Source organism: Vulpes vulpes, chromosome 2 (genome assembly GCF_048418805.1).
Source record: "Vulpes vulpes isolate BD-2025 chromosome 2, VulVul3, whole genome shotgun sequence".
In the NCBI taxonomy this organism is placed as follows: domain Eukaryota; kingdom Metazoa; phylum Chordata; class Mammalia; order Carnivora; family Canidae; genus Vulpes; species Vulpes vulpes.
In genome coordinates this window covers 59,979,241-60,051,329 of record NC_132781.1, presented here as the reverse complement: position 1 = coordinate 60,051,329, position 72,089 = coordinate 59,979,241, and the positions used below count along the sequence as shown (strand labels likewise).

At 41.0% G+C, this 72,089-nt stretch overlaps 2 protein-coding genes and 2 pseudogenes across 2 annotated transcripts; 2 read left to right on the top strand and 2 right to left on the bottom strand.

The window, feature by feature from the left end:
• Nucleotides 1-27,767: 27,767 nt before the first annotated feature.
• LOC112928026 (olfactory receptor 1L8-like) lies at nucleotides 27,768-28,712 on the bottom strand. Its single transcript, XM_026009594.2, has one exon. It carries the CDS (start codon nucleotides 28,710-28,712, stop codon nucleotides 27,768-27,770), a length of 945 nt encoding a protein of 314 aa, XP_025865379.2.
• A 2,378-nt stretch (nucleotides 28,713-31,090) lies between these two features.
• LOC112927835 (large ribosomal subunit protein uL23 pseudogene) lies at nucleotides 31,091-31,558 on the top strand (annotated as a pseudogene).
• Nucleotides 31,559-35,420: 3,862 nt separating this feature from the next.
• LOC112928030 (olfactory receptor 1L8-like) lies at nucleotides 35,421-36,350 on the bottom strand. Its single transcript, XM_026009597.2, has one exon. The coding sequence runs from the start codon at nucleotides 36,348-36,350 to the stop codon at nucleotides 35,421-35,423; it is 930 nt and encodes a 309-aa protein (XP_025865382.2).
• A 14,176-nt stretch (nucleotides 36,351-50,526) lies between these two features.
• Nucleotides 50,527-51,464, top strand: LOC112927811 (olfactory receptor 1J1-like; annotated as a pseudogene).
• Nucleotides 51,465-72,089: the final 20,625 nt, after the last annotated feature.

Genomic DNA, 72,089 nt, shown 5'->3' with positions numbered 1-72,089 from the left:
CTTACACATAAAGGAGCTAGAGAAAAAACAGCAGATGGACCCTACGCCCAGCAGAAGAAGAGAGTTAATTAAAATTCGAGCAGAACTCAATGAAATCGAGACCAGAAGAACTGTGGAACAGATCAACAGAACCAGGAGTTGGTTCTTTGAAAGAATTAATAAGATAGATAAACCATTAGCCAACCTTATAAAAAAGAAGAGAGAGAAGACTCAAATTAATAAAATCATGAATGAGAAAGGAGAGATCACTACCAACACCAAGGAAATGCAAACAATTTAAAAACATATTATGAACAGCTCTACGCCAATAAATTAGACAATCTAGAAGAAAAGGATGCATTCCTGGAAAGCCACAAACTACCAAAACTGGAGCAGGAAGAAATAGAAAACCTGAACAGGCCAATAACCAGGGAGGAAATTGAAGCAGTCATCAAAAACCTCCCAAGACCCAAGACTCCAGGGCCAGATGGCTTCCCAGGGGAATTCTATCAAACGTTTAAAGAAGAAATCAGACCTATTCTACTAAAGCTGTTTGGAAAGATAGAAAGAGATGGAGTACTTCCAAATTCGTTCCATGAGGCCAGCATCACCTTAATTCCAAAACCAGACAAAGACCCCACCAAAAAGGAGAATTACAGACCAATATCCCTGATGAACATGGATGCAAAAATTCTCAACAAGATACTAGCCAATAGGATCCAACAACACATTAAGAAAATTATTCACCATGACCAAGTAGGATTTATCCCCGGGACACAAGGCTGGTTCAACACGCGTAAAACAATCAGTGTGATTCATCATATCAGCAAGAGAAAAACCAAGAACCATATGATCCTCTCATTAGATGCAGAGAAAGCATTTGGCAAAATATAGCATCCATTCCTGATCAAAATTTTCAGAGTGTAGGGATAGACGGACTTTCCTCGACATCTTAAAAGCCATCTACGAAAGCCCACAGCAAATATCATTATCAATGGGGAAGCACTGGGAGCCTCTCCCCTAAGATCAGGAACAAGACAGGGATGTCCACTCTCACCACTGCTGTTCAACATAGTACTGGAAGTCCTCGCCTCAGCAATCAGACAACAAAAAGACATTAAAGGCATTCCAATCGGCAAAGAAGAAGTCAAACTCTCCCTCTTCTCTGATGACATGATACTCTACATAGAAAACCCAAAAGCCTCCACCCCAAGATTGCTAGAACTCATACAGCAATTTGGTAGCATGGCAGGATACAAAATCAATGCCCAGAAATCAATGGCATTTCTATACACTAACAATGAGACTGAAGAAAGAGAAATTAAGGAGTCAATCCCATTTACAATTGCACCCAAAAGCATAAGATACCTAGGAATAAACCTAACCAAACAGGTAAAGGATCTATACCCTAAAAACTATAGAACACTTCTGAAAGAAATTGAGGAAGACACAAAGAGATGGAAAAATATTCCATGCTCATGGATTGGCAGAATTAATATTGTGAAAATGTCAATGTTACCCAGGGCAATTTACACGTTCAACGCAATCCCTATCAAAATACCATGGACTTTCTTCAGAGAGTTGGAACAAATTATTTTAAGAATTGTTTGGAATCAGAAGATACCCCGAATAGCCAGGGGAATTTTAAAAAAGAAAACCATAGCTGGGGGCATCACAATGCCAGATTTCAGGTTGTACTACAAAGCTGTGGTCATCAAGACAGTGTGGTACTGGCACAAAAACAGACAGATCAATGGAACAGAATAGAGAACCCAGAAGTGGACCCTGAACTTTATGGTCAACTAATATTTGATAAAGGAGGAAAGACTATCCACTGGAAGAAAGACAGTCTCTTCAATAAATGGTGCTGGGAAAATTGGACATCCACATGCAGAAGAATGAAACTAGATCACTCTCTTTCACCATACACAAAGATAAACTCAAAATGGATGAGAGATCTAAATGTGAGACACGATTCCATCAAAATCCTAGAGGAGAACACAAGCAACTCCCTTTTTGAACTTGGCCACAGTAACTTCTTGCAAGATACATCCACGAAGGCAAAAGAAACAAAAGCAAACATGAACTATTGGGACTTCATCAAGATAAGAAGCTTTTGCACAGCAAAGGATACAGTCAACCTAACTCAAAGACAACCTACAGAATGGGAGAAGAGATTTGCAAATGACTTATCAGATAAAGGGCTAGTTTCCAAGATCTATAAAGAACTTATTAAACTCAACACCAAAGAAACAAACAATCCAATCATGAAATGGGCAAAAGACATGAAGAGAAATCTCACAGAGGAAGACATGGACATGGCCAACGTGCACATGAGAAAATGCTCTGCATCACTTGGCATCAGGGAAATACAAATCAAAACCACAATGAGATACCGCCTCACACCAGTGAGAATAGGGAAAATTAACAAGGCAGGAAAAAACAAATTTTGGAGAGGATGCGGAGAAAAGGGAACCCTCTTCCACTGTTGGTGGGAATGTGAACTGGTGCAGCCACTCTGGAAAACTGTGTGGAGGTTCCTCAAAGAGTTAAAAATAGACCTGCCCTACAACCCAGCAATTGCACTGTTGGGGATTTACCCCCAAAGATTCAGATGCAATGAAACGCCGGGACACCTGCACCCCAATTTTATAGCAAAATGTCCACAATCGCCAAACTGTGGAAGGAGCCTTGGTGTCCATCGAAAGATGAATGGATAAAGAAGATGTGGTTTATGTATAGAATGGAATATTACTCACCCATATATTAACGCCCACCAATAACACTGGGTGTTATTCTGTATGTTGGTAAATTGAACACCAATAAAAAATTAATTTATTAAAAAAAATCAAGTTACAGACACATCCTTAAAAAAATAAAATAAAATAAAAAAGAAAAAAAGAAGAAAAAAGAACAAGCCAATAACCAGGGAGGAAATTGAAGCAGTCATCAAAAACCTCCCGAGACACAAGACTCCAGGGCCAGATGGCTTCCCAGGGGAATTCTATCAAACGTTTAAAGAAGAAATCAGACCTATTCTACTAAAGCTGTTTGGAAAGATAGAAAGAGATGGAGTACTGCCAAATTCGTTCTATGAGGCCAGCATCACCTTAATTCCGAAACCAGACAAAGACCCCACCAAAAAGGAGAATTACAGACCAATATCCCTGATGAACATGGATGCAAAAATTCTCAACAAGATACTAGCCAATAGGATCCAACAACACATTAAGAAAATTATTCACCATGACCAAGTAGGATTTATCCCTGGGACACAAGGCTGGTTCAACACTCGTAAAACCATCAATGTGATTCATCATATCAGCAAGAGAAAAACCAAGAACCATATGATCCTCTCATTGGATGCAGAGAAAGCATTTGACAAAATACAGCATCCATTCCTGATCAAAACCCTTCAGAGTGTTGGGATAGAGGGAACTTTCCTCGACATCTTAAAAGCCATTTACGAAAAGCCCACAGCAAATATCATTCTCAATGGGGAAGCACTGGGAGCCTTTCCCCTAAGATCAGGAACAAGACAGGGATGTCCACTCTCACCACTGCTGTTCAACATAGTTCTGGAAGTCCTCGCCTCAGCAATCAGACAACAAAAAGACATTAAAGGCATTCAAATTGGCAAAGAAGAAGTCAAACTCTCCCTCTTCGCCGATGACATGATACTCTACATAGAAAACCCAAAAGCCTCCACCCCAAGATTGCTAGAACTCATACAGCAATTTGGTAGCGTGGCAGGATACAAAATCAATGCCCAGAAATTAATGGCATTTCTATACACTAACAATGAGACTGAAGAAAGAGAAATTAAGGAGTCAATCCCATTTACAATTGCTCCCAAAAGCATAAGATACCTAGGAATAAACCTAACCAAACAGGTAAAGGATCTATACCCTAAAAACTATAGAACACTTCTGAAAGAAATTGAGGAAGACACAAAGAGATGGAAAAATATTCCATGCTCATGGATTGGCAGAATTAATATTGTGAAAATGTCAATGTTACCCAGGGCAATTTACACGTTTAATGCAATCCCTATCAAAATACCATGGACTTTCTTCAGAGAGTTAGAACAAATTATTTTAAGATTTGTGTGGAATCAGAAAAGACCCCGAATAGCCAGGGGAATTTTAAAAAAGAAAACCATAGCTGGGGGCATCACAATGCCAGATTTCAGGTTGTACTACAAAGCTGTGGTCATCAAGACAGTGTGGTACTGGCACAAAAACAGACACATAGATCAATGGAACAGAATAGAGAACCCAGAAGTGGACCCTGAAATGTATGGTCATCTAATATTCGATAAAGGAGGAAAGACTATCCATTGGAAGAAAGACAGTCTCTTCAATAAATGGTGTTGGGAAAATTGGACATCCACATGCAGAAGAATGAAACTGGACCACTCTCTTTCACCATACACAAAGATAAACTCAAAATGGATGAGAGATCTAAATGTGAGACAAGAGTCCATCAAAATCCTAGAGGAGAACACAGGCAACACCCTTTTTGAACTCGGCCACAGTAACTTCTTGCAAGATACATCCACAAAGGCAAAAGAAACAAAAGCAAAAATGAACTATTGGGACTTCATCAAGATAAGAAGCTTTTGCACAGCAAAGGATACAGTCAAAAAAACTAAAAGACAACCTACAGAATGGGAGAGGATATTTGCAAACGACATATCAGATAAAGGGCTAGTTTCCAAAATCTATAAAGAACTTATTAAACTCAACACCAAAGAAACAAACAATCCAATCATGAAATGGGCAAAAGACATGAAGAGAAATCTCACAGAGGAAGACATGGACATGGCCAACATGCACATGAGAAAATGCTCTGCATCACTTGCCATCAGGGAAATGGAAATACAAATCAAAACCACAATGAGATACCACCTCACACCAGTGAGAATGGGGAAAATTAACAAGGCAGGAAACAACAAATGTTGGAGAGGATGCAGAGAAAAGGGAACCCTCTTACACTGTTGGTGGGAATGTGAACTGGTGCAGCCACTCTGGAAAACTGTGTGGAGGTTCCTCAAAGAGTTAAAAATAGACCTGCCCTACGACCCAGCAATTGCACTGTTGGGGATTTACCCCAAAGATTCAGATGCAACGAAACGTCGGGACACCTGCACCCCGATGTTTCTATCAGCAATGGCCACAATAGCCAAACTGTGGAAGGAGCCTCGGTGTCCATTGAAAGATGAATGGATAAAGAAGATGTGGTTTATGTATACAATGGAATATTACTCAGCGATTAGAAACGACAAATACCCACCATTTGCTTCAACGTGGATGGAACTGGAGGGTATTATGCTGAGTGAAATAAGTCAATCGGAGAAGGACAAGCAGTGTATGTTCTCATTCATTTGGGGAATATAAATAATAGTGAAAGGGAATATAAAGGAAGGGAAAAGAAATGTTGGGAAATATCAGGAAGGGAGACAGAACATAAAGACTCCTAACTCGGGGAAAGGAACTAGGGGTGGTGGAAGGGGGGAGGAGGGCGGGTGTTGGAGGGGAATGGGTGACGGGCACTGAGGTGGACACTTGACGGGATGAGCACTGGGTGTTTTTCTGTATGTTGGTAAATTGAACACCAATAAAAATTAATTAAAAAAAATAATAAAAAAAATAAAAAAAAGAAGAAAAAAGAAAAAAAGAACACCCTGTGCTCATCCCGTCAAACGCCCCCCTCAGTGCCTGTCACCCATTCAGCCCCACCCCCCACCCTCCTCCCCTTCCAGCACCCCTAGTTCGTTTCCCAGAGTTAGTAGTCTTCATGTTCTGTCTCCCTTTCTGATATTTCCTACCCATTTCTTCTCCCTTCCCTTTTATTCCCTTTCACTATTATTTATATTCCCCAAATGAATGAGAACATATAATGTTTGTCCTTCTCCGGTTGACTCATTTCACTCAGCAATACCCTCCAGTTCCATCCACGTTGAAGCAAATGGTGGGTACTTGTCATTTCTAATGGCTGAGTAATATTCCATTCTATACATAAACCACATCTTCTTTATCCATTCATCATTTGGGCTTTTTCCATAGTTTGGCTATTCTTGATAATGCTGCTAACCATTAGGGTGCATATACCCTTCAAATCTGTATTTTTGCATCCTTTGGATCGATACCTAGTAGTGCAATGCTGGGTTGTATATCGTAGCTCTACTTTTAAATTTTTGAGGAAACTCCATACTGTTTTCCAGAGTAAATTGGATTAAATTGGCTGCACTAATTTGCATTCCCACCAATAGTGCAAGAGGGTCCCTCTTTCACTATATCCTTGCCAACACTTCACACCATTCTAACCAGTGTGAGGTGGTATCTCATTGTGGTTTTGATTTGTATTTCCTTGATGATAAGTGATGTTGAGGATCTTCATGTGTCTGTTAGCTCAAGCTTTTGGAATGTTATGTTTTCATTTTCATTTGCTTCCATGTATTTAAATTTTTTTCTTTAATTTCCTGGTTAACCTGTTCATTCTTTAGTAGAATGCTCTTTAACCTCCATGTATTTGTTTTCCAAATTTTTTTCTTGTGGTTCACTTCAAGTTTCATGTCATTGTGGCCTGAAAATATGCATGGTATGATCTCAATCCTTTTGTATTTGTTGAGGGTTGATTTGTGACCCAGTATGTGATCTATTCTGGAGGATGTTTCATGTGCACTTGAAAAGACTGTGTATTCTGCTGCTTTGGGGCAAAATGTTCTGAATGTATCTGTTAAGTTCATCTGGTCCAGTGTGTCATTCAAAGCCATTGCTTCCTTGTTGATTTTCTGCTTGGGTCATCTGTCCATTGCTACAAGTGGGATGTTAGAGACTCCTATTATTTTTGTATTATTATCAATGAATTCCTTTTGTTTGTTATTAATTGATTTATATATTAGGATGCTCCCAAGTTGGGAGCATAAAAATTGTTAGATCTTCTTGTTGGATAGACCCCTTAATAATGATATATGCCCTTTTTCATTTCTTATTACAGTCTTTTGTTTAAAATCTAGTTTGACTGAAATAAGTATGGCAACGCCAGCTTTCTTTTAACATCCATTAGCATGATAGATGGTTCTTCATCCCTCCACTTTCAATCTGGAGGTGTCCTTAGGTCTAAAATGAGTCTCTTGTAAGCAGTATATAGATTGGCCTTTTTAAAAAATCTATTCTGGCAGCCTATGTCTTTTGATAGGAGCATTTAGTCCATTTACATTCAGAGTAATTATTGGTAGATAAGAATTTAGTGACATTGTATTACTCGTAAAGTTGCTGTTTAGGAAGATTTTCTCTGTTCCTTTCTAGTCTTTGTTGCTTTTGGTCTTTCTTTCCCACTCAAGGGGTCCCCTTTTAATGCTTCTTGCAGAGCTGTTTTAGTGGTCACAAACTCCTTTTGTTTTTGCTTACCTGGGAAATTATCTCTCCTTCTATTCTGAATGATAGCCTCGCTGATAAAGTATTTTTGGCGGCATATTTTTCCCATTCAGCATATTGGATATATCATGCCACTTCTGGCCTGCCAGGTGTCAATACAATAAATTTTTATGCAGTGATCTTGCATTCAGCAACTCTGCTAAACTCACATCAATTTTATTGATTTACGTATATTTTTTGGACTTAATAAATTTATAATAATATTATCTGTGATTAAAGGCAGTTAGTTCTTCCTTTCAAATCTTTATGCTTCCCCCCATCCTTTGACTTACTGCATCAACTAAGAATTCTAATATAGAAGATGTAGCAGTGTCTTGTCTCATTCCAAATCTCAGAGAAAGCATTACCTATTAATTCTTTTTAAAAATTTTATTTAAATTCAATTTGCCAACATATAGTATGACACCCAGTACTCATCTCATCATGTGCCCTCCTTAATGCCCATCAACCAGTTACCTTAGCCCTTTCACCCACCCTTCCTTCTGCAACCTTTTATTTGTTTCCCAGAGTTAGGAGTATTTCATCTTTTTTTAAAGATTTATTTATTTTTTTCAAAGATTTTATTTATTTATTCATGAGAGATACACAGAGAGAAGCAGAAGGAAAGAAGCAGGCTCCATGGAGGGAACCTGATGCAGGACTTGATCTCAGGACCATGGGATCATGCCCTAAGCAAAAAAGCAGATGCTCAACTGCTGAGCCACCCAGGTGTCCCAAAAAAGATTTATTTATTTGAGAGAGAGAGAGAGAGAGAGAGAATGTAAGCAGGAGGGGCAGAAAGAGAGGGAGAAAGAATCTCAAGCAGACTCTGTGCTGAGTGCAGATCCTGGGGCTCAATCCCAGGACCCTGAGATCATGACCTGAGCCAAAGCCAAGAGTTGGATGCTTAACTTCCTGCTTCACCCAGGTGCCCCACATATTTCATCCTTTTTAAAAAATTTAAATTCAATTTGCTAACATATAACAGTGCTCATCACATCACATGCTCTCCTTAATGCCGGTCACCCAATTACCCTATCCCTCCCCCCCCCTCTTCTGAAACCCTTTGTTTCCCAGGGTTAGGAGTCTTTCATGGTTTGTCTTCCTCTTTGATTTTTCCCTACTCAGTCCTCTCTCCCTTCCCATATGGTCTCTTTCACTATTTCTTATATTCCACATATCTCATATTTCATCTTTAAGTGTTTTACTATAGTTTTTGGAAATACTCTTTATAAAATAAATGAAGTGCTCCCCCTCATAGTTTGCCAGGAGTTTTATTTTTTGGGGGGGGGTTGGTAGTTTTTTATTTTTTATTTTATTTTTTTTTAAATTAATTTTTATTGGTGTTCAATTTACCAACATACAGAAAAACACCCAGTGCTCATCCCATCAAGTGTCCACCTCAGTGCCCGTCACCCATTCCCCTCCAACACCCGCCCTCCTCCCCTTCCACCACCCCTAGTTCGTTTCCCCGAGTTAGGAGTCTTTATGTTCTGTCTCCCTTCCTGATATTTCCCAACATTTCTTTTCCCTTCCTTTATATTCCCTTTCACTATTATTCATATTCCCCAAATGAATGAGAACATACACTGTTTGTCCTTCTCCGATTGACTTATTTCACTCAGCATAATACCCTCCAGTTCCATCCACGTCGAAGCAAATGGTGGGTATTTGTCATTTCTAATTGCTGAGTAATATTCCATTGTATACATAGACCACATCTTCTTTATCCATTCATCTTTCGATGGACACCGATTGCCAGGAGTTTTAATTTGTTTTTTACTAGTTATAAATGGAGGTTAAGTTTCATAAAATGTTACTACCACAATTGTTAGATATTCTTATAATTTTCTCCTTTAATCTATTAATAGGTAAATTACACAGGTTGATTTAGACTGTTTAAACAACCACACCTTATTGAACGCATTTCTACAGACAATGCAATCTTTTATTTTTTAACAATTATTATTATTTTTAAGATATTTATTTGAGAGAAAGAGAGCAGAGAGAGAGAGAGAGAGAGAGAGAGAGTATGAGGTGAGGGGGAGAACAAGCAGACTCCTTGATGATCAGGGAGCCCAATATAGGGCTCTATCCTGGGACCCTGAGATCATGACCTGAGCCCAAGGCAGACACTTAACTGACTGAGCCACCCAGGTTCCCCAACAACTATTATATTTTAAAGATATTTTTCTTTTCATAAATTTAAAAAGATTTATTTACCTATCTCAGAGAAAAAAAGAACAAGTGAGGGGAGGGGGAGAGGGAGAAAATCCTTAAGCAGACTCCCTACTGAGTGTGGAGCCCAATGCCAGGCTTAGTCTCATAACCCATGAGACCACGATATAAGTCAAAACCAAGAGTTGGGGGAGGCGGGGCAAGATTGCGGAAGAGTAGGGTCCCCAAGTCACCTGTCCCCACCAGCTTACCTAGATAACTTTCAAATCATCCTGAAACCTATGATTTTGGTCTGAAATTTAAAGAGAAAACAGCTGGAACGCTACAGTGAGAAGAGTTTACGCTTCTATCAAGGTAGGAAGATGGAAAAAAATATAAAGAAACAAAAGGCATCCAAGGGGGAGGGGCCCCGCAAGGAGCCGGGCTGAGGCCAGGGCGAGTGTCCCCAGGACAGGAGAGCCCCGTCCCGGAGAAGCAGGAGCTGCACCAACCGCCCCGGGCGGAAAGGGGCCCGCAGGGAGTTGGAGCAGGACCCAGGAGGGCGGGGATGCCCTAGGGCTCCCGGGGACACTAACAAACACCTGCGCCCCAGGGAGAGCGCGCCACACCCCGGGGCCGAGCTCCCTAAAGGGCTGCAGCGCAAACGGCGGGACCCGGAGCAGCTCGGGCGGCTCGGGCGGGGGCTCTGCAGAGGGGGCTGTCCCGCCCGGGAGCGGGATCCCAGCGGCGCAGGCCCTGGAGCCCAGGGCACTGGGGGACAGAGCTCAGGATCCGGCGCCCTCCTGTCCCCGGGACAGGCAGAGGCCGGGAGGACACAGGACAGCAAGGACGCTTCTGCCGTGGGGCGGCCCCGAGCTGTGCAGATCAGCGCCCCCGACCCTGGAGCATCCAGGCCCCTGTGGACTGGGAGCTGCGGTAGTTATTGCCGGAGCTGAATCCAGGGCTGGAGAGCTAGCCACCGCCACTGTTGTTCCTCCTGGTGTCACCTTGTGCCTGGGACTGAGCAGGGGCCTCACAGGACAAACAGCTCCCACTGAGTCCTGCACCAGGCAGGGGCTGGACAGCTCCCCCAGGTGCACACACCTGAGAATCTCCCAGAAGACCAGCTGGAAGGACAGGGGAAGAGCAAGTTCTTGACCAAGCAGCACTGGAAAGTTCCAGGGGAAGTTGAGGGATTTACAGTATATAGAATCAGAGGATACTCCCCCTTGTTTTTTGTTTTCTGTCCCCCCCCTTTTTTCCTTTTTTATCTCTCTCTTTACCTCCTTTATCCAGTATAACTTATTTTTGGCCGCTCTGCATTATGCAAAATGACTAGAAGGAAAAACTCACCACAAAAGAAAGAATCAGAAACAGTCCTCTCTCCCACAGAGTTACAAAATTTGGATTACAATTCAATGTCAGAAAGCCAATTCAGAAGCACTATTATACAGCTACTGGTGGCTCTAGAAAAAAGCATAAAGGACTCAACAGACTTCATGACTGCAGAATTTAGATCTAACCAGGCAGAAATTAAAAATCAATTGAATGAGATGCAATCCAAACTAGAAGTCCTAACGATGAGTGTTAACCAGGTAGAAGAATGAGTGAGTGATATAGAAGACAAGTTGATGGCAAGGAAGGAAACTGAAGAAAAAAGATAAAAAAACAATGAAAAGATCATGAGGAAAGGTTAAGGAAAATAAATGACAGCCTCAGAAAGAAAAATCTATGTTTAATTGGGGATCTCGAGGGTGTGAAAGGGACAGAGGTACAGAATGTGTATTTGAACAAATCCTAGCTGAAAACTTTCCTAATCTGGGAAGGGAAACAGGCATTCAGATCCAGGAAATAGAGAGATCCCCTCCCCCAAAATCAATAAAAACTGCTCATCACTGCGACATTTAATAGTGAAACTTGCAAATTCCAAAGATGAAGAAAAGATCCATAAAGCAGCAAGAGACAAGAAATCCCTAACCTTTATGGGGAGAAGTATTAGGATAACAGCAGACCTCTCCACAGAGACCTGGCAGGCCAGAAAGGGCTGGCAGGATACATCCAGGGTCCTAAAGGAGAAGAACATGCAGCCAAGAATACTTTATCCCTCAAGGCTCTCAATCAGAATTGAAGGAGAGATAAAGAGCTTCCAAGATAGGCAGAAACTGAATATGGGACCACCAAACCAGCTCTGCAAGAAATTTTAAGGGGGACCCTGTAAAAGAAAGAGAAAGGCTTAGGGAATAATCCACAAACCCAGGGACTGAATAGGTATCATGATGACACTAAATTCATATCTTTCAATAGTAACTCTGAACGTGAATGGGCTTAATGATCCCATCAAAAGGAGCAGCGTGTCAGACTGGGTAAAAAAGCAGGACCCATCTATTTGCTGTATAGAAGAGACTCATTTTAGACATAAGGACAGCTACAGACTAAAAATAAAAGGTTGGAGAACCATTTACCATTCAAATGGTCCTCAAAAGAGGGCAGGGGTACCCATCCTTATATCAGATAAATTAAAGTTTATCCCAAAGACTGTAGTAAGAGATGAAGAGGGACACCATATCATACTTAAAGGATCTATCCAAGAAGAGGACTTAACAATCATGAATATTTATGCCCGGAATGTGGGAGCTGCCAAGTATATCAATCAATTAATAACCAAAGTTAAGACATACTTAGATAATAATACACTTCTACTTGGTGACTTCAATCTAGCTCTTTCTATACTCGATAGGTCTTCTAAATACAACATCTCCAAAGAAACAAGAGCTTTAAATGATACACTGGACCAGTTGTATTTCACAGATATTTACAGAACTTTACATCCAAATGCTACTGAATACACATTCTTCTCAAGTGCACATGGAACTTTCTCCAGAATAGAGTACATGCAGGGTCACAAAGCAGACCTTAACTGATACCAAGACTGGGATCATCTCCTGCATATTTTCACACCATATGCTTTGAAATTAGAACTAAACCACAAGAAGAAGTTTGGAAGGAATTCAAACACATGGAGTTTAAATGCCATCCTGCTAAAAGATGAAAGGGTCAACCAGGAAATTAAGGAAGAATTAAAAAGATTCATGGAAACTAATGAGAATGAAGATACAACCTTTCAAAATCTTTGGCATACAGCAAAAGCAGTCCTGAGGGGAAATACATCGCAATACAAGCATCCATCCAAAAACTGGAAAGAACTCAAATACCAAAGCTAACCTTGCACCTAAAGGAGCTGGAGAAAGAACAGCAAATAGATCCTACACCCAGCAGAAGAAGAGAATTAATAAAGATTCGAGCAGGACCCAATGGGATAGAGACCAGAAGAACTGTGGAACAGATGAACAAAACCAGGAGTGGGTTCTTGAAAGAATTAATAAGATAGATGAACCAGTACCCAGAAAAAAAAGATAGATGAACCATTAGCCAGCCTTATTAAAAAGAAGAGAGAAAAGACTCAAATTTAAAAAATCATGAATGAGAACAGAGAGATCACCACCAATACCAAGGAAATACAAACGATTTTATTTTATTTTTTTAATACAAACGATTTTAAAAACATATTATGAGCAGCTACACGCCAATGAATTAGGCAATCTAGAAGAAATGGACACATTTCTGGAAAACCACAAACTACCAAAACTGGAACAGGAAGAAATAGAACCTGAACAGGCCAATAACCAGGGAGGAAATTGAAGCAGTCAACAAAAACATTCTAAGACACAAAAGTCCAGGGCCAGATGGTATCCCAGGGGAATTCTATCAAACGTTTAAAGAAGAAACCCTATTCTACTAACGCTGTTTGGAAAGATAGAAAGATATGGAATACTTCCAAACTCATTCTGTGAGGCCAGCATCACCTTAATTCCAAAGCCAGACAAAGACCCCACCAAAAAGGAGAATTATAGACCATATCCCTGATGAACACAGATGCAAAAATTCTCAACAAGATACTAGCCAATAGGATCCAACATACATTAAGAAGACAAAGTGGGATTTATCCCCGGGATGCAAGGTTGGTTCAACACCCATAAAGCAATCAATGTGATTCATCATATCAGCAAGAGAAAAAACAAGAACCATATGATCCTCTCAATAGATGCAGAGAAAGCATTTGGCAAAATGCAGCATCCACTCCTGATCAAAACTCTTCAGAGTGTAGGGATAGAGGGAACATGCCTCAGCATCTTAAAAGCCATCTATGAAAAGCCCACAGCAAATATCATTCTCAATGGGGAAACACTGGGAGCCTTTCCCCTAGGATCAGGAACAAGACAGGGATGTCTACTCTCACCACTGCTATTCAACATAGTACTGGAAGTCCTAGCCTCAGCAATCAGTCAACAAAAAGAAATAAAAGGCATTCAAATTGGCAAAGAAGAAGTCAAACTCTCCCTCTTTGCAGATGACATGATACTGTACCTAGAAAACCCAAAAGCCTCCACCCCAAGATTGCTAGAACTCATACAGTAATTTGGCAGTGTGGCAGGATACAAAATCAATGCCCAGAAGTCAGTGGCATTTCTATACACTAACAATGAGACTGAATAAAGAGAAATTAAGGAGCCAATCCCATTTACAAAATGGTTGAAAGATCTAAATGTGAGACAAGATTCCATCAAAATTCTAGAGAAGAGCACAGGCAACAGCTTCTTTGAACTTGGCCACAGCAACTTTTTGCAAAATACAGGTTTCTCCTGCATGAAGGCAAGAGAAACAAAAGCAAAAATGAATTATTGGGACTTAATCAAGATAAGAAGCTTCTGCACAGCAAAAGAAACTGTCAACAAATCTCAGACAACCTACAGAATGGGAGAAGATATTTGCAAATGACGTATCAGATAAAGGACTAGTTTCCAAGATCTATAAAGAACTTATGAAACTCAACAGAAAAGAAACAAATAATCCAATCATGAAATGGGCAAAAGACATGAAGAGAAATTTCACCAAAGAAGACGTACACATGGCCAACAAGCATGAAAAAATGCTCTGCATCCCTTGCCATCAGGGAAATACAAATCAAAAGCACAATAAGATACCACCTCACACCAGTATGAATGGGGAAAATTAACAAGACAGGAAACAAATTTTGGAGAGGATGTGGAGAAAGGAGAACCCTCTTGCACTGTTGGTGGGAATGTGAACTGGTGGAATCACTCTGGAAAACTGTGTGGAGGTTCCTCAAAGAGTTAAAAATAGACCTGCCCTAGGACCCAGCAATTGCACTGTTGGGGATTTACCCCAAAGATGCATTATTTGGGCCTCTCCTCAGCTGCTTTTTTTTCTTTTAGATTTTGCATTTATTCATAGAGACAGAAAGAGGCAGAGGGAGAAGCAGGCATCGTACAGAGAGCCTGACGTGGGACTTGATGCAGGGTCTCCAGGATCACGCCATAGGCTGCAGGTGGCGCTAAACCGCTGCGCCACCGGGGCTGCCCTACCCCAAAGATACAGATGCAATGAATGGCTGGGACACCTGCACCCCGATGTTTATAGCAGCAATGTCCACAATAGCCAAACTGTGGAAGGAGCCTCAGTGTCCATCGAAAGATGAATGGATAAAGAAGATGTGGTTTATGTATACAATGGAATATTACTCAGCCCTTAGAAATAACAAATACCCACTATTTGCTTCAACGTGGAGGGACCTGGAGGGTATTATGCTGAGTGAAATAAGTCAATCGGAAAAGGACAAACATTATATGGTCTCATTCATTTGGGGCATATAAAAATTAGTGAAAGGGAATAAAGGGAAAGGAGAGAAAATGAGTGAAAATATTAGTGAGGTTGACAAAACATGAGAGACACTAACTCTGGGAAATGAACAAGGGGTAGTGGAAGGTGAAGTGGGCGGTGGGTTGGGGTGACTGGGTGATGGGCACTGATGGGGGCACTTGGTGGGATGAGCACTGGGAGTTATGGTATATGTTGGCAACATAAACCAGAAAAACAATGAAAAATTAAAAAAAAAGAAACCAAGATCGGACACTTCTTGGAAGATATCCATGAAGGCAAGAGAAACAGACTGACCCACCCAGGTTCCCCTTTACAAATTTTTATTTAAATTCTAGTTAGTTAACATACAGTGCAATATTGGCTTCCAGAGCAGAATTCAGTGGTTCATTACTTACAAACAACATACAGTGCTCACCATAACAAGTGATCTCTTTAATACCCATCACCCATTTAGCTCATCTCCCACCTACCTCTTTATTAACCTTCAGTTTATTCTCTACCATTAAGAGTCTTTTATGGTTTCTCTCTCTCTCTCTCTCTCTCTCTCTCTCTCTCTCTCTCTCCCTTCCCCTATGTCAATCTGTTTTGTTAAATTCTACATAGGAGTGAAATCATATGGGATTTGTCTTTCTCTGACTGACTTATTTCACTTAGCATAATACTCTCAAGATCCATCCACATTGTTGCAAGGGTGAGATTTCATTCTTTTTGATGGCTGAAAAATACTTCATTATACACACACACACACACACACACACAAACATACACACACCACCTCCTCTTTATCCATTCATCTTCAATGGACATCTGGGCTCTTTACAAAGTTTGGCTATTGTTGATAATGCTGCTATAAACATTGGGGTGCCTGTACCCCTTTAAATCACTGCATTGGTATCCCTGGGCTAAATATGTACTAGTTCAATAAGGTAGTTCTATTTTTAACTTTTTGAGAAAATTCCATATTATTTTCCAGAGTGGCTCCACCTGTTTGCATTCCCACCAATAGTGCAAGAGGATTCCTCTTTCACTCTGCAAATCTGTTGTTTCCTGTGTTTATCTCCTTTTTCCTCAGTTTTCCTCTTTGCCATCAACTCATCTTCCATGTCACTCACTTGTTCTTCCACCTCATTAACCCTCATCGTTAGCACTTCTAGTTTGGATTGCATCTCATTCAATTGATTTTTAATTTCTGCCTGATTAGATCTAAATTCTGCAGTCATGAAGTCTCTTGAGTCCTTTATGCTTTTTTCTAGAGCCACCAGTAGCTGTATAATAGTGCTTCTGAATTGGCTTTCTGACATTGAATTGTAATCCAGATTTTGTAACTCTGTGGGAGAGAGGACTGTTTCTGATTCTTTCTTTTGTGGTGAGGTTTTCCTTCTAGTCATTTTTCTCAGTGCAGAGTGGCCAAAAACAAGTTGTATTGGGAAAAGGAGAAAAAGAGAGGAGAGAAAGAAGGAAAGAAAAGTGAAAAAGAAACAAGAAAAAAGGAAGAAAAAAGAAAAAAGAGAAGAAAAAGAGAAGGAAAAAGAAAGAAAGAAAAGGGTGGGGGAAGCAAACAGAAATCAAAAAGAAAAAAAAAACAAAAACAAAAGACACGGGGGAGTATCTTCTGATTCTGTATACCTTAAGTCCCTTGACTTCCCCTGGAACTGGTCCGTCTAGCTGGTCTTCTGGAAGCGGGGCCTTCTGTGGTGATTCTCAGGTGTTAGCACTTGGGGGAGCTGCTCTGCCCCTGCCTGGTGCAGGGCTCAGTGGGGGTTGTTCACCCTGTGAGGCCGCAGGAGGAACAACCGCAGTGGCGGCGCCAGCTCTGCAGCCCTGGAGTCAACCCCCGCAGTAACTCCCGGGCTCTCCGTCTGCAGGGCCTGGAGGCTCCTGGGCGGGGCCGCTGATCTGCTCAGCTCGGGGCAGGAGCATCCTCGCTGTCCTGGGCCCTCCCGGCCTCTGCCTGTCCCGGGGGAGGCCGGATCCTGGGCTGTGTCCCGGTGCCCTGTGCTCCGGGGCCTGCGCTGTTGGATTCGCGCTCCCGCCCCGCAGCCCCCTCCGCGGAGCCGCCGCCCGAGCCCCTCCGAGCTGCTCCGGGTCCCGCCGTGCGCGCTGCAGCCCTTAGGGAGCTTGGCGCGCTCTCCCGGGGCGCAGGTGCCTGTTAGTGTCCCTGGGAGCCCGAGGGCACCCCCGCTCTCCTGGGTCCTGCTCCAGCTCCCTGCGAGCCCATTTCCGCGGGGAAGGTTGGTGCAGCTCCTGCTTCTCCGGGACGGGGCTCTCCTGTCCTGGGGACACTCGCCCCGGCCTCAGCCCGGCTCCTCACGGGGCTCCTCCCCTTGGAGGCTTTCTGTGTCTTTATATTTTTTTCCATCTTCCTACCTTGATAGAAGCATAAACTCTTCTCACTGTAGCATTCCAGCTGTTTTCTCTTTACATTTCAGACCAAATTCGTAGGTTTCAGGATGATTTGAAGGTTATCTAGGTAATTTGGTGGGGACAGGTGACTTGGGGACCCTACTCTTCAGCCATCTTGCCCCTCCCCCTCTGTAAGTAGGATTCTGAGCAGCAACGCCTCCTTCTGTCTGGACATGCAGATGTCTTAGACTCAAGTCAGTTGGATTCACAAGACACAGACATTTTGGGAGGTGGAGATAATTTTTGTGACGTGATAGCAAGCATCATCCCTAATCTTCTCATTCCCACCTCTGCACCTTCTCAAATTTCCAAAGATATGGAAATCTTTGGAAATCTTATACTGTCCCTTATTTTCAGATGAAGCACACATTTGCCTGGTATTAATCTATACTGTACATCAGTACTGATAGTCCCAAAGCGTTTGCTCATTATCTCCAGGTCACTCAACTTCTTTTAAGAGTGAGGTATAGGGAAAAAAAAAGAGTGAGGTATAGGGCAGCCTGGGTGGCTCAGTGGTTTAGCACCACCTTCAGCCCAGGGCGTGATCTTGGAGTCCCAGGATCCAGTCCCACATTGGGCTCCTACATGGATCCTGCTTCTCCCTCTGCCTGTGTCTCTGCCTCTCTCTCTTGTTCTCTCATGAATAAATAAATAAAAATTTTTTTAAAAGATTGAGGTATAATTTATATACAGTAAAATAATGCAAATCCTAAGTGTATATAGCCTTTTACTGATGATTTGTTTACCTAATTCCTGTTGATGAACGTTGGAGTTGTTTTTAGTTTGTTCTATTATGAATAAATCTCCTGTGAATATTTTGTACAAGATTTTTTTATAGACACATGGTTGCTGTATGTTTAATTTTATTACGAATTGCCAAACTATTTTCCAAAATAATTACAGAATTTCATATTTCCACCATCAATATATGAGAGTTTCAGTTGCTTTAAATCCTACAAAAATGTTGTATTTTCTTCTTATTGTAGTCATTCTATTGAGTGTTCAGTGGTATCACATTGTTACTTTAATTTACATTTCCCTGATAATTAATGATGTTGAGTGCCTTTCACATGCAATATTGGCCATTCGAATATCTTATTTTGCAAGGTGTCTGCTCAAATTTCTTCTACTTTTAAAAAATTTAAATTCAATTAATCAACATATAGTGTATTATTGGTTTCAGAGGTAGAGTTCAGTAAGTCATCAGTTGTATTATATACATACTCATTGCTCATTACATTATGTGCCCTTCTTAATGGCCATCACCCTGTTACCCCACCACCCACCTCCCATCCAGCAACCCTCAGTTTGTTTCCTCTGGTTAAGAGTCTATTATAGTTTGTCTCCTTCTCTGATTATATCTTGTTTTATTTATTTTTAAATTCTTGTCCACCTTAAAAAATTAGATTGGGGGTGCCTGGGTAACTTAGTTAAGTGTATGCTTTGGGGTCAAGTCATGTTCCTGGGGTCCTAAGATCGAGCCCCACGTAGGGCTCTCTGCTCAGTGCAGACTCTGCTTTTCCCTCTACTTCTGTCTGCTGCTCCCTCTGCTTGCATTTTCTCTCTCTCTCATTCTCAAATAAATAAATAAAACCTTTAAAAAATAAAAATTAGATTACATACTTTCAATTTTTGATTTGTATAGGTTTATATATTTTGAGTATGTCTTTTCTCAGATATATGTGGTGTGAATATTTTTTCCATTTTCACTTCTTAATATGACTTTTGATAAGCAGAAGTTTTTAATTTGGTGAAATTCACTCAATAATTTTTCTTTTGTGGTTAGCCATTTTGTTTCTTGACTAAGAAATCTGTACTCATGTCAATACAATTTTATAATATTTTTGGTTTAAAATTTTTTTATACTTTTAGTCCTCACATTTATTTTCTTTAATATTTAAATTTATTAATTTTTTTGAAAATTAATTTTTTATTGGTGTTCAATTTACCAACATACAAAATAACACCCAGTGCTCATCCCGTCAAGTCCCCCCTCAGTGCCCGTCACCCATTCACCCCCACCCCCCGCCCTCTTCCCCTTCCACCACCCCTAGTTTGTTTCTCAGAGTTAGGAGTCTTTACGTTCTGTCTCCCTTTCTGATATTTCCCACACATTTCTTCTCCCTTCCATTATATTCCCTTTCACTATTATTTATATTCCCCAAATGAATGAGGACATACACTGTTTGTCCTTCTCTGATTGACTTACTTCACTCAGCATAATACCCTACAGCTCCATCCATGTTGAAGCAAATAGTGGGTATTTGTCGCTTCTAATGGCTGAGTAATATTCCATTGTATACATAAACCACATCTTCTTTATCCATTCATCTTTCAATGGACACCGAGGCTCCTTCCACAGTTTGGTTATTGTGGACATTGCTGCTATAAACATCAGGGGGCAGGTGTCCCGGCGTTTCATTGCATCTGAATCTTTGGGGTAAATCCCCAACAGTGCAATTGCTGGGTCGTAGGGCAGGTCTATTTTTAACTCTTTGAGGAACCTCCACACAGTTTTCCGGAGTAGCTGCACCAGTTCACATTCCCACCAACAGGGCAAGAGGGTTCCCCTTTCTCCACATCCTCTCCAACATTTGTTGTTTCCTGCCTTGTTAATTTTCCCCATTCTCACTGGTGTGAGGTGGTATCTCATTGTGGTTTTGATTTGTATTTCCCTGATGGCAAGTGATGCAGAGCATTTTTCTCATGTGCGTGTTGGCCATGTCCATGTCTTCCTCTGTGAGATTTCTGTGCATGTCTTTTGCCCATTTCATGATTGGATTGTTTGTTTCTTTGGTGTTGAGTTTAATAAGTTCTTTATAGATCTTGGAAACTAGCCCTTTATCTGATACGTCATTTGCAAATCTCTTCTCCCATTCTGTAGGTTGTCTTTTAGTTTTGTTGACTGTATCCTTTGCTGTGCAAAAGCTTATTATCTTGATGAAGTCCCAATAGTTCATGTTTGCTTTTGTTTATTTTGCCTTCCTGGATGTATCTTGCAAGAAGTTACTGTGGCCGAGTTCAAAAAGGGAGTTCCCTGTGTTCTCCTCTAGGATTTTGATGGAATCGTGTCTCACATTTAGATCTTTCATCCATTTTGAGTTTATCTTTGTGTATGGTGCAAGAGTGGTCTAGTTTCATTCTTCTGCATGTGGATGTCCAATTTTCCCAGCACCATTTATTGAAGAGACTGTCTTTCTTCCAGTGGATAGTCTTTCCTCCTTTATCGAATATTAGTTGACCATAAAGTTCAGGGTCCACTTCTGGATTCGCTATTCTGTTCCATTGATCTATGTGTCTGTTTTTGTGCCAGTACCACACTATCTTGATGACCACAGCTTTGTAGTACAGCCTGAAATCTGGCATTGTGATGCCCCCAGCTATGGTTTTCTTTTTTAAAATTCCCCTGGCTATTCGGGGTATCTTCTGATTCCACACAAATCTTAAAATAATTTGTTCTAACTCTCTGAAGAAAGTCCATGGTATTTTGATAGGGATTGCATTAAACATGTAAATTACCCTGGGTAACATTGACATTTTCACAATATTAATTCTGCCAATCCATGAGCATGGAATATTTTTCCATCTCTTTGTGTCTTCCTCAATTTTTTTCTGAAGTGTCCCATAGTTTTTAGAGTGTAGATCCTTTACCTGTTTGGTTAGGTTTATTCCTAGGTATCTTATGCTTTTGGGTTCAATTGTAAATGGGATTGACTCCTTAATTTCTCTTTATTCAGTCTCATTGTTAGTGTATAGAAATGCCATTGATTTCTGGGCATTGATTTTGTATCCTGCCACGCTACTAAATTGCTGTATGAGTTCTAGCAATCTTGGGGTGGAGGCTTTTGGGTTTTCTATGAAGAGTATCATGTCATCAGAGAAGAGGGAGAGTTTGACTTCTTCTTCGCCAATTTGAATGCCTTTAATGTCTTTTTGTTTTCTGACTGCTGAGGCGAGGACTTCCAGTACTATGTTGAATAGCAGTGGTGAGAGTGGACATCCCTGTCTTGTTCCTCATCTTAGGGGAGAGGCTCCCAGTGCTTCTCCATTGAGAATGATATTTGCTGTGGGCTTTCATAGATGGCTTTTAAGATGTCGAGGAAAGTCCGTCTATCCCTACACTTTGAAAGTTTTGATCAGGAATGGATGCTGTATTTTGTCAAATGCTTTCTCTGCATCTAATGAGAGGATCATATGGTTCTTGGTTTTTCTCTTGCTGATATGATGAATCACACTGATTGTTTTACGAGTGTTGAACCAGCCTTGTGTCCCGGGGATAAATCCTACTTGGTCATGGTGAATAATTTTCTTAATGTGTTGTTGGATCCTATTGGCTAGTATCTTGTTGAGAATTTTTGCATCCATGTTCATCAGGGATATTGGTCTGTAATTCTCCTTTCTGGTGGGGTCTTTGTCTGCTTTCGGAATTAAGGTGATGCTGGCCTCATAGAACAAATTTGGAAGTAATCCATCTCTTTCTATCTTTCCAAACAGCTTTAGTAGAATAGGTCTGATTTCTTCCTTAAACGTTTGATAGAATTCCCCTGGGAAGCCATCTGGCCCTGGACTCTTGTGTCTTGGGAGGTTTTTGATGACTGCTTCAATATCCTCTCTGGTTATTGGCCTGTTCAGGTTTTCTGTTTCTTCCTGTTCCAGTTTTGGTAGTTTGTGGCTTTCCAGGAATGTGTCCATTTCTTCTGGATTGCCTAATTTATTGGTGTATAGCTGTTCATAATAGTTCATAATATGTTTTTAAAATCGTTTGTATTTCCTTGGTGTTGGTAGTGATCTCTCCTCTCTCATTCATGATTTTATTAATTTGATTCTTCTCTCTCTTCTTTTTAATAAGGCTGGCTAATGGTTTATCTATCTTATTAATTCTTTCAAAGAACCAACTCCTGGTTCTGTTGATCTGTTCCACATTTTTTCTGGTCTCGATTTCATTGAGTTCTGCTCAAATTTTAATTAACTCTCTTCTTCTGCTGGGCGTAGGGTCCATCTGCTGTTTTTTCTCTAGCTCCTTTATGTGTAAGGTTAGCTTTTGTATTTGAGTTCTTTCCAGTTTTTGAATGGATGCCTGTATTGCAATGTATTTCCCCCCTCAGGACTGCTTTTGCTGCATCCCAAAGATTTTTGAACGGTTGTATCTTCATTCTCATTAGTTTCCATGAATCTTTTTAATTCTTCCTTAATTTCCTGGTTGGCCCTTTCATCTTTTAGCGGATGGTCCTTAACCTCCACGTGTTTGAAGTCCTTCCAAACTTCTTGTTGTGATTTAGTTCTAATATCAAGGCATTATGGTCTGAGAATATGCAGGGGATGATCCCAATCTTTTGGTATCGGTTCAGACCTGATTTGTGACCCAGTATGTGGTCTCTTCTGGAGAAAGTTCCATGTGCACTTGAGAAGAATGTGTATTCAATTGAGTTTGGATGTAAAGTTCTATAGATATCTGTGAAATCCATCTGGTCCAGTGTATCATTTAAAGCTCTCGTTTCGTTGGAGATGTTGTGCTTAGAAGACCTATCGAGGGTACAAAGAGCTAGATTGAAATCACCAGGTATAAGTGTATTATTATCTAAGTATTTCTTCACTTTGGTTATTAATTGATTTATATATTTGGCAGCTCTCACATTCGGGGCACATATGTTGAGGATTGTTAAGTCCCATGTTGGATAGATCCTTTAAGTATGATATAGTGTCCCTGTTCATCTCTCACTACAGTCTTCGGGGTAAATTTTAGTTTATCTGATATAAGGATGGCTACCCCTGCTTTCTTTTGAGGACCATTTTAATGGCAAATGGTTCTCCAACCTTTTATTTTCAGGTTGTAGGTGTCCTTCTGTCTATAATGAGTCTCTTGTAGACAGCAAATAGATAGGTCTTGCTTTTTTATCCAGTCTGACACCCTGCGCCTTTTGATGGGGTCATTAAGCCTGTTCACGTTCAGAGTTACTATTGAAAGGTATGAGTTTAGTGTCATCATGATATCTATTCAGTCCTTGTTTTTGTCGATTGTTCCACTGAACTTCTTCTTAAAGGGGGAATTTAAGAGTCCCCCTTAAAATTTCTTGCAGAGCTGGTTTGGAGGTCACATATTCTTTCAGTTCCTGCCTGTCTTGGAAGCTCTTTATCTCTCCTTCCATTTTGAATGAGAGCCTTGCTGGTTAAAGTATTCTTGGTTGCATGTTCTTCTCATTTAGGACCCTGAATATATCCTGCCAGCCCTTTCTGGCCTGCCAGGTCTCTGTGGAGAGGTCTGCTGTTACCCTCATACTCCTCCCCATAAAAGTCAGGGATTTCTTGTCTCTTGCTGCTTTAAGGATCTTCTCTTTATCTTTGGAATTTGCAAGCTTCACTATTAAATGTGGAGGTGTTGAACGGTTTTTATTGATTTTAGGGGCGGGGGAATCTCTCTATTTCCTGGATCTGAATGCCTGTTTCCCTTCCTAGATTAGGAAAGTTTTCAGCTATGATTTGTTCAAATACATATTCTGGCCCTCTGGCCCTTTCGGCGCCCTCGGGAACCCCAATTAAACGTAGGTTTTTCTTCCTCAGGCTATCGTTTATTTCCCTTAATCTGTCTTTATGGTCTTTCAATTGTCTCTTTTTTCCTCAGTTTCTCTCTTTGCCATCAACTTGTCTTCTATGTCACTCACTGGTTCTTCCACCTCGTTAACCCTCGTCGTTAGGACTTCTAGTTTGGATTGCATCTCATTCAATTGATTTTTAATTTCTGCCTGATTGGATCTAAATCCTGCAGTCATGAAGCCTCTTGAGTCCTTTATGCTTTTTTCTAGAGCCACCAGTAGGTTTATAATAGTGCTTCTGAATTGGCTTTCTGACATTGAATTGTAATCCAGATTTTGTAACTCTGTGGGAGAGAGGACTGTTTCTGATTCTTTCTTTTGAGGTGAGGTTTTCCTTCCAGTCATTTTGCTCAGTGCAGAGTGGCCAAAAACAAGTTGTATTGGGAAAAGGAGAAAAAGAGAGAGAGAGAGAAGGGAAGAAAAGAGAAAAAGAAAAAAGAAAAAGGGAAGAAAAAAATGAAAAAAGAGAAGAAAAAGAGAAAGAAAAAGAAAGGTGAAAAAAAGGGGGTGGGGAAGCAATCAGGAATCAAAAAGAAAAAAAATCAAAAACAAAAAACACGGGGAGTATCTTCTGATTCTGTATACTTTAAGTCCCTTGACTTCCCCTGGAACTGGTCCGTCTCGCTGGTCTTCTGGGGGAGGGGCCTGCTGTGCTGATTCTCAGGTGTTAGCACTTGCGGGAGCTGCTCTGCCCCTGCTTGGTGCACGGCTCAGTGGGGGTCGTTCACTCCGTGAGGCCCCAGGAGGAACAACGGCAGTGGGGGCGCCAGCTCTGGAGCCCTGGAGTCTGCCCCCGCAGTAACTCCGGGGCTCTCCGTCTGCAGGGCCTAGAGGCTCCCGGGCGGGGCCGCTGATCTACTCAGCTCCAGGCAGGAGCGTCCTTGCTGTCCTGGGCCCTCCCGGCCTCTGCCTGTCCCGGGGGGAGGCAGATCCTGGGCTGTGTCCCCGGCGCCCTGTGCTCCGGCGCCTGCGCTGTTGCATTCGCTCCCGCCCCGCAGCCCCCTCCGCGGAGCCGCCGCCCGAGCCCCTCCGAGCTGCTCCGGGTCCCGCCGAGCGTTGCAGCCCTTAGGGAGCTCGGCGCACTCTCCCCGCGGCGCAGGTGCCTGTTAGTGTCCCAGGGAGCCCGAGGGCATCCCCGCCCTCCTGGGTCCTGCTCCACCTCCCTGCGGGCCCCTTTCCGCCGGGGAAGGTTGGTGCAGCTCCTGCTCCTCCGGGACGGGGCTCTCCTGTCCTGGGGACACTTGCCCCGGCCTAAGCCCGGCTCCTCGCGGGGCCCCTCCCCCTTGGGGGCCTTTTGTTTCTTTATTTATTTTTCCCCGTCCTCCTACCTTGATAAAAGCGCGAAATCTCACTGTAGCATTCCAGCTGTTCTCTCTTTAAATCTTAGGCTGAATTCGTGGATTTTCAGGATGATTTGAAAGTTATCTATGTAATTTGGTGGGGACAGGTGACCTGGGGACCCTACCTTTCAGCCATATTGCCCCTCCCTCCCATAATCTAGTCCTCACATTTAAGTCTATGAGCTACTATGTGCATATCTGGTTGTCCCAGCATAATTTATTGAATGGGTCTTCCTTTCTCCACTAAATTGCATTGACACTTTCCAAAAATCAATTGATTATATAACTAAGGATTTAATTCTGTGTTCTCCATTCTGTTACCTTGATCTATTAATGCATTCTTTTAAAAAAATTTTTAATAATAAATTTATTTTTTATTGGTGTTCAATTTACCAACATACAGAATAACACCCAGTGCTCATCCCGTCAAGTATTCTTATAAAATACTATGCTATATTAATTTTTTAGCTTTTGAAGTCTTAAAATTTGGTAATGTGTTTTCTCCAACTTAGTGATTTTTCTTAAGATTGTCTTGGCTATTTTAGGGCATTTTCATCTTCATTTAAATTTTAAAATGGGCCTGTCAATGTCCAAGGACAATGACCAGGTTCCTGTGCACAGGCCTGGAGTAAAGTGGGTAGAATCAGCGTTCTCTCTCCTATAACCTACACGGTGGCAACCTGGCCAAGTTCGGTGTAGGGTATCTATAGACTGTGGTTGGGGAGGAGGTCACAAAGGAACACAAATTACATTGACCTCTTGTTTCTCACTGAAAACACTTGATGCAGTAGGACAAGGCCAATATATCTTTAAACTTTCACAAGTTTTGGCACCTAGAATGCTATATACTATCAAATTATCATTCAAGTGAAAGAGCCAAATAATGACGTGTTTTAGATATGCATGCAAATAGAAAGTTTCTCCTCTTTGGACTTACAAAGAAATTCTCTCACCATTATATTAGTCATCTGATTTATTAATGGGCTTACATTCCATGTACTGTACATATTTATTTAAACAAATAAGAGATTATAAATGTATGTTAATTGGAAATCCTCTCCCTCTCTGTCCCCTACTGCATTACATTCTTACTGCATTGACTATACCCACATATATATTTATGTAATCTTTAAAAACATAATGAATTCATACTTTCATACTTGTTACATATCTTAAGTTTTTTACCTAATGGCTTTCAAAGAATAGACATCCATTTGATTCTTTCAAGTTGCTGCATATTCTTACACATAATTTCCCCATTCTTTATTAATAGGGTTTTAGGTTGTTGCCAATTTTTACCTGTCATAAACTGGAAATCACTGAAAAATATATTTCAATATCCAATATATTTTTATGGTAGCATTTCCATAGGTTAGAATCCTAAAAGTGGGAGTTTCTAGAATAAAATATTAAATCACATATTTCTAAACACCTAGCTTTAGGGATAGATGGGAGAAAGAAAGGTTCCAACGTCCCCATTGTGAAATAGATAACTTTCATGTAATCATCTTGGTTCTTGTTCTTTCTGACCATTACCATTTTTAAATTGTATAGTAAATAAATAAGAGGCAATTAAAAGAAATAAAGCCACAGAGAAACAATCAAGAATAGAAACATGAGAGAAAAGGCAAAAACTTAATTTTTAAGCAATAAAAGGTTTTATGAAAGAGAATATTAAGGAATTATAAAAAATACTCATAATAAGAAAAGTAGCTAAAATGTAACTCTTTTCCTCACTTTGCCCCTCTCCTTCCATTCTTTTCCTCCTAAAATGTTTGTCAAAGTATTCAACCGCTGTTTTCAGCAATATACTGAAATGTGAAGGGTTTTAAAGGGTAAGTCTTAATAAATGGAGATCAATTTGTTCAGGATATATTGTCAGAATATGATTAGTTTAAAGCAGTATTTGGAAGATAAGAACATGATGAATCTTTGTGGAAAAGTGGAGGAATAGTGAGGAGAAACTTGATGATTTCAGCAGAGTCAGGGATAATTGGTCAGCTGACATCAATAGATGTGAGCACCGACAATAGGCTTGTCTCACTTAGGTTAAAAAAGCTAACCTCCAACCGTTCGATTGTTCACCAAGGTCTAGTAGGGACCAGATTCCAGTGGAGCAGATTTTACTTGTGAGTTTGTCAAGAGGGTGTTGCTTGAGAATTCCACCTGCCCATCAGCTTCCTTAGGCCCTGTTTCAGGTCTTTGTTTCTCAGGCTGTAGATAAAAGGGTTTAGCATGGAGGAAAGAACTGTGTAGACAATTGTTGCTATGTGGTCCCTGGCACTGTAGGTGGATAGGGGCTGTAAATAGACATAGAAGATGCTTCCATAAAAGAGTGTGACCACGGTGAGGTGAGAGCCACAGGTGGAGAAGGCTTTGCGTTTCCCAGCAGCTGAAGGGATCTTAAGAACTGTGATGAGAATTCGTACATAAGAGAGAGTGATGCACAGAAATGGAGTCACCAAAACAACAGAACCTTCTGATATTATCACAACTTCATTGACAAATGTGGAGGAACAGGACAATTTCATCAAGGGACTGAGGTCACAGAGGAAGTGGTGGATGACATTGGAGTCACAGAAAGTGAGACTGTTCAGTAGCAGTGTGTGTACGAGTGAGTGGAAGTGGGGAAGTGAGCAGGAAAAGGCCACCAGCAGGACACAGCAGCGGCGGTTCATGGTGGTGACGTAGTGGAAGGGGTCACAGATAGCCACATAGCGGTCAAAGGCCATGACTGCCAGAAGGCAGCTGTCGGTGTTGCCCAGAGCATAAATGAAATACATCTGTGTCAGACACCCAGCATAGGAGATGGTCTTCTTAGAAAGGAAGTTCACTAGCATCCTGGGGACAACAGTTGTTGTAAAGCAAATATCAGTGAAGGACAGGAAACTCAAGAAGAAATACATGGGGGTCTGGAGCTGGGGATCAGAATGGATGGCCAGGATGATGAGTAGGTTCCCTATTATGGTGATCAGGTACATGGTGAGGAAGAGGATAAAGAGTGGCTTCTGGTCCTCAGGCTGGGAGGAGAGTCCCAGGAGAATGAACTCAGAGACACTGCTGGTTTGGTTGACCCTTGCCATTGGCTTGGGCCTAGTTATATAAATGAAGTTTTGTTATTTACCTTTCTCCAAGTCCAGAACCCAGCTAGTCTTTGTTTTCTCTGTTTGGTCACAATTAGCTGCTGTGCAGGGACAGCTTGTCAATCTCATGGTCCTTGATGTGGCCTTCCTTTCCCAACTTCCTTTCCCAAATCCATGGCATCACAAGGCCTTATAGTGAAGGTTGGAGGGGCAGAAGAAGAGTTTTCCTTTAGAAACTATCAGAGATGGGGGATCCCTGGGTGGCTCAGCGGTTTAGTGCCTGCCGTCGGCCCAGGGCATGATCCTGGAGTCCCGCGTCGGGCTCCCTGCATGGAGCCTGCTTCTCCCTATGCCTTTGTCTCTGCCTCTCTCTCTCTGTGTCTATCATGAATAAATAAATAAAATCTTTTTTTTTAAAAAAAGAAACTATCAGAGATGGACCTCACCGATTCCAGTTCATTAGTTCCTATTCCATGGATGCACTGTTCCCTTGCTAGAGATTTAGCAATACAAACAGGCAAATCCTTGTCATTATGTAGCTCCTGTCCTAGATGGGGAGTCAGATCATTGACAAACAACATAAAACAGTGTATAAGGGATAGAGATAGATGAGGGATGAGTTTGCCAAAATATAAACAGGGAAAATCTAAGGGGAACGTTGAACCTGTTTCAGTGAACCTGTTTCACTTTCAGAAAAAGTGAGCTTTTTCTCCTTTGGGTGCAGGATAAGGGATTCCTCTTCCTTAGCCCATGTCATGCTGTCATCACTGGTCTGGGCACATGCCTGTTTTTCTCTAAATTAATTTTTCTTTCTTTAATATTTTGTCCTAAATCACATTTGTATAGGATGGGTACCCATTATTGAGTATTCAACTCATGCTTTATAATTCATCAGTCATGTGGATGCAACAATACCTATGAAAACATTAATTTTTTATATATTAAGAATTTATGTACATATGTATGCTTTTTTTCAATCATATCTAGTTACCTAGTGATGGACATCAAAGCGGCCTCTAATTTTTTTTGTTGATACCACAAAAAGCTCTTCAGTGAGAGATATTATATAAGCCAAGTGTTTTATTTATTTTATTTTATTTTATTTTATTTTATTTTATTTTATTTTATTTATTCATGAGAGACAGAGAGAAAAAAAAGGTAGAGACACAGGCAGAGGGAGTAGCAGTCTCTATTCAGGAGCCCAATGTGGGACTCTATCTGGACCTCCTGAGCCGAAGACAGATGCCCAACCACTGAGCCACACAGGCGTCCCAAGCCAAGTGTTTTAAATTAATTTTTAAATGGTCAGCATATTTATCCATACCTCATTAATAGAGATTTCCTTTTTCTATTTTGAGATTTTCAAGTATTTTCAGACATTGGTTATTTATCTATTCCTTATTACCATAAAAAGCTCTACAATGGACATAGGTGTATCTCCAAAATGTTTGAAATAATTTTTTCAGAAGCACCATAATCTTTCACACCTTTTCAATGGTCTTTTCACATTGGAATTTTCAGACATTACAATTTTTATTCTATATTAACTCATTGAACATTGAAATATTAATATATTAATTAATTTATAAAGCAATGCTGTAATTGCATTAACAAATGATGTCATGTATATAATAGTGGTTACACTTCATAATACTGTTTTTGCATATTTGGAATTTGCTAAGACAGTAAATGATAGAAGTATGCTTACATTTTAATTGTAAATTACTAAATATCTTTAAACCTAAATTTTACCATGTATAATATTGGATAGAAATATCCTTGTTCTTGTGAGGATTTAGTGAGAAATGCATCTAAAGCACTCAGCAGAGAGACAAACATATGTGAATACTCAAGAGAAACTTATTTTTTTTGAGAAAGAGAGGAGAAAGGGGAAGAAGGATAGGAAGAGAGAATATCTTATGCAGGTTTCTGGCACATCATGGAGCCCAACTTCAGACTGCAATCTCTCAACCCTGAGATCATGATAAATCAAGAGTCAAACGCTTAACTGACTGAGCCACTTAGGCATCCCAACTCAAGAGAAACACTTGATCATCATCAGACTCAGTGTCACCTTCCCTTATCTGATATTAGTGGTTGTCCTCAAAATCAGTCAACTCACCTGCTTAAAATACACCCCTCCCTGCCAAGATGTCAGACTAGTCTCATGATTTTGCAAGATCTAACAGAAGGATTATTTGCGTATGCATTGAGTGATTTGAACAAACCTGTAGTTAAAGTTAATAACAATAACCAAGTTACTAAAATCCTACTACGTGTGAAGCTTGTGCTAAGCACTTCATGAATCCCATGATGAGGGATCACAAGGCATGTGTTTGTTTGAATTTTAAGATTTTATTTATGGCCCTTTCACGAAGATGGTGCCGAAGGCAAAGAAGGAAGCCCCTGCTCCTCCCAAAGCCGAAGCCAAAGCGAAGGCTTTGAAAGCTAAGAAAGCAGTGCTGAAAGGTGTGCACAGTCACAAGAAAAAGAAGATCCTCACATCACCTACATTCTGACGACCCAAAACCCTGCATCTCCGAAGGCAGCCCAAATATTCTCGAAAGAGCGTCCCCAGGAGAAACAAGTTTGATCACTATGCCATCAAGTTCCCCCTAACTACTGAGTCAGCCATGAAGAAAATAGAAGACAACAACACACTTGTGTTCATTGTGGATGTCAAAGCCAATAAGCACCAGATCAAACAGGCTGTGAAGAAGCTCTATGACATTGATGTGGCCAAGGTCAACGCTTTGATCAGGCCTGATGGAGAGAAGAAAGCCTATGTTCGACTGGCTCCTGACTATGATGCTTTGGATGTTGCCAACAAAATTGGGATCATCTAAACTAAGTCCAGCCAGCTATAAATCTAAATATAAAATTTTTCACCATAAAAAAGATTTTATTTATGTATTTATGTATTTATTTGAGAGAGAGAGAGAGAGCACAAACTGGGATGGGGCAGATGGAAGAAAACAATAGTTTTCTTTTTTAAAAATTTATTTTCTTGGGGGATCCCTGGGTGGCTCAGTGGTTTGGCACCTGCCTTTGGCCCAGGGCACGATCTCGGAGTTCCGGGATCCCACGTTGGGGTCCCGGCATGGAGCTTGCTTCTCCCACCTCTTGTGTCTTTGCCTCTCTCTCTCTCTATATATATATATAATAAATAAAAATAAATAAATAAATCTTTAAAAATTTTTCTTTTCAACTGATGGTGTTTTGCTTCCACCAAATCCCACAGTGTAGACTATCTAGAGGTCAAATTGGATTGGACTGAAAACCAAAAGCTGCGTGGAGGTTTTAGTTGGACCCCATGACTGCCTAATCCATGAAATATTTGAAACTCTCAGGGAGGAAAGAGTAAGTGACATTGGTCAAGCACAAGCTTGACCAATGTCAAGCAGGTGACCAACTTACTGAAGCTCACCTCCGGATCCAGATGCTCCTTTTACCTTCCCCCACGTCTCCAGAAGCTGATCTGTGCACATTTGCTACTCAGCTGCCAATCTTCCTCTCAGCCAAGCACAACCCCCTCACGTTTCTCCCATGACAATCTTGGTTGATGAACAAGGAGATGGATAGGAAAGGCAGGAAGCTGATATGCTACTTTAAAGGGATAGCATGTTTCCCCTCCCTGGCCTCCAAACTCTAATGTCTGGTTCCCAGCATGCTGCTGCTTTCTCAGCTCCCCATCTCAGAAGGCAAAGATGCCCTGACTCAGGGGACAAGGACCCTCCTGATTGTGAAAGCCCAGGCAGTGTCTCCTGAGTCTGAGCTCTGGTTTGCTGGCCTCCGGGGCCCTTGTTAGGTTGAAGGAGTTGTGGTGTGATGACTTCTCAAGGGAGCTGGTCCTGTGATTGCTCTAAGCAGAGCAAGCCGACTGGGGATGACACATAGTAGGGCTGACCCCAGGGGATAGGAGAGCCCTGAGGCTTCCTGTTTTGATTATGGGACTCATCCTAAAACTTCATAACTTCAGCAAAACATCTCAAAGGTGTGTAAGTATTCCCAACTCTGGGTTATCAAGGGTGAACAAATATTATGTTGGTGAATATTTTTATGTTTGGGGAAACAGGTGTGGACCTTGGTGTATTCTAGAACTGGGGAGGTTGCAGTTTTCAAGGGATTCAGTGAGGGTACATCAGTGGTGTGCGGTGTGTTTCAGTATCTTGGCAGGCATCTAGACTAGCTTTTTTTCTACATGGGATTAGCTTAATGTTAGTTTATGTATATTTAAAGCACAGGGTATGGCAGTGATTGTTGTCATGTTTAGTAAAGGGGCTTTGGAAAAATAGTGTTGGTCTTTCACAGTTAGGCTCAGAAAATTCTTTGAAGGTTAGTGATAAGGAAAGAAGATATTTAGAGCATTGTGGCCTTGCTAGTAAGTTAGTTGCTTTTAAGAATTTACACTATAGAGGTTCCTCACAAAGTTAAAAATTCAACTACCATACAACCCAACAATTGCACTACTAGATATTTAAAGACACAAATATGGTGATATGAAGGGGCATATGCACCCCAGTATTTATAGCAGCAATGTCCCCAATTACCAAAATGTGGAAAGAACCCAGATGTCCATTGATGATGAATCAATAAAGAAGAAGTGGTAAATATATGCAATGGAATATTACTCAACCATCAGAAAGAATTAAATCTTGTCACTTGCCATGACATGGATGGAACTAGAGGGTATTATGCTAAGCAAAATAAGTCAGTCAGAGAAAGATAAATACTATATGATTTCACTCATATGTGGAATTTAAGAAGCAAAACAGATGAACATAGACAAATGGAAGGGAAAATAAAATAAGATGAAAACAGGGATGCAAACCATAGGAAACTCATAAATCTAGGAAACAAACTGAGGGTTGCTGGAAGGAAGTAGGTGGAAGGATGGGATAATTGGGTAATGGGCTAGGGAGGCACTTGATTTAATGAACACTGGGTATTATATCCAACTGATGAATCACTAAATTCTACACTTAAACTGATAAAAAAGAAAAAAAGAAAAAAAGAGGGGAAAAAAGAACAAAGAAACAAAATAAGACAAAAATTGGGAAGAAAGTAAACCTTAAGAGATACTGAACTCTAGGAAACAAACTAAGTGTTGCTAGAGGGGAGGCGGGTGAGGGGAAGGGATAAGTGGGTAATGGACATTAAGGAGGGCACTTGATTCAATAAGCCCTGAGTGTTATATGCAACTGATGAATCATTGAATTCTACCTCTGAAACTAATAAAAAATTTAGAAAAGAAAAAAATAGATGGCGAGTACAAAATTGACTTAATTCAACTTTGTAAGAATTGAACTAGATAGGGGGATCCCTGGGTGGCTCAGTTGTTTAGTGCCTGCCTTCGGACTAGGGCATGATCCTGGAGTCCCAGGATCGAGTCCCACATCAGGCTCCCTGCATGGAGCCTGCTTCTCCCTCTGCCTGTCTCTTATAAATAAATAAAATATTTTTTTTAAAGAATTGAACTAGATGATAATAATTTAAAGGGAAAATGATAAAAAATATAAAATACTAGCCTTATCAAATGCAAAAAAAGAACAACAAAAACCAAGTTACTCAGCCTCTGTATATCTGGGTTTTTATCTGAAGAATGAGGATAATGACTATTCCTGGCACTAAACCAGATAGAAAATTGCCTTTGGGTTTTTACACAGAGAATATTGTGTATCATGGTGAACATCATCCATTACAATGTGTAGGAAATGAAACACATTCTGTTGTTGCCCTCAATGTAAATCAATGTCTCACACAATACATATGTGTCTTTTTACTTAACCTCCAGCTTAAGTGTTCAATTTTAATCTACATCTTAGAGCAGCACGACAAAGACGGAAAGCCCTGGATTTGAGTCCTGTCTCCTTCTCCTCTTACTAGTCATGTGGCCGTGATTTCTATTCATTTTTAAAGTGATGAGAACTTTAAAAATCTACTTTCTTAGTAACTTGCAGATATAAAATACAGTCTTATTAACTATAGTCACCATGCTGTAAGTTGCATCCTCAGAACTGATTCATCTTATACCTGAATAAGGACCCAGAGGCAACTCTGGCCCCTGCATTCTTGCCTGATCAGTGGTGTGCTGAACTACTAATTCACTTAGCTAATCAAGGCTAAGAGTTGGGCTTGTGTTCATCACAGAAACCTGGATAATCCTGCTGTCAGCAATAGAGAAGAAGGAAGAGGCATGATCTCTGTATAAACTGACAGGCCAGACACATTATTTGCTTTGGTGGAAGTTTCAAATTTAGGAAACTCCCAATCTCTCTATTTCTGCCTCTCTTCTCATCCTAAACTACTTTAAAGACTTTCAAAAAGCTAGCAAAACTGATTATAGAAGTTTATTAACGTATGAAGAATACTAAGGGGATCAAAGTAATTGAACAGGTATGAATTAGTACCAGAAATTTTTGTGAAAAGCAGAGGTTTCAATAGCACTTAGAGGGAAAGAAAAAGATGTGGTTTTCTGGAGAAGAAAAAGAAGAAAGAGAGAGGTAGATATGTGGAAATGGAATCTAGGAACTTGGTAGATCTTGAGCCTATTACTGAATCATAATTGTTTCAATTGTTGATGGTTGCAAATGTAAAGAAATGGATACCATTCAACAAGCATGACACATATGAATTATACCTACTGTCCAGGGGAAACAGGGTCCAGAGGAGCAGAGACCCTCATGAGCATGTTCCCAGAGATTCTGGCTAGGACTTCCGCCTGCCCATCAGCTTCCTTAGGCCTTGTTTCAGGTCTTTGTTTCTCAGGCTGTAGATAAAAGGGTTTAGCATGGAGGAAAGAACTGTGTAGGCAATTGTTGCTATGTGGTCCCTGGCACTGTAGGTGGATAGGGGCTGTAAATAGACATAGAAGATGCTTCCATAAAAGAGTGTGACCACGGTGAGGTGAGAGCCACAGGTGGAGAAGGCTTTGCGTTTCCCAGCAGCTGAAGGGATCTTAAGAACTGTGATGAGAATTCGTACATAAGAGAGAGTGATGCACAGAAATGGAGTCACCAAAACAACAGAACCTTCTGATATTATCACAACTTCATTGACAAATGTGGAGGAACAGGACAATTTCATCAAGGGACTGAGGTCACAGAGGAAGTGGTGAATGACACTGGAGTCACAGAAAGTGAGACTGTTCAGTAGCAGTGTGTGTACGAGTGAGTGGAAGTGGGGAAGTGAGCAGGAAAAGGCCACCAGCAGGACACAGCAGCGGCGGTTCATGGTGGTGACGTAGTGGAAGGGGTCACAGATAGCCACATAGCGGTCAAAGGCCATGACTGCCAGAAGGCAGCTGTCGGTGTTGCCCAGAGCATAAATGAAATACATCTGTGTCAGACACCCAGCATAGGAGATGGTCTTCTTAGAAAGGAAGTTCACTAGCATCCTGGGGACAACAGTTGTTGTAAAGCAAATATCAGTGAAGGACAGGAAACTCAAGAAGAAATACATGGGGGTCTGGAGCTGGGAATCAGAATGGATGGCCAGGATGATGAGTAGGTTCCCTATTATGGTGATCAGGTACATGGTGAGGAAGAGGATAAAGAGTGGCTTCTGGTCCTCAGGCTGGGAGGAGAGTCCCAGGAGAATGAACTCAGAGACACTGCTGGCTTGGTTGGCTTTCTCCATGTCAAAAAGCCAACGGAAACAGAGGAGATCTTACCAGTTGATGAACACACATTTCTTCCATAAGTGTAATCACAAACAAGCCCATAACCATGTGTCTTCATACCTTTACCTCCCTCCCTTAAACTCATGAGTAGCTATCATGTGGGCACCTTGTAAACTTTGTGGTGCTTGATCCTGCCACCCCCTACCCCTCTCTCTGAGCTTTCAGACTTTACATGTTTCTGGTGTTGATAGTATGAACTTGGGGAATAATTTTCCTTCAGAAACAGAGTTTAATTAATTCAGTTTAATATTAAATCTTAACAATAGTTGTTTATTGGTTACCAACTTTGTAAAAAATACTCTTCTGGGAGTAGGGACACCACTGTGAAAAAGGGAGAGACAAGCCTGGCTTTGTGAAATATGCATTCTAATGAGGATCTATCTATCTATCCATCATCAAAAAGTTCTACATTCTTAATGAAAAATAAACTACATAAAGGGATAGAGACTGCCAAAGGAAGGGTGGAGAATTTAATTTAGACTACATGGTTTCATTTTTCTCTGTCTATATAAAAACAATTTTTCAGTTATGTCATGCTAAGATTTATCTTTGAATCTCCTTGTCAGAAATTGTGTATTTGGGGGAGGAGGGGCAAGATGGCTGAAGAGTAGGGTCCCCAAGTCACCTGTCCCCACCAAATTACATTGATAACCTTCAAATCATCCTGAAAATCGACGAATTCGGCCTAAGATTTAAAGAGAGAACAGCTGGAATGCTACAGAGAGAAGATTTCGCGCTTCTATCAAGGTAGGAAGACGGGGAAAAAGAAATAAAGACACAAAAGGCCTCCAAGGGGGAGGGCCCCGCGAGGAGCCGGGCTGAGGCCGGGGCGAGTGTCCCCAGGATAGGAGAGCCCCGTCCCGGAGGAGCAGGAGCTGCACCAACCTGCCCCGCGGAAAGGCCTCCCGGGGAATTGGAGCAGGATCCCCAGAAAGGCGGGGATGCCCTCGGGCTCCCTGGGACAGTAACAGGCACCTGCGCCGCGGGGAGAGTGCGCCGAGCTCCCTAAGGGCTGCAGCGCGCACGGCGGGACCCGGAGCAGCTCGGAGGGGCTCGGGCGGCGGCTCCGCGGAGGGGGCTGCAGGGCGGGAGCGCGAATCCAACAGCGCAGGCTCCGGAGCACAGGGCGCCGGGACACAGCCCAGGATCCGGCCTCCCCCGGGACAGGCAGAGGCCGGGAGGGCCCAGGACAGCGAGGACGCTCCTGCCCGGAGCTGAGCAGATCAGCGGCCCCGCCCCGGAGCCCCCGGCCCTGCAGACGAAGAGCCCCGGAGTTACTGCCGGAGCTGACTCCAGGGTCCCAGAGCTGGCCCCGGCCACTGTGGCTTCCCCCCGGGGCCTCACGGGGTGAACAACCCCACTGAGCCCTGCACCAGGCAGGGGGCAGAGCAGCTCCCCCAAGTGCTCACACCTGAGAATCAGCACAGCAGGCCCCTCCCCCAGAAAACCAACTAGACGGACAAATTCCAAAGGGAAGTCTAGGGACTTAAAATATACAGAAACAGAAGATACTCCCCCGTGTTTTTTGTTTGTTTGTTTGTCTGTTTTTTACTTTGTTTTTGTTTTTGTTTTGTTTTGTTTTGCTTTTTGATTTCTGTTTGCTTCCCCCACCCTTTTCTTTCTTTCTTTTTCCTTCTCTTTTTCTTCTCTTTTTTCTTTTTTCTTCCTTTTTTCTTGTTTCTTTTTCACTTTTCTTTCCTTCTTTCTCTCCTCTCTTTTTCTCCTTTTCTGAATACAACTTGTTTTTGGCCACTCTGCACTGAGCAAAATACCTAGAAGGAAAACCTCACCTCAAAAGAAAGAATCAGAAACAGTCCTCTCTCCCACAGAGTTACAAAATTTGGATTACAATTCAATGTCAGAAAGCCAATTCAGAAGCACTATTATAAACCTACTGGTGGCTCTAGAAAAAAGCATAAAGGACTCAAGAGGCTTCATGACTGCAGAATTTAGATCCAATCAGGCAGAAATTAAAAATCAATTGAATGAGATGCAATCCAAACTAGAAGTCCTAACGACGAGGGTAAACGAGGTGGAAGCACGAGTGAGTGATATGGAAGACGAGTTGATGGCAAAGAGGGAAAACTGAGGAAAAAAGAGACAAACAATTAAAAGACCATGAAAATAGATTAAGGGAAATAAACAACAGCCTGAGGAAGAAAAATCTACGTTTAACTGGGGTTCCCCAGGGCGCTGAAAGGGCCAGAGGGCCAGAATATGTATTTGAACAAATCCTAGCTGAAAACTTTCCGAATCTGGGAAGGGAAACAGGCATTCAGATCCAGGAAATAGAGAGATTCCCCCGCCCCTAAAATCAATAAAAACCGTTCAACACCTCCACATTTAATAGTGAAGCTTGCAAATTCCAAAGATAAAGAGAAGATCCTTAAAGCAGCAAGAGACAAGAAATCCCTGACTTTTATGGGGAGGAGTATGAGGGTAACAGCAGACCTCTCCACAGAGACCTGGCAGGCCAGGAAGGGCTGGCAGGATATATTCAGGGTCCTAAATGAGAAGAACATGCAACCAAGAATACTTTAACCAGCAAGGCTCTCATTCAAAATGGAAGGAGAGATAAAGAGCTTCCAAGACAGGCAGGAACTGAAAGAATATGTGACCTCCAAACCAGCTCTGCAAGAAATTTTAAGGGGGGCTCTTAAAATTCCCCTTTAAGAAGAAGTTCAGTGGAACAATCGACAAAAACAAGGACCGAATGTGGGAGCTGCCAAATATATAAATCAATTAGTAACCAAAGTGAAGAAATACTTTGATAATAATACACTTACACTTGGTGACTTCAATCTAGCTCTTTGTACCCTCGATAGGTCTTCTAAGCACAACATCTCCAAAGAAACGAGAGCTTTATATGATACACTGGACCAGATGGATTTCACAGATATCTACAGAACTTTATTTGCTGCTTTTTCTCTAGCTCCTTTATGTGTAAGGTGAGCTTTTGTGTTTGAGTTCTTTCCTGTTTTTGAATGGATGCTTGTTTTGCAATGTATTTCCCCCTCAGGACTGCTTTTGCTGCATCCCAAAGATTTTGAATGGTTGTATCTTCATTCTCATTGGTTTCCATGAATCTTTTTAATTCTTCCTTAATTTCCTGGTTGATCTTTTCATCTCTTAGCAGGATGGTCCTTAACCTCCACGTGTTTGTGGTCCTTCCAAACTTCTTGTTGTGATTAAGTTCTAATTTCAAGGCATTATGGTCTGAGAATATGCGGGGGACGATCCCAATCTTTTGGTATCAGTTCAGACTCGATTTGTGACCCAGTATGTGGTCTATTCTGGAGAAAGTTCCATGTGCACTTGAGAAGAATGTGTATTCAGTTGAGTCTGGATGTAAAGTTCTATAGATATCTGTGAAATCCATCTGGTCCAGTGTATCATATAAAGCTCTCGTTTCTTTGGAGATGTTGTGCTTAGAAGACCTATCGAGGGTAGAAAGAGCTAGATTGAAGTCACCAAGTATAAGTGTATTATTATCAAAGTATCTCTTCAGTTTGGTTATTAATTGGTTTAAATATTTGGCAGCTCCCACATTCGGGGCATATATATTGAGGATTGTTAAGTCCTCTTGTTGGATAGATCCTTTGAGTATGAGATAGTGTCCCTCTTCATCTCTCACTATAGTCTTCGGGGTAAATTTTAATTTATCTGATATAAGGATGGCAACCCCTGATTTCTTTTGAGGACCATTTGAATGGTAAATGGTTCTCCAACCTTTTATTTTCAGGTTGTAGGTGTCCTTCTGTCTAAAATGAGTCTCTTGTAGACAGCAAATAGATGGGTCCTGCTTTTTTATCCAGTCTGAAACCCTGTGCCTTTTGATGGGGTCATTAAGCCCGTTCACGTTCAGAGTTACAATTGATAGATATGAGTTTAGTGTCATCATATCTATTCAGTCCTTGTTTTTGTGGATTGTTCCACTGAACTTCTTCTTAAAGGGGAATTTTAAGAGTCCCCCTTGAAATTTCTTGCAGAGCTGGTTTGGAGGTTACATATTCTTTCAGTTCCTGCCTGTCTTGGAAGCTCTTTATCTCTCCTTCCATTTTGAATGAAAGCCTTGCTGGATAAAGTATTCTTGGTTGCATGTTCTTCTCATTTAGGACCCTGAATATATCCTGCCAGCCCTTTCTGGCCTGCCAGGTCTCTGTGGAGAGGTCTGCTGTTACCCTAATATTCCTCCCCATAAAAGTCAGGGACTTTTTTTCTCTTGCTGCTTTAAGGATCTTCTCTTTATCTTTGGAATTTGCAAGCTTCACTATTAAATGTCGAGGTGTTGAACGGTTTTTGTTGATTTTAGGGGGGGATCTCTCTATTTCCTGGATCTGAATGCCTGTTTCCCTTCCCAGATTCGGAAAGTTTTCAGCTAGGATTTGTTCAAATACATATTCTGGCCCTCTGGCCCTTTCGGCGCCCTCAGGAACCCCAATTAAACGTAGGTTTTTCTTCCTCAGGCTGTCATTTATTTCCCTTAATCTATCCTCATGATCTTTTAATTGCTTGTCTCTTTTTTCCTCAGCTTCCCTCTTTGCCATCAACTTGTCTTCTATGTCACTCACTCGTTCTTCCACCTCGTTAAGCCTCGTCGTTAGGACTTCTAGCTTGGATTGCATCTCATTTAATTGATTTTTAATTTCTGCCTGATTGGATCTAAATTCTGCAGTCATGAAGTCTCTTGAGTCCTTTATGGTTTTTTCTAGAGCCACCAGTAGGTTTATAATAGTGCTTCTGAATTGGCTTTCTGACATTGAATTGTAATCCAGATTTTGTAACTCTGTGGGAGAGAGGGCTGTTTCTGATTCTTTTTTTTGAGGTGAGGTTTTCCTTCTAGTCATTTTGCTCAGTGCAGAGTGGCCAAAAACAAGTTGTATTGGGAAAAGGAGAAAAAGAGAGAGAAGGAAAGAAAAGAGAAAAGGAAAAAAGAGAAAGAAGAAAAAAAGGGGAAAAAGAGAAGAAAAAGAAAGAAAAAGAAAGAAAGGAGATAAAAGGGAAAAAAAGGGGGGTGGGTGGGGGAAGCAATCAGAAATCAAGAAGAAAGAAAGAAAAAAAAAGCACAAAACAAAACAAAAACAAAAAAACAAAAAAACAATCAAACAAAAAAAAAAACCCCACGGGGGAGTATCTTCGGATTCTGTATACTTTAAGTCCCTTGACTTCCCTTGGAACTGGTTCTTCTCGCTGGTCTTCTGGGGGAGGGGCCTGCTGTGCTGATTCTCAGGTGTGAGCACTTGGGGGAGCTGCTCTGCCCCTGCCTGGTGCAGGGCTCAGTGGGGGTTGTTCACCCCGTGAGGTCCCGGGAGGAAGCCCCAGTGGCGGGGGCAGCTCTGGGACCCTGAAGTCAGCCCCCGCAGTAGCTCCGGGGCTCTCCGTCTGCAGGGCCTGGGGGCTCCCGGGCGGGGCCGCTGATCTGCTCAGCTCTAGGCAGGAGCGTCCTCGCTGTCCTGGGCCCTCCCGGCCTCTGCCTGTCCCGGGGGGAGGCAGGATCCTGGGCTGTGTCCCAGCGCCCTGTGCTCCGGGGCCTGCCCTGTTGGATTCGCGCTCCCGCCCCGCAGCCCCCTCCGCGGAGCCGCCGCCCGAGCCCCTCCGAGCTGCTCCGGGTCCCGCCGAGCGCTGCAGCCCTTAGGGAGCTCGGCGCACTCTCCCGGGGCGCAGGTGCCTGTTAGTGTCCCAGGGAGCCCGAGGGCATCCCCGCCTTTCTGGGGATCCTGCTCCAATTCCCCGGGAGGCCTTTCCGCGGGGCAGGTTGGTGCAGCTCCTGCTCCTCCGGGACGGGGCTCTCCTGTCCTGGGGACACTCGCCCCGGCCTCAGCCCGGCTCCTCGCGGGGCCCTCCCCCTTGGACGCCTTTTGTGTCTTTATTTCTTTTTCCCCGTCTTCCTACCTTGATAGAAGCGCGAACTCTTCTCACTGGAGCGTTCCAGCTGGTCTCTCTTTAAATCTCAGGCCGAATTCGTAGATTTTCAGGATGATTGGATGGTTTTCTAGGTAATTTGTTGAGGACAGGTGACTTGGAGACCCTACTCTTCCACCATCTTGCCTCTTTTTAACTTGTTGAGGAATGTCCATACTGTTTTCCAGAATGGCTGTACCAGCTCGCATTACCACCAACAGTGTAAGAGCATTCCCCTTTCCACATCATTGCCAACATCTGTAATTTCCTGACTTGTCCATTTTAGCCATTCTGATCAGTGTGAAGTAGTATCTTATTGTTTTTATTTTGATTTGCATTTGGTTTTGATTTGCATTTCCCTGATGCTAACTGATATGGAACATTTTTTCATGTCTAATTAGCCATTTGTATGTCCTCTTTGGAGAAATGTCTGTTCATGTCTTCTGCCCATTTATTGACTGGATTGTTTTTTGGGTGTTGAGTTTGATAAGTTTTTTTTTTAAAGATCTTGGATACTAACCTTTTATCTGATGTGTCATTTGCAAATGTCTTCTCCCATTTCATAGGTTGCCTTTTAGTTTTGTTGATTGTTTCCTTTGCTGTGCAGAATATTTGTATCTTGATGAAGCCCCAATAGTTCATTTTTTATTTTGTTTCCTTTGCCTTTGGAGACATGTCTAGCAAGAACTTCCTGTGGCCAGGGTTGAAGAGGCTATTGCCTGAGTTCTCCTCTAGGATTTTGATGGGTTACTGTATTGCATTTAGGACTTTCATCCATTTTGAGTTTATCTCTGTGTGGGGTGTAGGAAAATGATCCAGATTCATTCTTCTGCATGTGGCTGTCCAATTTTCACAGCACCATTTATTGAAGAAATTGTCTTTGTTTTCCTTGCATATTCTTTCATGCTTTGTGGAAGATTAGTTGACCATAGAGTTGAGGGTCCATTTCTGGGTTCTCTATTCTGTTTCATGTGTCTATTTTTGTGCCAGTACTGTCTTGATGATTACAGCTTTGTTAATGTAGCTTGAAGTCCAGCATTGTGATGGCTCTGGCTTTGGTTTTCTTTTTCAACAGTCATTTGGCTATTTGGGGTCTTTTCTGATTCTTTACAAATTTTAGGATTGTTTGTTCCAGCTCTGTGAAAAATGTTGATGGTACTTTCATAGGGATTGCATTGAATGTGTAAATTTCTCTGGGTACATAGGTATTGTAACAATATTAATTATTCCAATCCATGGGCATGGAATAGTTTTCCATTTCTTTGTGTCTTCCTCAATTTCTTTCATAAGCGTTCTGTATTTTTTTGAGTATAGATCCTTTACCTCTTTTTTCTTTTTTTAAAAAGATTTTATTTATTTATTCATGAGATACACACACACACACACACACACACACACACACAGAGGGGTGGGGGTGGGGACAGAGACACAGGCAGAGGGAGAAGCAGGCTCCATGAAGGGAGCCCGACGTGGGACTCGATCCCAGGTCTCCAGGATCAGGCCCTGGGGTGAAGGCAGCACTAAACCGCTGAGCCACCCGGGCTGCCCCCTTTACCTCTTTGGTTAAATTTATTCCTAGATATCTTATGGTTTTAAGTGCAATTGTAAATGGGATTGACTCCTTAATTTCTCTTTCTTCAATCTCATTGTTAGTGTATAGAAATGCAACTGACTTCTATGCATTGATTTTATATCCTGCCATTTTGCTGAATTCCAGTATCAGTTCTAACAATTTTTTTGCTACAGTCTTTGGGTTTTCTACAGAGTATCACATCATCTGTGAAGAGTGAAAGTTTGACCTCCTCTTTGCTAATTTGGATGCACTTTATTACTTTTTGTTGTCTGATTGCTGAAGCTAGGACTTCTGTACTATGTTGAACAGCAAAGGTGAGAGTGGACATCCCTGCTGTATTCCTGACCTTATGGGAGAAGCTCTCGGTTTTTCACCAGTGAGAATGATATTTGCTGTGGGCTTTTTGTATATGGCTTTTATGATATTGAGGTATGTTCCTTCTATCCCTACAGTGCAGAGAGTTTTTTCTTCAAGAAGAAATGGTTTTTTTCTGCATCTATTGAGAGGATCATATGGTTTTTGCCCTGTCTTTTATTAATGTGGTATATTATATCGATTGTTTTGTGGGTGTTGAACCACCCTGAAGCTCAGGAATAAATTCCACTTGGCCGCAGCGAATAACACTTTGAACATACTGTTGGATCCTATTAGCTATTATCTTGGTGAGAATTTGGCATCCATGTTCATCAGGGATATTGGTCTGTAATTCTCATTTTTGGTGGGATCTTTGTCTGGTTTTAGGATGAAGGTAATGCTGGCCTCATAGAATGAGTTTGGAAGTTATTCCTTCCATTTCTATTTTTTGAAACAGTTTCAGAAAAATAGGTATTAAATCTTCTTTAAATATTTAGTAGAATTCCCTTGGGAGGCCATCCAGCCAGAGACTCGTTTATTGGAAGGTTTGATTACTGATTCAATTTTGCAGTGGTTTTGGGCCTGTTCAGGCTTTCTATTTTTTCCTATTTCAGTTTTTGTAGTTTTTTTTTTTTTTTTAGTTTTTGTAGTTTATATGTTTCTAGGAATGCATCCATTTCTTCCAGATTGCCTAATTTGTTGGTTATAATTGCTCATAATATTCTCTTATAATTGTTTGTATTTCTTTGGTGTTGGCATAATCTCTCCTCTTCATTCATGATTCTATTAATTTGGGCCCTTTCTCTTTCCTTTTTGATAAGTCTGGCTAAGTGTTTATTAATCTTATTATTTCAAAGAACTGTCTCCGAGTTTCACTGATCTGTTCTATGTTTTTTTTATTTCTATATCATTGATTTCTGTTCTAATCTTTATTATTTATCTTCACTTGCTGGATTTAGGCTTTATTTGTTGTTATTTTTCCAGCTTCTTTAGGTAAGGTTAGTTTGTGTATTTGAGACTTTTCTTGCTCCTTGAGAAAAGCCTAAATTGCTAAATACTTCCCTCTTAGGATCAACTTTGCTGCATCCCAAAGGTTCTGAACTATTATGTTTTCATTTTCATTTGTTTCCATGAATTTCTAAAATTCCTTCTTTAATTTTCTGGTTGACCCATTCATTCTTTAGTAGGATGCTATTTAACCTCCAAGTATTTGAGTTCCTTCCAAATATCCTCTTGTGATTGAGTTCAAATTTCAAAGCATTGTGGTCTGAAAGTATGCAGGGAATAATCCCAATGTTTTGGTATTGGTGGAGACATGATTTGTGACCCAGTATGAGAGATGGGGGAGTCTCACTCACCACACTTCTGCCTCTTCCTGGGCCTCTGCTTGGAGAGTGGTTTCATGACCGCACAGCAATTCACAGTTTATGGCAACAGAGCAGAAAGCCAGTGTCTAGACTCACCATTCTGAGCCAGCTTCCCTGCTCTGATGCCTGGGAACTCTGCCACATTCAGGCACCCCTGTTCTTGTGACCCCAGGGATCCTGAGACCATGCCGTCCCATCTGGGATTCTACTCCACTTTGCCCCATGAGCACCTTTAAGCCAGGGACGTCCCCCACTGTAGCAAACTTCCAGAAGTTCTGATTTTGCACTTTGTTGTTTATAATACTTTGCACTAGCCTCCTTAAGCCTGGCCTCTCCCCACTGCCCTATCCTCTGATATATCACACCAGATTCAAGGCTCTGCACCTCCTACCTTCCAAAAAGTGGTTGCTTTTCTATTTGTAGAATTGTAGCATTTGTTTTCTCAGATCTTCTATTCATTTCACAGGCGTTCAGAATGATTTGATAATTATTTAGCTGAATTCCAGGAATCAGAAGAACTTAAGGTCCCCTACTCTTCCACCATCTTAATTCCTCCTCCTTGCATCAGCCAATTCTTTGTTTGTTTTTGTATGGAAACAGTTGCAGACTATATTTTAAATGAAGTGCTTGTGTTTAATTTCTTTTTTTTTTGTATATTTTTTATTGGAGTTTGATTTGCCAACATAGTATAGCACTCAGTGCTCATCCCGTCAAGTGCTCCCCTCAATGCCCATCACCCCGTCACCCCATCCCCCCACCCACCTCCCCTTCCACTGTCCCTTGTTCCTTTCCCAGAGTTAGAGGTCTCTCATGTTCTGTTACGCTCTCTGATATTTCCCACTCATTTTTTCTCCTTTCCCCCTTTATTCCCTTTCACTATTTTTTATATTCCCCAAATGAATGAAACCATATAATGTTTGTCCTTCTCCAATTGACTTACTTCACTCAGCATAATACCCTCCAGTTGAAGCAAATGGTGGGTATTTGTCGTTTCTAATGGCTGAGTAATATTCCATTGTATATATAGACCACAACTTCTTTATCCATTCATCTTTCAATGGACACTGAGGCTCCTTCCACAGTTTGGCTATTGTGGACATTGCTACTATAAACATCGGGGTGCAGGTGTCTCGGTTTTTCACTGTGTCTGTATCTTTGGGGTAAATCTCCAGTAGTGCAATTGGCATCAACCAATTCTTAAAACCTCTCCTCTCTGTCTCTCTCTGTCATGTATATTTCTGTAGTGGCATATCCTACCATTAGTCTGACTTAGTGAGGAGAGAAGACGTATTATCAAAAGTACAAAATGAAAAGTAAAGTCTGTGTTCCTGTTTCCCACTGACAGTCTGCTTTTAATGATTACTCTCATAATTTAAAATTAAATGAAGCCTTGGGTTAGTGTGTTCACACTGGAACAGTTATTAAACCGAATGTTTCATTTGGCAAATTCATTAGGATATTAATCTCTTAGGCCTGGTCTTTAGGAAACTGGCTGGGTTTGGTGCATTAGCACACAATATTTCATTTAACTCTCACAATAACCTCACAGGCTAGGTACTATTACCACTTACCATATATCTAAAGGAGAAGAACTTAAGTCCCTTTGTTAGGGCACTCAGTGGCAGAGCTGGTACTGATCTCAGGTCAGTCTGTGTCTTATGCCCTGGGATCAGTCTCACCACTTGCCTGCTTCTTGAACAAGCCTCAGGCACTGCACTGCAGAGTACTTCAAAGGAGTGGGGGGGGTCCTGCAAGTCTTGGGGGGGGGGGCAGTAGAACACTTGCTGTAATGGAAGCTAGGTCCAAGATGTGGGAGTCTGTAAGAGCCAGGCCTTACCCTGTCTTGGCCATTCTGTGAGGTATAGGAAGGCTGACCCTGTGCCATAACTATCTCAGAAGCCAAGGTGGCTATGGTGACTTCTGCTTTTCATGTCATCAATATCAACGTCAAGGACACCTTCTCCTGGGACCTGTGGCTCAGATCTTTTAGTTCCTTCATAGGTTACGTCCCATGAGGATGGCAGGAAATTGGGCAATTAGCCCACATGCTCTCCTTGTCTCATCAGAAGCTCACACTGTCTCCCTGGGTATTAATCTTGTTGGTGAATGGGGATCCTCTTGCCCATTCTTCTGCCACTCAAAAACAGGATGAAATATTCAAAAGGTCCCTGGGTCATGAGATCTTGTTCTTTAGATATCAGGTCTCCTGAACAGAAAACGAAGGCTTAGGAAACAACCTTGACCAGAGTGTCTGAGCTCACCAAGGAGTGTCTCAGGTCAGAGAAAGATGGAGACTCAAATACCTGGCACTGGATGTGTATGTTTATGCAAGAATATGTATGCCTGTGTGTGTTTTGTTTTGTTTTGTTTGTATAACCCACTGTACTTAGTGGTTAACTGACTTGCATTCCAACTCTGCTCATGTAGGAAGGGCTTCAAGAGATTATGGAGGAAAAACTTGTTGGTAGTGTATATGAGTATGTGTGTGTATGCACATATGTTTAGGTTCATGTTTGTGTGTGGTATGTTTGCATGTCTGCATGTGAACCTGTATGTATGTAGTATGTACTTTTTGGGTGGGTTGTGCTTTGTCTGGATGACTGTGATGTTTATATATTATATTGTGTTTGATAATGTTCTATTTATCAGTTGTGTGTAAATTCATATAAAAGTAACACAAACCCTGACTGTATTTTTACCTAGAATGAGTATAGGTCATAAAGAGAATATGTCAGAAGTATATGATGGTGTATATGTGTGAGTGTGGCTGCATGTGTGTTTTTATGTATAAAACACTCATACTCTATTTTAACCTAGAATGGGTATAGAAGGAAGAGAACTACAGCCATGCTAAGGCTGTGCGTGTGTATGTACATGCATGAGTGTGTGTGTTGGATAAACAGCCTCATAGCTACTTTCTCCTCTTATGTCTCATCTCCTTTTATTTCATTTTTTAAAAAAGATTTTATTTATTTATTCATGAGAGACACAAAGAGAGAGAGAGAGAGAGAGAGAGAGAGAGAGAGAGAGAGAGAGAGAGGCAGAGACACAGGCAGAGGGAGAAGCAGGCTCCATTCAGGGAGCCGGATGTGGGACTCTATCCCCAGTCTCCAGGATCATGCCCCGGGCTGCAGGTGGCGCCAAACCGCTGCACCACCGGGTCTGCCCACATCTTTTATTTCAGACAGAGACAGGCAGCTCCTAGTAAAATCATCCTTAAGCCAGGCTGTAAGACATTTATCCATGTGTTTTGAAGACCCTACAGTCCTCCAAGTGTGCCTTTCTTCATTGGCCTTCCATAATGCTGTGTTTCTACTCTTCAGATCACGGTAGTGGTTAAATTCTTAGGTTCTGGTGTGATACACATTTTGATTCAAATATCCTATTTTTGAGACTTCATTTTGGACCTTGGGCTCCATCTCAGTGAGGCTAAGAAGTCTGAGCTGTAAAATGTGTTGGGAGTATTCAGTACACTATGAGACCTGAAATAAGCATGTACTAAACAGGTGCTAGCATCATGATTATTCCCTAAATGCATGAGGTTTTAAACTCACCAGTCATTTCTTGACTATTTAGAGCATTTTGTGCAAAGGCAGAGGAAATATCTAAAGAGCCAGCTGACGGCTTCCCTTCCTCCTTCCTGAGCATGTTGCCACTGTTTATTTCACATGGGGGCGGCTTGCATCAGGTTCTATTCTTCCCGATCCGATCGCTGAATGTGGAAATCCTACCAGACGCAAAGCTTTTAATTTCACTCCCATGCTTGAGTTCCAAAGAGAAGTCTTATCCAATAAATGTCACTGGGCAGCCGTGTATCAGCAAAAGGTTTAAGCCACTGCATTCCTTCTGGTCCCACTGACTAAGATGAGCTCAGAGATGGCTAAGTTCATCTCTGCTCTTTGAAAAAGCTCTTCTATCAGATCCCTGTGCCTTAGAATGATGCTGTCTCCCTGGGTTCCATTCTAGAGCTTGTGTGTGGCCTCTAACTCTGATTTAACTCCCAGTGAATGAGTTGCCTGGCCTTAGGGTGAAGTCCTGTGCTTAATTAAGATCAGGGTCCGTCAACTAGTGCATACTCTGGAGTAGGTGACTTCACACTTGTTTCCACAATAGTAACATGAAGGAATTTTAACTGTTGGAATGCCTGCTTTACAGGCACTCAATAAATGTTTACTAATTAATGTGAGTGCATGTGGAAGTCCTTTGCAAATTGGAAAGTGTGATATAAGTAGGAGGTCATACATTCTGATTTACCCAGGAAAGTCTTGGTGCAGACCTGCTGTTCTGGTATAATTATTATGTAACTTCTCTTTTCACTCTTAAAGTGTCCTGGCTTGGATAATAAAATATAGGATCATCATATGTATGAGTATAGGTAGATAATCAAGCAGGTGGCTGGGGTAATTTTGAAGCCCCAAAACAATTCCAAACATGGCCCAGGATTTTCTGCCAAACGAGTAAAGGGAGTCAGAGACAGTAGAATGGTGAAGAGGAGGATCTCTAATCACAGTGACACAGAGAAAGTGCCCTAGGGCACTTGGTAAACAGTTAAGGCTGGAATCCAGTTCAAGATTTTTGGCTGCAGAGCCCTAGCTCTTGGTCAGTACTCTATAATGTACTCAATAATTGTGAGCTCCAAGGAGGAAGGGGGTTGGATGTTTTATTTTCTGTTCTATTCCCAGTGCCAGGAAAGCATCTTGAACATGGTTGAATAAGTGAAGAAATTTATTATGGTCTCCTCTGAAGGAAATTTTCTTTGCTGTTGGAAATCTGAAGCACTCTATGACCAGAAGGGGGCAGACAGAAGATTCAAAATGTGTGGTTTGCCTCAATTTTGACAGTCTCCAGGGAAAAAAAGCATGTGACTGTAATGTACACACAGAATAACCATCATATCTCAGTCCCTGATATTTCCTACTCCTTTTCTCCCAGCAGAGAATGAGGAGGGAGAACCAGAGCAGCGTGTTAGAGTTCCTCCTCCTGGGGCTCCCCATCCAGCCAGAGCAGCAGTGCATGTTTTTTGCCCTGTTCCTGGGCATGTACCTGACCATGGTGCTTGGGAATCTGCTCACCATCCTGCTCATCAGGCTGGACTCTCACCTCCACACCCTCATGTACTTCTTCCTTAGCCACTTGGCCTTCTCTGATGTCTCTTTCTCATCTGTCACTGTCCCAACGATGCTGATGAACATGCAGACTCGGCACTTAACCATCTCCTATGTGGGGTGCATTTCCTAGATGTATTTTTTCATACTTTTTGTTTGTCTTGACAATTTTCTTCTTGCAGCGACAGCATATGACAGGTATGTGGCCATCTGTCAGCCACTCCACTACACCACTGTCATGAGGGAGGAGCTGTGTATCTTACTGGTGGCTGGATCCTGGTTCTTCTCATGTGCCCATGCCCTGTTGCATACTCTCCTCTGTCACGCCTGTCCTTCTGTGCTGACAATACTATCCCTCATTTCTTTTGTGATCTCACTGCCCTCTTGAAGTTAGCCTGCTCAGATACTTCCCTCAATAAGCTAGTTATCTTCACTGAGGGGGGAGTGTTTGCCTTCCTGTCATTTTGTGCTATTTTGGCTTCCTATATCTATGTTGGGGCCACCATCCTGAGAGTCCCTCCATCAAGAGGATCTGCAAAGCCTTGTCTACCTGTGGCTCCCACCTCCTTGTGGTGTTTGTACTATGGGACTCTTGCAATGATTTACTTCATTCCTTCATCAAACAGTTCCAAGGTCAAAGACATTATTGCTTCAGTTTTGTATACAGTGGTGATACCCATGTTAAACCCCTTTACGTATGGCCTGAGGAACAGGGACATGAAATAAGCTCTGAGGACACTTTACAGGAGGAAAATTTTTTTTACCAAGTAAATTTTACTCATGTTCTTAATTTTCCTAGTGATGTTCCCAGAGACATCTTGAAAATTTGTAGCAGTAACTGTGGTAGATTGCAAAAATGGCCAAGTTACTTTGCAGCCCCTCCTTGCAAGTGTGGTTCGTTTCCATCCACTGAATCTGGGCAGGACTCATGACTGACTAAAAGAGTCATTAAAAGAGTCAGTGAAAGTGGTGTGAGATTTCCAAGCCTAGGTAAACTCTGTTGCGGCTGCTCTGGGAACCTTCAGACCACCATGTGAACTAGTCCAAGCTAGGCTGTATGAAGATGGGGGCCACATGGGGGAGAACCAAGATGCTCCAGCTAACAATCAACCAGCTCCCAGGTGACCTGGTACATGATAGTAGAGGCATGAGTGAGCCCTTGTTGAGATCAACTGAACCAAACCCAGACAAGAAGCTTCATCCAGCTGAGCACATTCTCAGTCCAAATTGTCAGCCCATGGAATTGTCATATAAAGAAGTGGTTGCTGTTTAAGCCCCTGAGTTTTGGGATGGGTTGTTATGCAGCAGAAGCCAACTGATACAGTGGCTGCCCTTGTTTCTGGAGCCCTCCAAATTTTCCTTAATTGCAGTGGTCTCTTCCCATTTATTGGACCCCTGCTTGGATTGTAGTCCCTGTCTATTTTTCTAGAACCCATCGAAATAAAAACAGTCAGATTATGATCTCCATAACATATTGCCTTAGCTTTAGGTATATCTCTTCTTGTCCTCATTATTCTGACATAATCCTTGGTATGTAGCATTTACCAGCAACTCTCATTTTTGCAAAGTTGCCATCTTAAGGTACTGCCTTATCTATCTGAAGAGATAAGAATGACTTGCCATTATATCAAAAACACATAAACTTCTTTTTTTGAGGGAAGAATACACATTATGTGTTTCCTCTTGAAGAAGAGAAACGATCTTAGACTAAGATTAGAGGTCTGAATAACATTGCATTTTGTCTAAGTTATACCTTCTTACCCCTTAAGTCAGTGATATTGAGTCAAAAAGGTAAGAATTCTCAAATGTGATCTGCTATTTGTCTTTAGTATAAAATTAACATCTGGACCATTACAGTCAAATTGGTGTGAAGCTTGTGGAGCATGGTTTTAGATAAACAAAATAATTAAAGTGGCTAATACAATACTGAGTAATACATAGAATTGTTGAATCACTATATAGCAAAAATGCTATTATTTGAATAGAAGATGGCTAATATGAAATTTAATGATAATTCATAGTATGTATCAATTTATATAAATGAGATAATGATAAAAATTTTAGTTTCTTTGTCCTTTGATCTATCATGTCCTATAATTATAAAAATTATGTGTTACTCCAAGTGCTTAAAGTAATAAAGTTGAGAATGTTTGCATTTGTAATGTAGTTGCTAGTTATGTATTGTGTCTGGTTGTTTCCTAAAATCTAAACATTTTGCAAAGATTTTGGCTTTATTATCCTTAAGTCAGTTTTTGCCTGTGACAAAAACTCAGCAGAGGAGCACAGTGCATTAAATCTCATTTCCAAATTCTCTAAACCAATGTAGGTTGTATTTTTTTTTTAACTAGAACTTCCTTTGTGAGGACAGCTTACTTGAGCCTTCCTAATTCTGGGTTATGAAAATGAGTTATCTTTTACTTCACAAAAAGCATGACTTGATCTCTAGAAAAGAAAAGGGTAAATGTATATAAAAGTGATTGATTTTTGACACGTATTTATTATGTATTCAGTGTGCTTATGGAAATTTCTAGAAGTGGACAAATCAGACAAAAATATTTTCCTTTTGTGGAGCTTATACTCTAATGGGAAAGAGAATGAAAATAAACTCAATATGCAAGTTTCATGGTTTTTAACTGCTATAAAATGTAGCATTGTGGGGAAATCAGGAATGCAAGGGATAGGCTGCAATTTTAAGGAGTGTTATGAGAACTGGTCTCACCCAGAAGGTGATATTTGAACAAAGAATTGAAGGCAGCAGGGAATAGAGCCACAGGGATATTTGCAGGAAAAACACCTCAGGGAGCAGGTATAGCAAGTGCAACATTTTGAGGTGTGAAAATGTCAGCTATGTTCCAGGATCTGGGAAAATTGGACAGCTACATGCAGAAGAATGAAACTAGACCATTCCCTTCCACCATACACAAAAGTAAACTAAAAATGGATGAAGGTCCTAAATGTGAGACAGGAATCCATCAAAATCCTAGAGGAGAACACAGGCAGCAACTTATTGCAAGACATGTCTCTAAAGGCAATCTATAGAATGGGAGAAGACATTTACAAATGACATATCAAATAAAGGGCTAGTATCCAAGATCTATAAAGAATGTATCAAATTCAACACCCCAAAATCAAATAATCCTGTCAAGAAATGGGCAGAAGACATGAACAGACATTTTTCCAAAGATATTTCTCCATACAAATGGCCACCAGACACATGAAAAATACTCCACATCACCTGGCATCAGGGAAATGCAAATCAAAACAAACCACAATGAGATACCACTTCATACCTGTCAGAATGGCTAAAATTAACAAGACAGGAAACAACAAGTGTTGGAGAGGATGTGGAGAAAGGGGAACCCTCTTGCACTGTTGGTGGGAATGCAAGCTGGTACAGCCACTCTAGAAAACAGTATGAAAGTTCCCCCAAGAAGTTAAAAATAGAGCTACCCTACAACCCAGCAATTGCAGTACTAGGTATTTACCCCAAAGATACAGATGTGGTGAAATTTTAGGACACCTGCACACCAGTGTTCATAGCATCAATGTCCACAATAGCCAAACTGTGGAAGAGCTGAGATGTCCTTCTACAGATGCATAGATAAATAAGATGTGATATATATATGAATGTTACTGTATATTGTATATATTATATATGTATATATATACACACACACAGTGGAATATTACTCAGCCATCAGAAATAATAAATACCTATCATTTACATCAATGTGGATGGATCTGGAGGGTATTACGCTAAGTGAAATAAGTCAATTAGACAAAGACAATTATATGCTTTAACTCATATGCAGAATATAAGAAATAGTGCAGGGGACCATACGGTAAGGGAGGGAAAACTGAATGGAAAAAAAATCAGAGAGGGACACAAACCATGAAAGACTCAACTCTGGGAAACAAACTGAGGGTTGCTGAAGAGGAGATGGGTGAGGAACAGGGTAACTAGGTAATGGGAATTAAGTAGGGCACGTGATCAGTTGAGCAGTAGATGTGATAGGCAACTGATGAATTATTAAAAACTACATCTGAAAATAATGATGTAGTATATGTTATATAATTGAATTTAAATTTTAAAAATGAATTCAGGGCAGCCCCAGTGGCTCAGCGGTTTGGCGCCGCCTTCGGCTTGGGGTGTGATCCTGGAGACCCGGATCGAGTCCCACGTCAGGCTCCCTGCATGGAGCCTGCTTCTCCCTCTGCCTATGTCTCTCCCTCTCTCTCTCTCTGTCATGAATGAATAAGTAAAATCTTAAAAAAATGAATTCATCCCTGAAGGGAGTGAGCATGCTGAAAAGCAGGAGGATATATATTTATGTATGTTTTATTTTTGAGGGGATAACTTCAAAGCTAACAGGGGCTAGGTACTTTAGGCTTTGTAATTTGATTTTTACTGTAAATTATTTGTGTAGCCCTTGGAAGCTTTCCAGCAGAACAATAACATGATTCATCTTTTAAAAGGATCACTCTGGCTAGAGAAGGGGGCTGTGTGGAAGTCAGGGGTACCACCTAGGAGCTACCGCAACAGTACAGTTAAGAAATGATAAGCTGGATTGAACACCAATTAAAAATAAATTTATTAAAAAAGAGAAAGAAATGATAAGCTGGGATGGTAGCAGAGAAAGTAGTAAAATTTTGGTGAATACTGTATTTATTTGTAAGTTGGAACCAACTAGAGTTGCTGATGAATTGAGAGGAGGGTGAGAGAAAGGAGTCAAAGCTTCCTTAAAATAAGTGCAGGGGGGCAACCCGGTGGCTTCGCAGTTTCGTGCCGCCTTCGGCCCAGGGCGTGATCCTGAAGTCCCGGGATTGAGTCCCACGTCAGGATCCCTGCGTGGAGCCTGCTTCTCCCTCTGCCTGTGCCTCTGCCCCGCCCCACCATGATAAATAAGTAAAAAATATTTTTTAAAGATTTTATTTATTTATTCATGAGAGAGAGAGAGAGAGACAGAGACAGAGGCAGAGGCAGAGGGAGAAGCAGGCTCCATGTCGGGAGACTGACATGGGACTCGATACTGGGACCCCAGGACCGCGCCCTGGTCCAGCTCCTTTATGTGTAAGGTTAGCTTTTGTATTTGAGTTCTTTCCAGTTTTTGAATGGATGCTTGTATTGCGATGTATTTCCCCCTCAGGACTGCCTTTGCTGTATCCCAAAGATTTTGAAAGGTTGTATCTTCATTCTCATTAGTTTCCATGATTCTTTTTAATTCTTCCTTAATTTCCTGGTTGACCCTTTCATCTTTTAGCAAGATGGTCCTTAACCTCAATGTGTTTGAAGTCCTTCCAAACTTCTTGTTGTGATTTAGTTTTAATTTCAAGGCATTATGGTCTGAGAATACTCAGGGGACGATCCCAATCTTTTGGTATTGGTTCAGACCTGATTTGGGACCCAGTATGTGGTCTATTCTGGAGAAAGTTCGATGTGCGCTTGATAAGAATGTGTATTCAGTTGAGTTTGGATTTAAAGTTCTGTAGATATCTGTGAAATCCATCTGGTCCAGTGTATCATTTAAAGCTCTCGTTTCTTTGGAGATGTTGTGTTTAGAAGACCTATCGAGGGTAGAAAGAGCTAGATTGAAGTCACCAAGTATAAGAGCATTATTATGTAAGTATGTCTTAATTTTGGTTATTAATTGATATATTTGGTAGCTCCCACATTTGGGGCATATATATTGATGATTGTTAAGTCCTCTTCTTGGATAGACCCTTTAAGTATGATGTAGTGTCCCTCTTCATCTCTCACTACAGTCTTCGGGGTAAATTTTAGTTTATCTGATATAAGGATGGCTACCCCCACTTTCTGTTGAGGACCATTTGAATGGTAAATGGTTCTCCAACCTTTTAGTTTCAGGCTGTAGGTATCCTTGTGTCTAAAATGACTCTCTTGTAGACAACAAATAGATGGGTCCTGCTTTTTTATCCAGTCTGACACCCTGCGCCTTTTGATGGGGTCATTAAGCCCATTCATGTTCAGAGTTACTATTGAAAGATATGAGTTTAGTGTCATCATGATACCTATTCAGACCCGGTTTTTGTGGTTTGTTCCATTCGACTTCTTCTTAAAGGGGAATTGTAAGAGTCCCCCTAAAATTTCTTGCAGAGCTGCTTTGGAGGTCACATATTCTTTCAGTTCCTGCCTGTCTTGGAAGCTCTTTATCTCTCCTTCCATTGTGAATGAGAGCCTTGCTGGATAAAGTATTCTTGGTTGCATGTTCTTCTCATTTAGGACCCTGAATATATCCTGCCAGCCCTTTCTGGCCTGCCAGGACTCTATAGAGAGGTCTCCTGTTACCCTAATGTTCCTCCCCATAAAAGTCAGGGATTTCTTGTCTCTTGCTGCTTTAAGGATCTTCTCTTTATCTTTGGAATTTGCAAGCTTCACTATTAAATGTCGAGGTGTTGAACGGTTTTTACTGATTTTAGGGGAGGATCTATTTCCTGGATCTGAATGCCTGTTTCCCTTCCCAGATTAGGAAAGTTTTCAGCTATGATTTGTTCAAATACATATTCTGGCCCTCTGTCCCTTTCAGCACCCTCGGGAACTCCAATTAAATGTAGGTTTTTCTTCCTCAGGCTATCACTTATTTCCCTTAATCTATCCTCATGATCTTTTAATTCTTTGTCCCTTTTTCCCTCCGTTTCGCTCTTTGCCATCAACTTGTCTTCTATGTCACTCACTCGTTCTTCCACCTCGTTAACCCTCGTCATTAGGACTTCTAGTTTGGATTGCATCTCATTCAATTGATTTTTAATTTCTGCCTGATTAGATCTAAATCCTGCAGTCATGAAGCCTCTTGAGTCCTTTATGCTTTTTTCTAGAGCCCCCAGTAGCTGTATAATAGTGCTTCTGAATTGGCTTTCTGACATTGAATTGTAATCCAGATTTTGTAACTCTGTGGGAGAGAGGACTGTTTCTGATTCTTTCTTTTGAGGTGAGGTTTTCCTTCTAGTCATTTTGCTCACTGCAGAAGTTGTATTGGGAAAAGGAGAAAAAGAGAGAAGAGAAAGAAGGAAAGAAAAAGAAAAAAGAAGAAAAGGGGGGAAAAAGGAAAGGAAAAAAGGGGGGAAGCAAACAGAAATCCAAAAGCAAAAAACAAAACAAAACAAAACAACACACGGAGGAGTATCCTCTGATTCTGTATATTGTAAGTCCCTTGACTTCCCCTGGAACTTTCCAGTGGTGCTTGGTCAATAATTTGTGTTTCTGCTGTCCATCTAGCTGGGGAAGGGGCCTGTTGTGCTGATTTTCAGGTGTTAGCACTTGGGGAGCTGCTCAGCCCACTCCCTGGTGCAGGGCTCAGTGAGTGATGTTTAAGCAGCTTACCCAGTGAGGCTACTGTGAGGCTCAGTGGGGGTTGTTCACCCCGTGAGGCCCCAGGAGGAACAACCACAGTGGCGGGGCCTGCTCTGCAGCCCTGGAGTCAGCTCCCGCAGTAGCTCCGGGGCTCTCCGTCTGCAGGGCCTGGGGGCTCCGGGGCGGGGCCGCTGATCTGCTCAGCTGGGGCAGGAGCGTCCTCGCTGTCCTGGGCCCTCCCGGCCTCTGCCTGTCCCGGGGGAGGCTGGACCCTTGGCTGTGTCCCGGCGCCCTGTGCTCCGGGGCCTGCGCTGTTGGATTCGCTCCCGCCCCGCAGCCCCCTCCGCGGAGCCGCCGCCCGAGCCCCTCCGAGCTGCTCCGGGTCCCGCCGAGCGCTGCAGCCCTTAGGGAGCTCGGCGCACTCTCCCGGGGCGCAGGTGCCTGTTAGTGTCCCCGGGAGCCCGAGGGCATCCCCGCCCTCCTGGGTCCTGCTCTAACTCCCTGTGAGCCCCTTTCCGCGGGGAAGGTTGGTGCAGCTCCTGCTCCTCCGGGACGGGGCTCTCCTGTCCTGGGGACACTCGCCCCGGCCTCAGCCCCGCTCCTCGCGGGGCCCCTCCACCTTGGAGGCCTTTTGTTTCTTTACTTCTTTTTCCCCGTCTTCCTACCTTGATAGAAGCACGAACTCTTCTCGCTGCAGCATTCCAGCTGCTCTCTCTAAATCTCAGGCTGAATTCGTAGATTTTCACGACGTTTGAAGGTTATCTAGGTAATTTGGTGGGGACAGGTGACCTGGGGACCCTACTCTTACGCCATCTTGCCCCTCCTCCTGAAAGATAAAAGTTCATGAATTTGTGACTCACAGTCTGTCTTTTGACCAACTTAATGAAGCCTTTGACCTGTTGCATGCAGGAAAGAGCATTCCAACTGTTGTAAAGCTTTAAATTCAACAGAGAAAACATGTCCATCCTTGTAGTGAAGTCTTGTGGTCCAACTGGAACAGCCAGACAAGCAGGGAGATGCTCTTCTAAGTTCAGAGTCTCTTAGACCTTTTCTACTACTACTTTTAGAGTAACCTTCTCTAGGGAATAATATTTTTTGTATAATTCATAAATCTCTAATCAAGGACAAGGCTAATACAGTCATAAATATGTTTTCTGAACTCTCCTTCACATGAATAATTGCCAACCCATTAAAGAATATTCTAACATAATAAAAGTAATTTCTGCATAAAAAAAAAGAACAGCAACACTAAGGAGAGCACATGATGTGATGACCACTGGGTGTTATATGCAACTGATGAATTACTGAACTCTGAAACCAATGCTGTACTGTATGCCGACTAACTGAATTTAAATTTAAAAAGTATATATAAAAAAGAAAAAACAGCGACATAGTGAGATTCTCTTTCCAGATGTTTGCATTTTAGAGATGCAAATGTTTAAGTCAATCAAATTAATCTTTCATGGTATTTCAGACAAAAAATAAATGAACAATTTAATGTTTTAAATAATAGAATACAGGGGATCCCTGGGTGGCGCAGTGGTTTGGCGCTTGCCTTTGGCCCAGGGCGCGATCCTGGAGACCCGGGATTGAGTCCCACATTAGGCTCCCACTGCATGGAGCCTGTTTCTCCCTCTGCCTATGTCTCTGCCTCTCTCTCTGTCTCTCTGTGACTACCATAAATAAATAAAAATTAAAAAAATAAATAATAGAATACAGAGTATTTATATCCCTTTGATTTTGCCTCAGTCATGCCTAACCCAGGGCAAGGCAGATACTAGGTGAGGATATATTCCTCAATTTCATTCCTTTGTTCCATTTATGGCAAATTAGTTCAACTTCCATGCCAACGTTCATCAATTGATAAGGACATCCTGTCTTGCTGTAGTGAAAACTTATGCCAAACTCTGTGCTAAATACAGAAGGATGAAAAAGATTCATGACTATGACTGTGGATACAAGAAGTACTGGTACATATATAACAAGTAAATTTTCACAGTCATTATAAGCATCAAGCCTTAAGCATATAAATATGGAATTTTATTTCTATGGTTTCATTTCTTTTTTTCTATAGCTTCATTTCTAATTTTTTCATTTGTTTTTATTGAAGTTTGGTTTTCCAACATATAGTATAGCTTCATTTCTATAGTTCAATTTAGTTTTGGTTTTAAGCCTTCAGTATATCTCATTGTATCCCAGTTCTGACTTTTCTTAACCCAATGTGATATTTTCTCAGTGAATTTTTATTTATAATTGAGCCTCATTCATTCATTTTTCACCTCTCATGGATACATTGCTCCTTCCAAGTCCCATTTCTAAACTCTCAATTTCCCCCTCAAACAACAGGGTTTTTCTTCCTTGTTTTTTTTATTAGTTTGAACTTTGATGCTATGTTGATTCAGTTGCTGATATATGGCTTTTTCATTTATTTGTCATCATGGTTGATGGCTAGGCCTTGCTTATGTGATTGATCACTGGCTCACATAACTTCCTATGCCTGTAATGATAATCCAATGGTGATATCAGCCTTGGCCAACATGAAAGGGTTCTTTCCACAGCCCTTGGATGTTAGTCTCTCCACCAACCTGCCTTCTGTTTCACTCACTCATCTATTTGAATGAGCCACTCTAGGCCCCTGAAAAATGTTTAAATAACCTCCAGGAAAATACTTAGAACCATTTCCAGGACTCTGCTATATGCAAATAAAATACTACCATTTTCTATTGCTCTTTTTAGTTTTGAGAACAAAAGAAGCCCCAGTCCAGCCCCCATATTGGGATCAGGGCACCTGTCCAATCTACTGTCAGATTGACAGACTCAAAGAACCTTGCAGGAGACTCTCTAGAGTTATCTAAATGTGTTCCATTGCTTTGATGTCTCTTTCAACTCTTCTTTGGGATACATGTGGGTCCCAAGTGCTGATTCTTAAGAGTTAAGTATTTGGAGTTTAACACATTGGGGTTTTAGATGGAATTAGTTTCCCCATAATTTCATAAGTTGACATCCTAACCCCCTGATCTCAGAATGTGACTTCTTTGGGAATAGGGTTGAAACACAGACACACACAGATGCAAGACCTTGTGAAGATACAGATAGAAGACTGCAAGCCAAAAAGAACATCCTTAGGAAAAACCAAGCCTACCAATACCTTGGCTTCAGACCTCCAGTCTCCAGAATTGTGAGAAAATAAATTTCCATTGCTTAAGTCACCTAATATATGGTACTTTGTTATGACAGCCCCAGACAACTAATACAAGACCTTTGATAATTCTGCTGTGGAGAACTGAAAAGTACTGGGATGTCAGTTAAGCATCCAATTCTTTATTTCGACTCAGGTCATGATCTCATGGCTGCGGAATCAAGCCCTGTATCAGATTCCATGCTCATCATGGGGTATGTAAAGATTCTCTTCTTCTCCCTCTGCCCATCCCCCTGCTCACACACACTCTCTCTAAAACAAATAAATAAATTCTTTTAAAAAAAACTGAAAAGTAAGTGGTACTTAATCCCCAAATTCTTTTTTTATTTTTTATTATTTTTTTAATAAATTAATTTTTTATTGGTGTTCAATTTACCAACATACAGAATAACACCCAGTGCTCATCCTGTCAAGTGTCCCCCTCAGTGCCCGTCACCCATTCACCCCCACCCCTTGCCCTCCTCCCCTTCCACCACCCCTAGTTCGTTTCCCAGAGTTAGGAGTCTTTATGTTCTGTCTCCGTTTCTGATATTTCCCACACATTTCTTCTCCCTTCCCTTCTATTCACTTTCACTATTATTTATATTCCCCAAATGAATGAGAACATACACTGTTTGTCCTTCTCCGATTGACTTACTTCACTCAGCATAATACCCTTCAGTTCCATCCACGTTGAAGCACATGGTGGATATTTGTCATTTCTAATGGCTGAGTAATATTCCATTGTATACATAGACCACATCTTCTTTATCCATTCATCTTTCAATGGACACCGAGGCTCCTTCCACAGTTTGGCTATTGTGGACATTGCTGCTAGAAACATTGGGGTGCAGGTGTCCCGGAGTTTCATTGCATCTGAATCTTTGGGGTAAATCCCCAACAGTGCAATTGCTGGGTCGTAGGGCAGGTCTATTTTTAACTCTTTGAGGAACCTCCACACAGTTTTCCAGAGTGGCTGCACCAGGTCACATTCCCACCAACAGTGCAAGAGGGTTCCCTTTTCTCCGCATCCTCTCCAACATTTGTGGTTTCCTGCCTTGTTAATGTTCCCCATTCTCACTGGTGTGAGGTGGTATCTCATTGTGGTTTTGATTTGTATTTCCCTGATGGCAAGTGATGCGGAGCATTTTCTCATGTGCATGTTGGCCATGTGTATGTCTTCCTCTGTGAGATTTCTGTGCATGTCTTTTGCCCATTTCATGATTGGATTGTTTGTTTCTTTGGTGTTGAGTTTAATAAGTTCTTTATAGATCTTGGAAACTAGCCCTTTATCTGATATGTCATTTTCAAATATCTTCTCCCATTCTGTAGGTTGTCTTTTAGTTTTGCTGACTGTATCCTTTCTGTGCAAAAGCTTCTTATTTTTTAATCCCCAAATTCTTAATTCATAATACCTGCTTGCCATAAATCTTCCCTTTTGGCAATGAAATCTGTTTACAAAACCCAAAGATCTCTGATTCATGGATTATCTCAGGAATATAAAACTAGGAACTTACCATAACCTCTAGCTCACATAGAAATTAAGAAGACCCAGAACTCAACTAGTGAGAGATGGGGGGGGGGGAGTCAACATTACAACAAAAAGACAAAGGAACATTGATTGTAGGTAAAGAATTACTGTGACCACAAGACCTTTGAAGATGTCCCTGCTATTAGTCTTAGAAGTTATATGGAAAATCTGAAAGGGTATCACCTTTCTGTTAAGCTCTGAAAGAGAAAACCTGTGACAGCTCCTTATACTGACTTCTTCTAACACAAGTGAGGCCAAAGCTGAATAGGCAGTTTCTCCCTAGTAAGATTTTACTTGACCTAACTTGAGGTTAGCTAATTTGCTTTCCCATTTCTTTCTAATATTAATAACTAGAAGCCAACTCTCAACTATAGAGAATAAACTGATGGCTACTAGAGGGGAGGTGGGTGGCGTCATGGGTTCAATAGGTGATGGAGATTAAAGAGTACATTTGTGATGAGCACAGGGTGATGTATGAAAGTGCTGGATTACTATATTGTGCACCTGAAACTAATGTTACCTAACTGGAATTTCAACTAAAGTGCACCAAAAAATAATTAGTGCACCACCTTAATTAATAAGAAAAACAAAGAAAGGACCTTAGATGCACTGCTAGGTCCAGGAAAAAAAGAAGGAACCAAGTGCAACCAAGACTGAAAAAGAAATTAAAGAAATCACAAATAATTCTTCATACAGCCTAACTACTCAGCTGCTGGCCTATTGGCCATTGGTTAACTTCTATACTCGCACCTTTATGTCATACGAAGGGAAAATAAGTGCTATATATGAGTATCTGCTTAGGGTTCCTGTCTCTACAGATTTCAGACAAGATCATTTTGCTCAAAAGGAAAACTATGGGTGTTTCAGGGGCCCAAATTTTTCCTCAGTACGTTTCTGATGAAATTTGAAAGAAAGAGGAGGCATGAGATGAGATGCAGCTGGGGATTGTGAGCCTGAAGGTGCTCATGGGAATTTCTCTGGGCTGGGCTGGCCAGGGTGCTCTAGAAACAGGACTTCCACTAGGAAGTTAATCTGTTGTGCCAGAATAGCAACTATGATCCAAAGCCAAGGCTATAGGTTCTAATCCCTACATTCTAAAGAATGTTCTAGCACTGGCAATCCAGCCCATCTGTTTTTGGGAAGGAGCAAACACAAGTTCAGCTACCACCAACCACCACTCAAACCTCTGGCTTGCATTTTGACATTTTTCTTTGGGCACCATTTTCATTAATAACCTCACAGAAAGAGAAAGCTGAGTCTTAAAAGGGGACCCAAATTTTCTTGAGCTCCCTGGCCATAATGCCTTCATAATTTCTATCATCTTTTGAGGTAACATTGACCTTTTATCATATACTTTTAATAAATTTAAAGATGCCAGCAAATGTACACTAAGTTATCATGGTAATGTGTAGACAACTAGCATAAATCAATCACCTATAACTCTAACTGATAGGAATTAATGATCTCACTTTAAAGAAGAGGAAACTGAAGTTCAAAGAGGTGAAGTGACTTGCCTAACATCACCAGCAGGTAAGTTGTAAACATATTTCAAATTCAGAATTGACTAACTTTTTGCTGTTGAGTTTAATAAGTTCTTTAGAGATCTTGGATACTAGCCCTTTATATGATATGTCATTTGCAAATATCTTCTCCCATTCTGTAGGTTGTCTTTTAGTTTTGTGGACTGTTTCTTTTTTTTAATAAATTAATTTTTTATTGGTGTTCAATTTACCAACATACAGAATAACACCCAGTGCTCATCCCGTCAAGTGTCCCCCTCAGTGCCCGTCACCCATTCACCCCCACCCCCTGCCCTCCTCCCCTTCCACCACCCCTAGTTCATTTCCCAGAGTTAGGAGTCTTTATGTTCTGTGTCCCTTTCTGATATTTCCCACACATTTCTTCTCCCTTCCCTTCTATTCACTTTCACTATTATTTATATTCCCCAAATGAATGAGAACATGCACTGTTTGTCCTTCTCCGATTGACTTACTTCACTCAGCATAATACCCTCCAGTTCCATCCACGTTGAAGCAAATGGTGGGTATTTGTCGTTTCTAATGGCTGAGGAATATTCCATTGTACACATAGACCACATCTTCTTTATCCATTCATCTTTCGATGGGCACTGAGGCTCCTTCCACGGTTTGGCTATTGTGGACATTGCTGCTAGAAACATCGGGGTGTGGACTGTTTCTTTTGCTGTGCAGAGGCTTTTTATCTTGATGAAGTCTTGATAGTTCATTTTTGCTTTTGTTTCCCTTGTCTTCATAGATGTATATTGCTAGAAGTTGCTGTGGCCAAGTTCAAAAAGGCTGTTTGTCTGTGTTCTCCTCTAGGATTTTGATGGATTCTTGTCTCACATATAGATATTTCATCCATTTTGAGCTTATATTTATGTATAGTGTAAGAGAATGGTGTAGTTTCATTCTTCTGCATGTGGCTGTCCAATTTTCCCAGCACCATTTACTGAAGAGACTGTCCTTTTCCAGTGGATATTCTTTCCTGCTTTGTCAAATATCAGCTGACTATAAAGGTCAGGACCCATTACTGGGTTATCTACTCTGTTCCATTGATCTATGTGTCTGTTTTTGTGCCAGTACCACACTGTCTTGATGATCACAGGTTTGTAATAAACTTGAAATCCAGCATTGTGATGCCCCTGGCTCTGGCTTATTAAACTCAACACCCAAGAAACAAACAATGACGGGATGAGCACTGGGTGTTATACTATATGTTGGCAAATCGAACTCCAATAAAAAGTATACAAAAATAATATAAAATAAAAAGAATTGACTAACTCTGCATCCCAAGTGCCTACCCAAACAGCATGGGGAGAAATTGGAGCTATCTATGACCCCGCCTTAACTTGTATGAAGATATCACCAAGAGCAGCCATAACTTTTCCCAGAATCCTTTCTTGGATCCTATTCCAGAATTCCAAACCAGATGGTTTATGTTCTGACCAGAACATCAACACTTTTGTTCTCAATGTACATGTTTCTCTGACTACACAATGAAATAGGTGTGCCTCCATAGAGTGTTTCTTTGACTAGGAATAGTGTTGGGATCAGTTGTGGCCATAGTTACATTGAGAATGACTTGATGTGCTGAGAGGCTCCAGGCTTAATTCCCAAACAACCATTCCACAAGGAGAATATAAACTTTTACCCCAGAACTTGATTAATTGGGTTTTTAGGAGCTACCCCCAGTGGTTAATTATCATCAAAGTAAAGGATCCTGGAGGTTCACTAGCAAGATCTCCCCAGAGCCTCATTAAGAAAGCTGAGATTGAGCCTCTTCCCTCTGAGGGAGCTTCTATCATGACAGTTCAGAAACTTTTCTGATACAATATCATTAATGAGTTCTCCTGCTTTCCCTTGGGTTCCTCTCAAGGGGCCACATTCTTCTCTGATTCTAGAAAGGGAATTGAGAATGCCATAACTCTACGGCTTTGCCTCCTCCCATTTGAGTCCATTCCTGCAAGGGCAGCATTGGAGGGGACTACTGAGTAGCCGGTTTTAGAGGGAAACAATGTTTAACCAATTCTAGCCAGAATCTTTTCCCTTATATGCTTTGAAGAACATTATCCTTGAGACATATAAATCAACTCCCCCATTCCCTTTGGTCTCCTAGTTAAAAACATTTGCCAAGTGTCTACTTTATCTACAGCAGTGGTTCTCAGCCTCCTCTGTATGTGTAGCATCACCTGGGGCACTTCTAAAAAGATCCTCATGCCCAGGACCCCAGACCAATTAAATCAAAATCTCTAAGATGTAACCGAGGTATCAGTAGTTTTAAAGCTCCCAGGTGATTCCAGTGAACAGCCAAAGTTGTGAACCACTGATCTCTTTAGGGGACCCAGTTGGTTTGTGAAATTTTTTAGAGCCACTGTTGTGATTTTAAGATTTAGCAAATTAATGACTTTCTTCCCCTGTCTCCTAAATATGTTTTTATATATCATAAAGTACTTATTTAAGGTTTTTATGTCAATATTTGATGCTAAGAGAGGACATAAAGGAGACACTGTATTAAAAATATTTTAATCCTATTTTTCTCACTTTCCATGATTTCTTTCCATTTTTTTATTTTCTGAGGATACAGGTAGTACATGAATACAGTCTAGTTATGAAATTCAAACAGAAGTTATCATGTACAAAGTGAAAATCCCTCCTGAGTTTCACCCAAAAATCTGTTACATAAAAAGATATCTTTATATATGCAAATATAAAGATTAAGAGCACTTGTAACGAGGGTGTTGTATGGGAGTGTTGAATCACTATGTCGTACACCCAAAACTAATATTACACTAACATTAACTAACTGAGGGGGGCACTTGATAGGATGAGCATTGGGTGTTATACTATATGTTGGCAAATCAAACTCCAAAATATATATATATATATATATATACATATATATATATATATACACCTAAATAAGTAAATAAATAAATAAGATAAAAATAGAATAAAATCTTTTTAAAAATATATAAATAAATAAAGGAATTTAAATTAAATTTTTTTTAAAAAATAAAAATACTCTTTAAATAGAAATATATATATATATATTTTAAAGATCTTATTTATTTATTCATGAGAGACACAGAGAGAGAGAGAGAGAGAGACAAAGGCAGAGGGAGAAGCAGGCTCCATGCAGGGAGCCTGATGTGGGAATCGATCTTGGGTCTCCAGGATCATGCCCTGGGCTGAAGGCGGTGCTAAACCACCGAGCCACCGGGGCTGCCCCTAAATAGAAAAATATATTAAGAGGATTAAAATCTGTTCCATTGATCTATGTGTCTGTTTTTGTGCCAGTACCACACTGTCTTGATGACCACAGCTTTGTAGTACAACCTGAAATCTGGCATTGTGATGCCCCCAGCTATGGTTTTCTTTTTTTAAAATTCCCCTGGCTATTCGGGGTCTTTTCTGATTCCACACAAATCTTAAAATAATTTGTTCTAACTCTCTGAAGAAAGTCCATGGTATTTTGATAGGGATTGCATTAAATGTGTAAATTGCCCTGGGTAACATTGACATTTTCACAATATTAATTCTGCCAATCCATGAGCATGGAATATTTTTCCATCTCTTTGTGTCTCCCTCAATTTCTTTCAGAAGTGTTCTATAGTTTTTAGGGTACAGATCCTTTACCTCTTTGGTCAGGTTTATTCCTAGGTATCTTATGTTTTGGGTGCAATTGTAAATGGGATTGACTCCTTAATTTCTCTTTCTTCAGTCTCATTGTTAGTGTATAGTAGTATCCAAGATCTATAAAGAACTTATTAAACTCAACATCCAAGAAACAAACAATCCAATCCTGAAATGGGCAAAAGACATGAACAGAAATTTCACAGAGGAAGACATAGACATGGCCAACAAGCACATGAGAAAATGCTCCGCATCCCTGGCCATCAGGGAAATACAAATCAAACCACAATGAGATCCCACCTCACACCAGTGAGAATGGTGAAAATTAACAAGACAGGAAACAACAAATGTTGGAGAGGATGTGGAAAAAGGGGAACCCTCTTGCACTGTTGGTGGGAATGTGAACTGGTACAGCCACTCTGGAAAACTGTGTGGAGGTTCCTCAAAGAGTTAAAAATAGAGCTACCCTACAACTCAGCAACTGCACTACTGGGGATTTACCCCAAAGATACAGATGCAGTGAAAAACCAAGACACCTGCACCCCAGTGTTTATAGCAGCAGTGTTCCCAATAGCTAACTGTGGAAGGAGCCTTGGTATCCATCAAAATATGAATGGATAAAGAAGATGTGGAATATGTATACAATGGAATATTACTCAGCCATTAGAAACGACAAATACCCACCATTTGCTTCGACGTGGATGGAACTGGAGGGTACTATGCTGAGTGAAATAAGTCAATCGGAGAAAAACAAACATTATATGGTTTAATTCATTCAGGGAATATAAAAAATAGTGAAAGCGATTAAAGGGGAAAGGAGAGAAAATGAGTGGGAAATATCAGAGAAGGTGACAAAACATGAGAGACTCCTAACTCTGGGAAATGAACAAGGGGTGGTGGAAGGGGAGGTGGGCAGGGGGTTGGGGTGACTGGGTGATGGGCACTGAGGGGGGCATCGGTGGGATGAGCATTGGGTGTTATGCTGTATGTTGGCAAATTGAACTCCAATAAAAAAATTTTTAATAGAAAAAAGAGGATTAAAATCACACATAAATATATTACCTTTGAAACTTGACATTTCATCTAACAAGATGTCTTCAGGATGGTTCCAAGTCACTACTATCTACAATATACTATTGTTTTTAACTTGTTCATATTATTTTAATAATAGTTTATAACATGAAGCTACCATAATTTAACCTTTTCTTTATTCCTGAGCATTTAAACTGTTTCTATTTTCTCATATCTATTACACATAATACTTCTATGAACACTTTGTATACACACATTGTTCTTTGTTCAAATGTGTACACATACATTGTTCAAATATCTTATATACATAAAAGTGGAATTTGAGAGATACTGACATTTCTCCAAAATGGTTTTGTGCATTTCTGTGCCAATCTGTTGTACGTGAAGTACCTTTCTCCTCACACATTCAATACCACGTAGTATCAACATCTTCTATGTTTGCTAATGTATTGGTCAAAACAAATAATACTTTACTATCCTTTATATGTTTATTGGTCCTTTCTAATCTTCCTCTATGAATTGCCTGTTTATATCCTTTTGTCATTTTTCTATTGAACTGTTAGGCAGAATGGATTTATACACTGCAACAGTAAATTAATCCCCAAAACCCAATAGCTTCACACAACAAAACTTTATTTCTTGCTTACACAATACATCCATCAAGGTCATCAGGGCTTGAGACACCTGGGTGGCTCAGCGGTTTAAGCCTTTGCCTTTGGCTCAGGGCATGATCCCAGGGTCCTGGAATTGAGTCCCACATCGGGCTCCCTGCATGGAGCCTGCTTCTCCCTCTGCCTGTGTCTCTGCCTCTCTCTGTGTGTCTCTCATGAATAAATAAATAAAATCTTTTTAAAAAGAAAAAAACAGCCACCAGGGCTGTCCTATGAATAGTGATTCAAAGAAAACCACACTGATAGAGGTTCACCATAGCTTATTAAAATCTATGGACTCCTTCGCAGATAAATACAGACTGGAGAATTTCATGTGGTCTTAATCCAGAAATAACACACATTACTTAAACTCCTATTTCTTTGGACAGAAGCTGTCATGTGTTCATATCAAACTACAAGAGTGGGCAATGTTAAGTATGGAATATTTATTTGGTAAACATCATTGTTCCTGTCAAAATTGGAATATTTGTCATTTTCTTGTTGATTTTTTGGAATCCTTTCTATTATATGAATACTAATCTTGTCTGATACATATACACATCATTATTTTCTCCAAATCCTTTGACTCTCATTTAACTTTGTTCATGACATTGGCCACACACACACTTTCACTTTTATATAGTCAAATCTGCCCATCTTTTCCTTTACAGCTTCAATTTATATCTTGCTGAGTGAGGGTTATTCCACCCACAAAATTATAAAAATATTCTCATATATTTCCATGTTACAGTTTTAGAGATTTTTACCTTTTCAATCTTCAAATCCATCTGGAATTTATTTTCATACCTGGCATAATGTCAAGATCTAAATTTATTCAATTTATCTTTTAATTAAATATACATTTGTCCCACAATTTTCTTTCCTGCCACATCCATAAAGGCTAAGTGCCTTTTTATTTAGGCCTATTTCTGGATTCTACTCTGCTGCATCAGCGGGATTTTATATTCCTATGCCAACACTATGCTATTTTAACTAGCAAAGCTTTGTTGTATTTTTTTTCTGACTGGGAAGACAAACCTACCATCATCGTTCTGCTTTGTTTTCGAAATCATATGGTTACTTTTGGACATTTTCTCTCATTAACAAGTTTTAGAGTAGACTTGATACATTCTATACAGAACCCTTTTAAAATTTTGTGAGTCTATTGAACATATGTATTAATTTGGGGAAATTGGCATTTTTACAATATTACCTTCCCATCCAGAAATATGGATTATGTGATCAGTTGGTCACCCTCTACTACCTACTACTAGGTAGTGGTACTGGCTGGTCTTTGTCATCAGTTTTCTTTGGGGAGAGATCATTCCTAGTGAGATTTTTTTATATCACAATACTGTAAATAGACTATCTCTTCACTGTTCTGGAGGAGGCCCTGAGCCAGGATATTATCATTGCAGAGCTTTAAATTGAGATAGCATGCATTTTATTACAAGTGTAAGTGACTGTCTTCGTCGGACATATCATCTCTGGGGAGATTATTGATATTAGTTCCTCATAGAGTTGCTAAGTCTGTCAACCCCACAGTCCCGTGGTGAGTCCAGAAATATGTTGTTAGGGACTTGAATTTGGGAAAATGAGAACATGGAAAAGGGGACTTTCCTCTGGGAGAGATAAATGTGCCATAAGATGATGCTGCCAGGATAAGGCAAGAAAAGACCAGAAGGAGAGCCCCTTAAAAAAAGAGTACACAGCCAGCAGCATCTAGGGACAGTGAGACTGGCGATCTACTTTTACAGTTTTCTCCATTGTTATCCTTTTGTGTTACCTTCAAGTCCTGGTAAATACAGCCTTGGGCATTGTGTGTTTTGAGAAACAATGGGAGAAGACCTAATCACACTTTGCAGTGAAACAAATCAGAGTGAACAGCAGCAGCAAAGATAAGCTCATAGGAGGACAAGCAGACATTCCCTCTTGAGCATGGGGGCATGGCTCAGAACAGCTAACTTTTCTTCTTTTTTTAGTGTTGTAATTTATACAGATCACTCTGGTAGCCAGATGGGGTTGTGATGGAAAGCTTCTATTTGTCCATTTACCCTTCTCTCCATCCTTCTCACCCTGCTCTGTGCTCCCTGAGACTGAGATCTGTATCAAAAGATTCCTTTTTCAAAAATTCAATAATAAGAAAATAAATAGCCCTAATAAAATAGTCCAAAGACTTTAAAGGTACCTCACCAAAGAAGATATACAGATAGAAAATAAGCATAGGAAACAATGCTCAGCATCACATGTCATCAGGGAAATGCAAAATAAAACCACAGTATGATACCACAACAGATCCGTTAGAATGGCTGGAATTCAAAACATTGACAACACCAAATGCTGACAAAAATATGGAGTAACAAGAATTCTCATTCATTACTTGTGGAAGTTCAAAAGGTACAGACAATCTGGCAATTTCTTACAGAACTAAACATACTCTTACTATATCATCCAGCAATCACATTCCTTAGTATTAACCTAAAGGACTTGAAAACATATCCACACAAAACCCTACATATGAATGTTTATGGTATCTTTATTCA

Bases quoted from the DNA above. Each gene is read 5' to 3' on its own strand.
- LOC112928026 (XM_026009594.2), bottom strand. From the start codon at position 28,712: ATGGCAAGGGTCAACCAAACCAGCAGTGTCTCTGAGTTCATTCTCCTG.
- LOC112928030 (XM_026009597.2), bottom strand. From the start codon at position 36,350: ATGGAGAAAGCCAACCAAGCCAGCAGTGTCTCTGAGTTCATTCTCCTG.